This window comes from Oryx dammah, unplaced genomic scaffold, assembly GCF_014754425.2.
Source record: "Oryx dammah isolate SB20612 unplaced genomic scaffold, SCBI_Odam_1.1 HiC_scaffold_23, whole genome shotgun sequence".
Lineage (NCBI taxonomy): Eukaryota > Metazoa > Chordata > Mammalia > Artiodactyla > Bovidae > Oryx > Oryx dammah.
In genome coordinates this window covers 129,434,991-129,507,079 of record NW_024070207.1, presented here as the reverse complement: position 1 = coordinate 129,507,079, position 72,089 = coordinate 129,434,991, and the positions used below count along the sequence as shown (strand labels likewise).

General features: G+C 42.9%; 1 protein-coding gene and 1 pseudogene across 1 annotated transcript; one reads left to right on the top strand and one right to left on the bottom strand.

The window, feature by feature from the left end:
- Window positions 1–18,567: 18,567 nt before the first annotated feature.
- LOC120882402 (zinc finger protein 160-like) lies at window positions 18,568–41,938 on the bottom strand. Its single transcript, XM_040266387.1, has 5 exons — window positions 41,837–41,938; window positions 39,373–39,431; window positions 32,814–32,896; window positions 27,175–27,301; window positions 18,568–20,238 (listed from the first exon to the last, which is right to left on the bottom strand). Exons 3-5 carry the CDS (start codon window positions 32,826–32,828, stop codon window positions 18,830–18,832), a joined length of 1,551 nt encoding a protein of 516 aa, XP_040122321.1. The 5' UTR covers window positions 32,829–32,896; window positions 39,373–39,431; window positions 41,837–41,938; the 3' UTR covers window positions 18,568–18,829.
- Window positions 28,248–28,536, top strand: LOC120882491 (annotated as a pseudogene).
- Window positions 41,939–72,089: the final 30,151 nt, after the last annotated feature.

Sequence of the window (72,089 nt, the reverse complement as noted above, 5' to 3'; positions counted from 1 at the left end):
TAACGTTAACGTTGTCTCCTACACATGCCTGCTTATTAAGCCCTGTTTCCTAGCCTCCAATGGGTCCAAAAGTGACTATTTACATGAGAAAACACAGTTCCTTGCTTAGGCACTAAACACAGGACCTGCTCCTCCTTGTGACTTTCAGTTCTCTACCACTGATACTAAGTAATAAGACATACTATATACAGAACACCTAACAGGCCTTTCTGTTGCTGGATTTGCAAAAAAGAACTTGCTTTATTGCTCAGTCGCTAGGTTGTCTCCGACTCTTGGTGACCGTATGGGCTGCAGCGCGCCAGGCTTCCCTGTCTTTCATTACCTCCCAGGGTTTGCTCAAATCAAGCCCAGTGAGTCTCTAGATTTTCATAATTTTATAGGATGCTGTGTGATGGTTACAACTCCGTGGGTGCAATCAAAGCATTTTGCCGTGTGTCTTATGCATCCAAGAGGAGGGATGGAGGAGCCATCAGGCCTGATTTAAACAGGTGTCTGCTACATTCATACCAGGTTCTGGAATTGAGCTTTTAAGGTTTACTGACAGTAGATCTGCTTTGAAAAAAAAAAAATTGAAGTAGAGCTGTTTATTTCAGGTGAATAGCACAATGTTTCCATTATATATATGTGTGTTCTTTTTCTGATTATTTTCCATTATAGTTTATTACAGTATGTTGAGTATAATTCTCTTTGCTATGCAGGAGGTCCTTATTTTTTATACAGTAGGATGTATCTGCTCATGCCCCACTGGTAAGCAAAAATCTGTTCTTGACGTCTGTGAGTCTCTTTCTGTCTTGATATAGTCACTAGTTTTTTTGCAAGTGATTCAATTATGTATATATATATATATACACACACAGATAATTTAGTCACTTAAAAAACTTTAAAATACATAAATACATACATTTTAAAATACTTCAAAATACATGCATATATTCATTCATATAAAATATACTTTAAAATACATACATACACTTATTCACAAAAATACAAGTATACATATAGGTATCATATAAACATATATATACCAAGTGAAGTCGTGTTCAACTCTTTGCAACCCAATGAACTGTAGCCTACCAGGCTCCTCTGTGCATGGGATTTTCCAGGCAATAGTCCTGGAGCGGATTGCCATTTCCTTCTCCAGGGGGTCTTCCCAACCCAGGGATCAAACCCGGGTCTCCCGCATTGTAGACAGACGCTTTACTGTCTGAGCCACCAGGGAAGTCCATACCTATAGGTATATACCTATAATCACTGGAAGGCCTAATACTGAAGCTCCAATACGTTGGCCACTTCTTGGGAAGAACTGACTCATTGGAAAAGACCCTGATGCTGGGAAAGGTTGAGGGCAGGAGGAGAAGGGGATGACCGGGGATGCGATGGTTGGATGGCATCACTGACTTGATGGACATGAGTCTGAGTAAGCTTCAGGAGTTGGGGATGGACAGAGAAGCCTGCAGTGCTGGAGTTCACTGGGTCACAAAGAGTCGGATATGATGGAGCGACTGAAATGACCTGATATTTAATCACACACACACACACACACACACATCTTTCCACAAAGTCCAGCCCAGATGAATTTGACCAAATATTTTCAAATACAGGAAGTTCATGAACTCTTCCAAAAAGGAGAAAAGGAAGAAACTCTCCCCAAATTCATTCCATGAGGACCACACTGCCCTGATACCAGGGCCAGGAGACACAAGAAAACTAGTGAAATACCTGATGAACATACACATAGAAGTCCTCCATAAAGTCTTACTCATCAAATGCATGTGTGGTCAGTCGCGTCCGACTCTTTGCGACCCCGTGGACTGTAGCCCACCAGGCTCCTGTGTCCATGCAATTCTCCAGGCAAGGATACTGGAGTGGGTTGCCATGGCCTCGTCCAGGGGATCTTCCTGACCCAGGGATTGAATCTGGGTCTCCTGCGTTGGCTGGTAAGATTCTCCACCTCTGAGCCACCAGGGAAGCCCCAACTCCCAAATGGCATGATTCTCTGTGTGTAAAGCAGGCGCGTCCTCCACTGCACTTTAAACCACCCCTATATCTCTTATGCAGAAGGCGATGGCACCCCACTCCAGTACTCTTGCCTGGAATATCCCAGGGACAGAGGAGCCTGGTTGGTTGTGGTCCATGGGGTCGCGAAGAGTCAGACATGACTGAGCGACTTCGCTTTCCCTTTTCACTTTCATGCACTGGAGAAGGAAATGGAAACCCACTCCAGTGTTCTTGCCTGGAGAGGATGGGGGAGCTTGGTGGGCTGCCGTCTATGGGGTCACACAGAGTTGGACACGACTGAAGTGACTTAGCAGCAGCAGATTACTTATAACACCTCATATAACAAAAATACCATGTATATACCTCTAAAGACAATGAAAATGATGGTTAAAGAGTTGCCACTATGTGTTGCTTTTAATTTTTCTTTTCCCCCAAATATTTTCAAGCCGTGGTTGACGGCTCATTGCAGTCTAAAACTAAGGGCACACCCTGCTGCTTTATCTGAATACTTTGATGCTTTCTAGAACACATACTTGCTTCCTTCTACCCTTTATATATTTCCTCATGTTTAGCATACCTTGAAACCCTCATCCACAGTTTATTCGTTGGGAAGTAAAACTCCAAATTGGAAATAACTCACTAAATCATTAAGAGTATTGTTTATTATCACCTGCGATGCCGGAAACAGACCCTCTGGATTTCACGGTTTCTGAGTTTCTCTGCATCTCCTTCTCTGTCTGCACCTGCATCCCGCTCCCCACCCCTGACATTTGCATGGCTTTCTCTTGTCTCTCACCAACCAGCTTCTAAGTTTCTCTTTTGTTTCCTCTGCTTTAAGTTACCATAAGTTAAAGAAACTTTCAGCTCAGTTCAGGCGCTCAGTCGTGTCCGACTCTCTGTAACCCCATGAATGGCAGCACGCCAGGCCTCCCTGTCCATCACCAACACCCGGAGTTCACCCAAATTCATGTCCATCGAGTCCGTGATGCCATCCAGCCGTCTCATCCTCTGTCGTCCCCTTCTCCTCCTGCCCCCAACCCCTCCGAGCATCAGAGTCTTTTCCAATGAGTCAACTCTTCTCAAGAGGTGGCCAAAGTACTGCAGTTTTAGCTTCAGCATCAATCCTTCCAAAGAAATCCCAGGGCTGATCTCCTTCAGAATGGGCTGGTTGGATCTCCTTGCAAGTCCAAGGGACTCTCAAGAGTCTTCTCCAACACCACAGTTCAAAAGCATCAATTCTTCGGCGCTCAGCCTTCTTCACAGTCCAACTCTCACATCCATGCATGACCACAGGAAAAGCCATTAAGTTACTCTTAAGTTACTCTAAGCTGCTCCAAGTAACTTTTAAGTTATCCAAGTTACTTTAAGTTACTCTAAGTTTACTCCAAGTTAATCTAAGTAACTTTAAATTACTCTAAGTTACTCTTAAGTTACTTTAGCAACTTTGTTGCTCTAAGTTACTCTAAGTAACTGTAACTCTGTTACCCTAATGTACTTTAAGAGTTTCTCTAAATTACTCTAAGTAACTCTAACAGTTACTCCAAGAGTTACTCCAAAAGTTTCTCTAAGAGTTGCTCGAAGAGTTACTCTAAGTTACTGTAAAAGTTATTCTCACCAGGTCCAATGCAGTATACAGGATGCTTGGGGCTGGAGAACTGGGATGACCCAGAGGGATGGTACGGGGAGGGAGTTGGGAGGGGGGCTTCAATGTGGGGAACACGTGTACACCCGTGGCAGATTCATGTTAATGTATGGCAAAACCAATACAATATTGTAAAGTAAAAAGAAAAAAAAATTATCCAATGAACACAACAAAAAATGTACAACAGATGTGAACACAAGGTCCACTCATCACAGTGTTAACTGCAATAACAAAACTGTGGAATAATCTTTTTGTTCAATAAAAGGATATAGATTAAAAAAAAAAGTTAGGTCAGTTCAGTTCAGTCACTCAGTCGTGTCTGATTCTTTGTGACCTCATGAATCGCAGCACGCCAGGCCTCCCTGTCCATCACCAACACCCGGAGTTCACTCAGACTCACGTCCATCGAGTCCGTGATGCCATCCAGCCATCTGGGTCGTCCCCTTCTCCTCCTGCCCCCAATCCCTCCCAGCATCAGAGTCTTTTCCAATGAGTCAACTCTTCACATGAGGTGGCCAAAGTACTGGAGCTTCAGCTTTAGCATCATTCCTTCTAAAGAAATCCCAGGGCTGATCTCCTTCAGAATGGACTGGTTGGATCTTCTTGCAGTCCAAGGGACTCTCAAGAGTCTTCTCCAACACCACAGTTCAAAAGCATCAATTCTTCAGTGCTCAGCTTTCTTCACACTCCAACTCTCACATCCATACATGACCACAGGAAAAACCATAGCTGTGACTAGACGGACCTGTGTTGGCAAATTAATGTCTCTGCTTTTGAATATGCTATCTAGGTTGGTCATAACTTTTCTTCCAAGGAGTGTCTTTTAATTCATGGCTGCAGTCACCATCTGCAGTGATTTTGGAGCCCCCCCCCCCAAATAAAGTCTGACACTGTTTCCACTGTTTCCCCATCTATTTCCCATGAAGTGATGGGACCAGATGCCATGATCATCTCAACAATGCTTAAAAGCTTCTAAATTAATCATTGCCCCTGAAAAGATTCAAATATCTACACCTTACTATTACTTAAGACAACATATTACTCCCCAACTAACACAGATTCATGTTAATAAATTATCAACCTTGAATGATTTTCAAAAACTTTTAGGCGATATAAATTGGATTAGACCCTCTTTAGACATTACAAGTTATCAACTGACTAATTTATTTAACACTTTAAAGAGAGATCCCGATTTAAATAGCCCTCATTCACTTTCACAAGAGGCACGAGAAAAACTCTATTTAATACAAACTAAACTGCAAAGCCAATTTCTTACTCATATTAGACTTGATTTACCTCTAGAATTATTTATACTCCCCTCTCCCATTCTCCCATAGGACTTCTTACCCAAAAAGAATACCCAATAGAATGGATCTATACCAATTTCAGAGGGACAAGAGCACTTACACTCTATCTTGATTTGATCACTCTAATCATTATCAATGGAAGAAATAGAGCTAAGGCTCTAATTGGCTCCGATCCTCATAAAATTGTCATACCTATTAATAAATATCAATTCGAGAACGCATTACAAACTTCTACCGATTTCCAAATAGCCTTTGTAGAATATTTTGGAGAAATTTCATTTCATTATCCTTCTAACAAACTCTGGAATTTCTTCAAAAATACTGAATTTATTCCCTCTCACATTGTCACATCACAACCTATACCTCAAACTGATATTTTCTATATAGATGGGACTAAAAACACCAAAGCCTCATTCTGATCTCTCAAGGAATACAAAGTCTTTTATACTAAATTTCACTCTGCTCAACAAATCGAATTATATGCTCTCATTTACATTATTCAGTACATTCTTATCCTATTATTATAGTTTCTGACTCCTTATATTCAGTTTTTGTATTAAGAAATATAGAAACTTCTAGCATAAATTCTAATCATTCTATTATCCAACAACTTTGTCTTGAACTACAATCTGTTGTGAAGAACCGCACTTCCCCGATTTATATTACCTGTATTCAAACACATTCTTGTCTTCCTGGCCCTACGCCTCGTGGTAATGAACAAGCTGACCAACTTGTCTCTCTTGCTACTCCTGCAAAGCATCGTGCCCTATTCCACAATAACTCTGCCTCATTACATCAAATTTGGAAAATTCCATACCAACATGCTACAGAAATCATTAGTAACTGCTCTACTTGCAGGCCCCTACATCTTCGATCCATTGCACAAAGTATCAATCCTCGAGGATTACAACCCACTGAACTATGGCAAATGGATATAACTCATTGCCCTGAAGTTTCTCCGTCTTCCTTCTTATATATCTCAATCGGTACAAGTTCTTCTTCTATATGGGCCACAGCTCCCCAAGGTGAAACTACACAACTATTAACTATAAACTACCCACCTATTAACTTCGTTTACAATAATGGGAACAATATTGGTTTGATTTGTCATACATCCACATGAATTAACCATAGGTGTACCTATGTCCTCTTGCTCTTGCCTAGTTCTATAAAAATAGACAATGGCCCTACCTATATTTCTACACAATTCAAACAATTTTTACAATAATTTTCTATTAAACATATTACAGGTCTTCCTTATAATCCACAAGCACAGGGCAGAGTTGAATGAGCACATCACACACTGAAACTACAAAAAAAAAAAAAAATTTTTTTTTTTTTAAAGGGGGAATACACAGGAACATGTCTATCTTCCTTATCTGTTATGGTCTTTACAGACCGGGACCTGGGCACTGGAGTCGATGCAAAGAAGGGGAAGAAAAGAAGGACTTGGGGAACCCAAGTCTCCAGTGAAACAAGGGTACTTTATTTGCAGAAACGCATGCTTACAGATCTTCAATAAAATGATTACTCAGCCATTAAGAATGAAATTCCATCAGTTGCAACAGAATGGATAGCCCTGTAAGTAAAACGTCACTGAAGAGAGTCACCGAAGGGAATCCAAGCAGGTACTCTTTCCCATGATCTCAGTCCTGAGAACTGCGTGCAGCTCTGCTCATTCCTGTATTCCAGGAACTGATAAGGAACAGAGAGTCCTTGAGGAAGGGCACACAAAGAAAGGAAATGCAACCTACTGGCTCCCTTACAGTTGAACATCCCCCGACAATTTCCCCTTTCTTAGTTTTTCATAATCGGGGGTGACTGTAGATACTTTTGTGAAAAACGCATTGACCAATTGAGTTTGCTTAGGTGGAACAATTTTAGTTGGAAGGCATTGGTATACTACAAATATAATCACCAGGATAAGTATCAGCATTGTAGCTCCAGATCCAATACTAAGTGTAATGCTTTGAAACTATCCTCAAGGGTCTGCTGCTGCTGCTAAGTCGCTTCAGTCATGTCCGACTCTGTGCAACCCTATAGACGGCAGCCCACCAGGCTCCCCTGTCCCTGGGATTCTCCAGGCAAGAACACCGGAGTGGGTTGCCATTTCCTTCTCCAATGCATGAAAGTGAAAAGTCAAAGTGAAGTCGCTCAGTCGTGTCTGACTCTTCGTGACCCCATGGACTGCAGCCTACCAAGCTCCTCCATCCATGGGATTCTCCAGGCAAGAGTCGTGGAGTGGGGTGCCATTGCCTCGAGGGTCTAGCCCAGATAACTGATCAGCTAGCTGTTCCACTAAGGTTTCCAACCTGTTGCAAGAGAGTAGACTCTTAGAGAAGGTTTCAAAGGTTTCCTTTTGTAATAATTGTACATTTAAGGAAGCATTATCATGTATGTCTTACAAATTAAATTTTATTTGTTCTCAATAGTGGGCACTATAGTTGAACTGAATAGGGGTAATACAAAATTGAGAATTCCAGTCACATTTTAGTATAATTTGTTTTTGTAAATCTATTAATTGATCTCTGACCCATTGGATGGCTGTTTTTATTTCCTGTATTTCATCTTGAACTTCCTCATTTATCTGAGCCTGAGTGGTCCACATAGTATAAGCATCTTTGGTCCAATTTTGAATAAAGTTATGTGTTTAAACTAAGGTTTGTAAAGCAATGTCTGTGACAGCAGAAGTAGTGCAAATGGCTATTAATCCCCAAATGCCAAGAATTAACCATCCAATGAATCGTTTAGATCACTGAAGTAATTTAGTAAGTAGCCGGGAGGCAAGTCCTGCCATGGGATCCTCTTCCCAGGGTCGCTGGAGATCTACTGGCAACCATAGATTACGTCGAGAGTGAAGAATCAAAAGGGATTCGTTTTTCAAAGAAACACAGGAATTAAGACAAGTATACAATTTGCAATCTAGACAAGTCACAGAATGTAAAGTCTTATTAAACTGCAAGTTCCCAATAGCTATAACAAAAGAAAAGGGAACACAAGCTTGTATGAAATATGAATGATTATAACAAAAGGAATAGTTCCTATGACTACGGCTGGTCCCCACGAAATATCCAGTCCAAGTTCCAAGTTCTTCGGTGCTCGCAGCAAGTTTCCAGATGTTCCATTGTTCAGGCCCGATCCATTTATTGAGGATGATTAGAGGGCGAGGGGGTGCCATTCCACCGTCAAGCCAGCCAAGAAGTACTGTTATGTAATGTTCCATTGAAGTATAACCTTCTATGCTACTTGAGTAGCATAATCACACACAGTGCTGTTAGTATCATCTGAGCAGTTAGACAACCACAGACCATGGGGTCCCCAACCAACAATGCTGTAATTGGCCACAAACATTAATTTTCCTGATTTAGCTTGACATCTGTCCCAATGAACAGGAGTATATTTAAAGTTCTTGTATGTAAACCCTTTGCATAATGATTTTTGTCCTTTTCCTAGAGTTTCAGTAGTAATGATATGGTTCTCATAGAAAGAAAGGGCAGTAAACAGTCCAAGCAATGTCTGAAAGTTCTTCTTTGGAGGCAGAATGAAAGCCCATGTTTGTCAGCTAATGTATAATTCTGCTGGACTCATGCATAGAGGAAGGACTTCATACCCGAGAGAAATATTAATTAGCCTCCCTTCTACCTCAGGATGAAAGGGCCCCTCCAAGCTCCGAGGAGGAGGCATATGTACTGAGTCATTGGTGGATATGATTGGTTATCTGTCATTCTACAACCTGCAGTAAAGGGGGGTTGGTTATATAGGCCCAGTAAGTATGATCAATTAATTCAGCTTGAGCAGGGGAGGCAAAGGCAAGCAAAGCAAACATAGCCACAAAAATATTTTCTGGATTCCGAGGCATTCCCTATTGAGAAACAAGATTTTCAGCTTGATTAGTAAGGGTTTTTATTTGTACCCAAGTAAGGAGATCTTGAGGTTGATGACGTCGAGGGCAGTGCTTCTTGGAAATTTTTAGGGCCGCCATGGCCTGTGTTGGAATTTTTTCATCACGGGGGTTTTGTCTTTTCGTCTTTATTTTGAACACCGGAGGCTCCCCTGGGGTGGATCTTCCAAAGAGGAAGCCAACTGAGTTCGTTGCATCCATCTGGAGAAATACAATACCCCTTTCCCTGTAAGATTAATTTCCCAGATTTCCATTGCTTACTTGATACCAAATAAGGCAGAGGAAGACAGTTCAGTTCAGTTCAGTCACTCAGTCGTGTCCGACTCTTTGCGACCCCATGAATCGCAGCACGCCAGGCCTCCCTGTCCATCACCAACTCCCAGAGTTCACTCAAACTCATGTCTATGGAGTCGGTGATGCCATCCAGCCATCTCATCCTCTGTCGTCCCCTTCTCCTCCTGCCCCCAATCCCTCCCAGCATCAGAGTCAACTGAGTCAACTCTTCGCATGAGGTGGCCAAAGGATTGGAGTTTCAGCTTCAGCATCAGTCCTTCCAGTGAACACCCAGGACTGAGCTCCTTTAGGATGGAATGGTTGGATCTCCTTGCAGTCCAAGGGACTCTCAAGAGGCTTCTCCAACACCACAGTTCAAAAGCATCAATTCTTTGGTGCTCAGCTTTCTTCCCAGTCCAATTCTCACATCCATACCTGACCACTGGAAAAACCATAGCCTTGACTAGATGAGCTTTGTTGGCAAAGTAATGTCTCTGCTTTTTAATATGCTATCTAGGTGGGTCATAATTTTCCTTCCAAGGAGTGAGCATCGTTTAATTTCATGGCTGCAATCACCATCTGCAGTGATTCTGGAGACCCCCCCCCAAAATTTAGTATAAAAGTCTTTATATTCTTTGAAAGACCAGAATGAGGCTTTGGCATTTTCAGTCCCATCTGTATAGCAAACATCAGTTTGAGGTATAGGTTGTGATGTGACAATGTGAGAGATAATTCAGTATTTTTGAAGAAATTCCAGAGTTTGTTAGAAGGATAATGAAATGAAATTTCTCGAAAATATTCCAGAAAGGCTATTTGGAAATCGGTAGAAGTTTGTAGTGCATTCTCAAAGTGAGATTTATTAATAGGTATTACAATTTTATGAGGATCGGAGCCAATTAGTCTTAGTTCTATTTATGCCATTGATAATTATTAGAGCCATCAAATCAAGATAGGGTGTAAGTGACCTTGTCCCTCTAAAATATGTATAGATCCATTCTATTGAGTGTTCTTGGGCAAGAAGTCCCATCGGGGAATGGAGAGAAGGGAGTATAAAAAACTCTAGAGGTAAGTCAAGTCTAATACAAGTAAGAAACTGGTTTGCAATTTACTTTGTATTAAATGAGGAGCACTTGGGGCAGGATTGGTGGGGAAATTTTGAAATATTTTATGTTGTTCTAACTGAGCCTTTTGTAAAGTTTCATCATCTAATTCATACTCATGTAACAAGTGTTCCGCCTGTTGTCAAATATCAGAGGGAGGCTAGAATTTCCTTGAAATGGCAGAATCACAGCTTTAGTAAGAGCCCGTAAGGGCCAGAAATCTATCGGAATAGTTTTTCCCTGTCTTGAGGCTCGTTTAACATTCTCTTTAATCTGGTTCCAAATTTCTAAATTGAAACTGCCTTCACTGGGGAACCAGGGATTATGTTCAACCACCGTTTGGAGATAAGCCTCTATTCGCTGATGTGAAACCAAAAGTCCTTGAACTTTAAATAAATGATGAAGTAGAAAAGTGGTGGGGCTTTCCAGCCGTTTGTCCCATATCCCCGCACTTAGCAACCTCCGTAGGTCCACAGTCACTCCATCCACTTGCCAAGGGCATTCTCCAGGTGCCTGTTAGGGCACCATTTGTTATGGTCTTTACAGACAGGTACCTGGGGACTGGATTCAATGAAAAGGCACAGAAAAGAAAGAAGTGGGGCACCCAAGTCTCCAGTGAAACAAGGGTACCTTATCTGCAGAAATGCATGCTTATATATCTTCAATAAAATGATTACTCAGCCATTAAGAATGAAATTCCATCAGTTGCAACAAAATGGATAGTCCTGTAAGTAAAAGGTCACTGAAGAGAGTCACTGAAGGGAATCCAAGCAGGTACTCTTTCCCATGATCTCAGTCCTGAGAACTGTGTGCAGCTCTGCTCGTTCCTGTATTCCAGGAACTGATAAGGAACAGAGAGTCCTTGAGAAATGGCACACAAAGAAAGAAAATGCAACCTATTGGATCCCTTCAAGTTCAACGTCCCCTGACACTTATCCAGAGCAGATTTTACTAGATTCCAAAGCAATATATTCTTTAATCCTATAACTATTGTTAATACAGATTTGTTTTAAATTTTTTAAACTTACCACAAGGAGATATTTTTAAAAGCAGAAAATCATTTCGAAGCATTGAAGGATACCTCCCTTCCTCAGCCCATTTGGTATCAAGATGGGTTGACTACACAATGGAAATCTGGAAAACTAGTATTACAGGGAAAGGAGTATGCTTGTATTTCTCCAGACGTAGCCAACGAAATCAGCTGGCTCCCTGTTCGGAAGATCCGCGCCAGGGGAGCCACCAGCATTCAAGACAGAGAAGAAAGAGTGAAATCCCCAGGAGGAGGAGTTTCCAGTACAAGCCATGGCACCTTTAAAAATTTCTACGGAACGCTGCACTCAAGGTCATCGACCTTATGATCTCCCCACTTGGGGACGGATAAAAACCCTTACTAATCAAGCTGAAAATCTGGTTTCTCAGCAGGGAATGCCTCGGAATCCAGAACACATTTTTGTCGCTATGCTTGCTTTGGTTGCTTTTCCTTCCCCCGCTCAGGCTGACTCGATTCATCACACTTACTGGCCTTATATACCTAACCCCCCTTTGCTGCAGGTTGTAGAATGGACAGATATAGGACCGGTCGTATCCAGTAATGACTGACTACATACTCCTCCTCCTTGGAGCTCGGAGGGGCCCTCTCATCCTGAGGAAGGAAGAAGACTAGTTAACATTTCTCTAGGCTATGAAATCCTTCCTTTATGCATGGGCCCAGCAAAAGTATGTATTAATGTTCGTCAACAAACGTGGGCTATCATCTTGCCTCCAGAAAAGAACTTCCGCACATTTTTTAGACTGTTTACTGTCCTTTATGAGAACCATGTCAATACTACCAAAACTCTAGGAAAAGGACAAAAGTTGGAATGTAAGGTGTTTACTTATAAGGACTTTAAATATACTCCTGTTTATTGAGATAGATGTCAAACTAAATCATGGAAATTAATGTTTGTGGCCAATTACACCATTGTTGATTGGGGACCCTATGGTATGTGGTTATGTAACTGCTCAGATGATATTAACACTACTATGTGTGATTATGTTACTTAAGTAACATGGAAGATTACCAACAGTTCAATGGACAAAGGACTCCTTGTCTGGCTTGACAGCAGAATGGCACCTCCTCGCCCTCAAACCGTCCTCAATAAACGAATTGGGCCTGAACAATGGGATATCTGGAAACTTGCTACAAATACTGAAAAACTTGGAACTTGGACTAGATATTTCACAGGGACCAATCATAGTCATAGTAACTATTCCTTCCATTATAATCATTCATATTTTATACAAGCTTGTGTTCCCTTTCCTTTTGTTATACCCATAGGAAACTTCCAATTTAATAAGACTTTATGTTCTGTGACTTGTATAGATTGCAAATTGTATACTTGTCTTAATTCCTCTATTTCTCTAAAAAAAAACAAATCCCTTTTGAGTCTTCGATCTCGACGTAGTCTGTGGTTGCCAGTAGATCTCCAACGACCCTGGAAAGAGGGTCCCATCGCAAGACTTACCTCCCAGTTACTCACTAAATTACTCCCGACGATCTAAGTGATTGATCAGATGATTGATTCTTGGCATTTGGGGGTTAATAGCTATTTACACAATTGCTGCTGTCACAGACATTGCTTTACAAACTTCAAACACAAAACTTTATTCAAAACTGGACTAAAGATGCTCATATTATATGGGACACAGGTTCAGATGGATGAAAAAGTTCAAGAAAAAATTCAGGATTTAAAAAGAGCCATCCAATGGACTGGAGATCAATTAATAGATTTACAAAAACAAGTATTATTAAATTGTGATTGGAACTGTACTCAATTTTGTATCACTCCTTTTCGGTTCAACCATAGTGCTTACAATTGGGAACAAATCAAATTGCATTTGCAAGGTACAGATAATAACACTTCCTTACATGTACAGCCTGCTGCCGCCATCTTGAATAGAGTGTTGTGTGCAGCTCGTCTGCACACCGTCCTCCGAACTGAGCTATCTGTGCAGTCATTTTCCACCAGGAACTCTGGCTTGAGGTCTGAAACGTTTGAAACCTCAGCATGTGACTCTCTCTGAGTGAGTGAAACTAAGCACAGAGGAAAAAGGAAAAAAAAAAAAAAACGGGGTGGGGGCATGGATTTGACTCTCAGTTGGGGAACTAACCGCTCTGTCGCCAAGCTGCGACAGCACAGGAGTGGCCTAGAGGAGCTACCGCATGTCCAAGGTCAGGGGCGGCGGCCAAGAGGAGCTACCCCATGCCCAAGGTCAGGGCGGCGGCCGAAATGAGCAACCCTACGTCCAAGGAGGGGTGGCTGCACGGGTGCAGGAGGGCCGAGAGGAGCTACTCCATGTTCAAGGTCAGGAGGGCTGGCCGTGAGGAGATACCCCTCATCCAAGGTAAGGAGCACCGGCTGCGCTTTGCTGGAGCATCCATGAAGAGATACCCAACATCCGAGGTAAGAGAAACTCAAGTAAGACAGTAGGCACTGAGAGAGGGCATCAGAGGGCAGGACAGACTGAAACCACAATCACAGACAACTATCCAGTCTGCTCACATGGACCACAGCCTTGTCTAACTCATTGAAACTAAGCCATGCCGTGTGCGACCACCCAAGATAGGTGGGTCATGGAGGAGAGGTCTGACAGAATGTGGTCCACTGGAGAACAGAATGGCAAACCAATTCAGTATTCTTGCCTTGAGAACCCCATTAACAGTATGAAAAGGCAAAATGATAGGATACTGAAAGAGGAACTCCCTGGGTCGGTAGGTGCCCAATATGCTACTGGAGATCAGTGGAGAAATAACTCCAGAAAGAATGAAGGGATGGAGCCAAAGCAAAAACAATACCCAGCTGTGGATGTGACTGGTGATAGAAGCAAGGTCCGATGTTGTAAAGAGGAATACCGCATAGAAACCTGGAATGTCAGGTCCATGAATCAAGGCAAATTGGAAGTGGTCAAACAGGAGATGGCAAGAGTGAACGTCGACATTCTAGGAATCAGCAAACTAAAATGGACTGGAATGGGTGAATTTAACTCAGATGACCATTATATCTACTACTGCGGGCAGGAATCCCCCAGAAGAAATGGAGTAGTCATCATGGTCAACAAGAGTCCAAAATGCAGTACTTGGATGCAATCTCAAAAACGACAGAATGATCTCTGTTCGTTTGCAAGGCAAACCATTCAATATCATGGTAATCCAAGCCTATGCCCCAACCAGTAATGCTGAAGAAGCTGAAGATGAATGGTTCTATGAAGACCTACAAGACCTTTTAGAACTAACACCCAAAAAAGATGTCCTTTTCATTATAGGGAACTGGAATGCAAAAGTAGGAAGAAACACCTGGAGTAACAGGCAAATTTGGCCTTGGAATATGGAATGAAGTAGGGCAAAGGTTAATAAGAGTTTTGCCAAGAGAACGCACTGGTCATAGCAAACACCCTCTTTCAACAACAAAAGAGAAGACTCTACACATGGACATCACCAGATGGTCAACACTGAAATCAGATTGATTCTATTCTTTGCAGCCAAAGATGGAGAAACTCTATACAGTCAGCAAAAACAAGACTGGGAGATGACTGTGGCTCAGATCATGAACTCCTTATTACCAAATTCAGACTTAAAGAAAGTAGGGAAAGCCACCACACCATTCAGGTATGACCTAAATCAAATTCCTTATGATTATACACTGGAAATGAGAAATAGATTTAAGGGACTAGATCTGATAGATAGAGTGCCTGATGAACTATGGACGGAGGTTCATGACATTGTACAGGAGACAGGGATCAAGACCATCCCCATGGAAAAGAAATGCAAAAAAGCAAAATGGCTGTCTGGGGAGGCCTTACAAATAGCTGTGAAAAGGAGGGAGGCGAAAAGCAAAGGAGAAAAGGAAAGATATAAGCATCTGAATGCAGAGTTCCAAAGAATAGCAAGGAGAGATAAGAAAGCCTTCCTCAGCGATCAGTGCAAAGAAATAGAGGCAAACAACAGAATGGGAAAGACTAGAGATCTCTTCAAGAAAATTAGAGATACCCAGGGAAGATTTCATGCAAAGATGGGCTCAATAAAGGACAGAAATGGTATGGACCTAACAGAAGCAGAAGATATTAGGAAGAGGTGGCAAGAATACACGGAAGAACTGTACAAAAAAGAGCTTCATGACCCAGCAAATCACGATGGTGATCACTCACCTAGAGCCAGACATCCTGGAATGTGAAGTCAAGTGGGCCTTAGAAAGCATCACTACGAACAAAGCTAGTGGGGGTGATGGAATTCCAGTTGAACTATTTCAAATCCTGAAAGATGATGCTGTGAAAGTGCTGTACTCAATATGCCTGCAAATTTGGAAAATTCAGCAGTGGCCACAGGACTGGAAAAGGTCCATATTCATTCTAATCCCAAAGAAAGGCAATGCCAAAGAATGCTCAAACTATGGCACAACTGCACCCATCTCACACGCTAGTAAAGTAATGGTCAAAATTCTCCAAGCCAGGCTTCAGCAATACATGAACCGTGAACTTCCAGATGTTCAAGCTGGTTTTAGAAAAGGCAGAGGAACCAGAGATCAAATTGATAACATCCGCTGGATCATGGAAAAAGCAAGAGAGTCGCAGAAAAACATCTATTTCTGCCTTATTGACTATGCCAAAGCCTTTGACTGTGTGGATCACAATAAACTGTGGAACATTCTGAAAGAGATGGGAATACCAGACCACCTGACCTGCCTTTTGAGAAACCTGTATGCAGGTCAGGAAGCAACAGTTAGAATTGACATGAACAACAGACTGGTTCCAAGTAGGAAAAGCAGTATGTCAAGGCTGTATATTGTCACCCTGCTTATTTAACTTCTATGCAGAGTACATCATGAGAAACGCTGGGTTGGAAGAAGTACAAGCTGGAATCAAGAGTGCCGGGAGAAATATCAACCTCAGACATGCAGATGATACCACCCTTATGGCAGAAAGAGAAGAGGAACTAAAAAGCCTCTTGATGAAAGTGAAAGAGGAGAGCGAAAAAGTTGGCTTAAAGCTCAACATTCAGAAAACTAAGATCATGGCATCTGGTCCCATCACTTCATGGGAAATACACGGGGAAACAGTGGAAACAGTGTCAGACTTTATTTTGGGGGGCTCCAAAATCACCACAAATGGTGATTGCAACCATGAAATTAAAAGACACTTACTCCTTGGAAGGAAAGCTATGACCAACCTAGATAGTATATTAAAAGGCAGAGACATTACTTTGCCAACAAAGGTCCGTCCAATCAAGGCTATGGTTTTTCCAGTGGTCATGTATGGATGTGAGAGTTGGACTGTGAAGAAAGTTGAATGCCAAAGATTTGATGCTTTTTGACTGTGGTGTTGGAGAAGACTCTTGAGAGTCCCTTGGACTGCAAGGAGATCCAACCAGTCCATCCTAAAGGAGCTCAGTCCTGGGTGTTTATTGGAAGGACTGATGCTGAAGCTGAAACTCCAATACTTTGGCCACCTCATGCAAAGAGTTGACTCACTGGAAAAGATCCTGATGCTGGGAGGGACTGGGGGCAGGAGAAGAAGGGGACGACAAAGGATGAGATGGCTGGATGAAAACACCGACTCAATGGACATGAGTCTGAGTGAACTCAAAGAGTTGGTGATGGACAGGGAGGCCTGGTGTGCTGTGATTCATGGAGTCGCAAAGAGTCGGACATGACTGAGCGACTGAACTGAACTGAACTGAACTGAACTGTGTACGATTGTTGCAAAAGGAAATCCTTCAAACCTTCTCTAAGAGTCTACCCTCTTCCAACAGTTTGGAAACCTTAGCTGAACAGCTAGCTGGTCAATTATCTGGGCGAGATTCTCGAAGATGGCTTCAAAGCATTACACATAGTATTGGATCTGGAACTATAATGCTGATAATTATCCTGGTGATTATATTTGTAATATACTGATGCCTTTCAACTAAAATTGTTCAAACTAAACAAACTCACTTGGTCAGGGCCTTTTTCACAAAAGTATCTACAGTCATCTCCAATTATGAAAAATAAAAAAGAAGAAACTATCAGGGTACATTCAACTTTAAAGGATCCAATATGTTATTTTCTTCTTTTGTGTTTCTCAAGGACTCTATTCCTTATCAGTTCCTGGAAAACAGGAACGAGCGGAGCTGCACGCAGTTCTCAGGACTGAGGTCATGAGATAGGGCATCTGCTTGGACTCCTTTCAGTGACTCCCTTCAGTGACCTTTAACTTGAAGGTAATCTATTGAGTTATGCCCCTCTTACTCAGGATATGGAATGCTTTCTTGGCCCTCTCAAGAGTGTTATTTGCTTTGGCTTTGTTTTTCCTCAATTTTTTTTTACTGCCTACAGCTGCCTTGTATGAAGATATAGAAACACGCGTTTTTGCAAATAAAGCACCCTTGCTTCATTCTGAGACTTGGGTCCCCTGCTTCCTTCTTCTCATCGACTCCAGTCCCCAGGTACCGGTCTGCAAAGACTGTGACAGCTCTGTCTTCAATTTCCACAAATAAGAGTAACTCTTCTTTAATCACATATACAACAGTTATTTCTATCCAATGGAGAACATGACCCTATTGCTATGCATTGTCCCTGGTAACTGTCCCTGTCTCCTGCTACGCAAAGCCCAGTCCTTTTAACATCTTGCCTACTCTGTTCAAGGCCAGTTGATAGAACATTATGTTTTATAACAGGCTGGACTACGTACGGAAGGGCTTCCTGATCCTATGACCATGATGAGTCATGTCCTAGTTTTACATTATTTTCCACCCTCCCTGTTGCTAATTCACACACACTAGTGAATTTCGTAATTTAGGCTGTGTGTTTTTCCAGGAAACACGGATGTAATGAATCGTATCTCATGAAGTCAGCCCCTTCATCTCACTGATTCCTTCCCGGAGACCATCGTGAAATGCATGTAGCAAATGCGTTCAAGCTCTTAGAGCTCACCACACAATACGCCAATAAACTGAGAGACTACTTGTTGGGCAAGGAATAGTGACTTTATTCAGAAAGCCAGGAGACCAAAAAGATGGTGGGATACTGTCCCAAAGAATCATCTTTGCCGAGTTAGAATTCGACTTTCTTTTATATGAAAAGATCTCTATAGCTTCTCTTCAGATATGGACTTACTGCAATTGCTGAGTGCCTGAACTAAAGTCATCAGAGAATACATATAGTGAAAAGGGTAAAGGATTTGCCACAACCACTGAGTCTGGGAAGTATGGCTCCACTATATTCCTGTCTTGTGACTTTTGGGTAAGATCCTTGCCACACACATTACATTGCTGTGTGTTTTCTCCAGGATAAATATTCTGATACTACTAACGAGATGTGAGCTGTGAGGATGGTGTTTTTTTTCTTTTTCCACATCTGTGAAATTGGTGAGGAATCTTTCTAGAATGAATTCATGTTCTAAAGACCTGACTAATAAACACATATATATCTGGCTTCTATCCAGTATGAATTTTCTCATGAAGCCTAAGATGTTGCCACACTCGTGATATTTGATTGGTTTCTCAGTAGTGTGAATTCTCTGACCCACAGTAGGGTGTGAATTTTGAACTTTGAATTTTGAAGACTTCTACCATATACCACATTCACATGAGTTTCTCTCACGTATGGATTTTCTGATGTTTAGTGAGTGCTGAGACCTGAGTAAAGGATTTTCCACACTCGAAACACTTGAAAGGTTTCTCTATATGTATTCTCCGATGACTTGTAAGGTGTGAATTTCGACTGAAGAACTTGCCACACTCATTACATTTGAAAGGTCTCTCTCCAGTATGAATTCTCCAGTGAAGTCGAAGATGTGGTTTTTGACCAAAGACTTTTCCACACTCATCACATTTGTAAGGTTTCTCTCCAGTATGAACTGTCTGATGACTTAAAAGGATTGACTTTACACGAAAGGCCTTGCCACACTCATCACATTTGTAAGGTCTCTCTCCAGTATGAAATCTCTTATGACTTATAAACTGGGAAGGCTGACTAAAGTGCTTGCCACATTCGTTACATTTGTAAGGTTTCTCTCCAGTATGAACCCTCTGATGGCCAGCAAGGTGTGCATTTCGGATAAAGACTTTGTCACATATATCACATTTAAATAATTTCTTTCCTGTATGAATTTTCTGATGTCTCCTGAGGTTTGAGCTGTCAGTAAAGGTTTTGCCACACTCATTACATTGGTAACTTCTCTTTCTTGCATGGATATTCTGATGACTTACAAGCAATGAATTCTGACCAAAGATTTTACCACATATATCACATTTATGTAAGTTTGCTCCTGAGTGGATTATCTGATGTTTAGCAAGGGTGGAGCTATCATTAAAGGTTTTGCCACACTCACTACATTTGTAACATTTCACTTCAGAATGAATTTTCATATGATGTGCAAGCTGTGAACTTTGATCAAACAATTTGTCACATACTTCACATTTATGTGATTTCTCTCTTATATGGATGGCCTGATGTTTAATGAGGTATGAGCCCTTACGATAGGCTTTCCCACACTCATTACATTTGTAAGGTTTTTCCCTCTGTGCTTTGAGGTCTTGTGTTATTATTGACGGATTCATAAAATCATTCCCATATATATTAGAAACACTGGTTTGAGCACAAGGAGGAATTCTCTGAAGTGGTGAAAATGAGAAACTGTTGTTGACAGATCTCTTAACTTCATTATATTCAGAAATTATCCCTCCAGTTTGAAATATCTGCAGTTTATCCTGAAAGTTAAATCCAAGCCTGTTTCCAAAGGGCTTGATTCCTGCATCCTTTCTATCATGCAAATCTCTTCCATCAGGCGCATTTCCATTAAGGCTTACAGGTGTTCCTTTGTAATTTCTTTTGTCATCTCTCCCCTGACACTCAAAGTCACACATATTTTCCTGACTTTCCCAAAGATTAAAGCGTTCGATTTCACAGCTTTCAGGTCTTCCCAGCATCAATGTTTGGAATGTTTCTCGTTTATCACTGGTCGCTTTGGGTTGTAAATGCTTGATCACATGTGTAGGAGAGAGATCTACAAGATAAAAAGAACCACAGGTATCCTGCTCACAATAATTCAAAAATAAATCTTTCATGTTGAATATATATTACACCAAAAGTAATACTTACACCAAGTTATGAAACACCACAATGTTGACCTGAAGTTTCTAGAAACACTAAAGGAATAGAATTTTTAACTTAAGAAAGCATGATAACATAAATTCACCGTTAAGGTAGCCTAGTTTTAAAAACCATATGCCAAACACACTCACATTGGACAATCTTAGGCCAACTCTCAAAAACAGGGTATTTTTCTACCAGGACCCCTAGGAACATTTCAAACAACAGTTGTCTCAAATTGAAAAGAAAAATGTTATACTATCATTGTATTCTGCATACTTACTGTACATAAATAAATTCTAAACAACATATTATATAACAGTAAATAATCCAAAACCAAGCATACCCAATTAATAATTAACTATTCATAATTGGTTGTTTACCATTGAAAACAAATGAGAAAATGAAGACTGTGACTAGAACAAGTTTTTGGAAACAACACAGTTTTCTAAATCTGCTATAGAACCACGTACCCAAAAAGAAAAGGCATTTTACAATGTTAACAAGTAGTATGTGTCAGCTGTATTGCAGAATACACGCTAAAAGACCACCATCTGTAAATGATATAAATTAAGACGTAAAACAGTCACCAGTTTTCTAACAGTGAATAAACAAAGCAATCCCTACCTATGTTGCTGTTGTTCAGTTGCTCAGTCGTGCTTGAGTCTGTGTAACCCCATGGACTGTATCCCACCAGACTCCTGTCCACGGGATTTCCCAAGCAAGAATAATGGAGTGGGTTGCCATTTCCTTCTCCACGGGATCTTCCTGACTCAGGAATCAAACCTGTATCTTCTGCATCTGCAGATGAATTCTTTACCACTGAGCCACTAAGGAAGGCTTCTCTCTACCCATGCACTATTCTTAATTACCTGGTTTAATGGCACCAAAATATAATAAAAAAAAGTGAGTGCTTTGTGTATTTATTGACTAGGGTCAGACACAATATTGCTGAAAAATGTTGCAAGTGAAAAGCATACAAGATATAATGTAGTTGAGGTCTGACAGAAAACAAAATTCTGTAAAACAATTATCCTTCAATTAAAAAATTAATAAAATTTTTAAAAAGACATAATGTAGATAAAGTCATATCATAAAGAACATGACAGAATATAGATATTACCTTTTTTAAACAAAAGTAAATTTTGAGTATTTACTGTAAAACATGCATTACTATAAGCCAACTGAAGCACTCATTTGCTTTGAAAGGCTTGAGGTAAAATAACATGTTTTTCTCTAATCAGAGCAGGCAACACACCCAAATGGTGCACAAAGTGGTAAGAGAAGCAGGATATGAATCTGAACCTACAGACTGAGAAAACTTATTTGTAAAGATGACCACCCACCGAAAGAATAGATTAGAAAATATTTTTAAAAAATACAAGGAACTTGGAAAATATCAAGGAAGATACAAGATAGAAGTAGTCTGTTTAACTATTATTCAACGATCCCATCTCAAAATGGGTTGTGAGTCATCATGGGTGCACAGAGTGCTTTGGGTCATGTCCTGAGAAACGTGTTCCATAAATGACCAGAGACTATCTTTACAGTGAGAGTACGTAGAAGGTGGAGGGATGTGGTAGGTAAGAACAATGTCTCCGTCCATATCAAGGTACTATGTGAGGAATGGTCAGGACTAAGAAAGGGCCTGCACGGAGCATAGGGTACACAGGTTTATGTCAGATATCAGCTTGTGAGTGCATGTCTTTGTGAAAATAACTGGGAGCGCAAACTAATATACTGACCTTAAAAGAAAAGAACTGGTTCAGCAAGTTTATGGGCATTATACTATGGGTATGGGACAGAAACAAGAGAGATTTTAAAAGTGACTGTGATGTATGGAGAAAGCAGGATAATACCTGTTATACATACTATTTACAATGTAATGTATCCAACTGTGAATTTGGTAAGTTACAATGGAATGCTTATATTCAAGAAAAATATACACAATATTCCAGGATATTGTGTAAGAATCTTATTAGCAGAAATCAAAAGGAAAATCCAGGAAAAGGCTATCTAAACCTGGGTTCCTCTGCCAAGTATGATTAACCTCTCTATTGGACATTTATTTCATTTCTTCTTCCACACATGTTCATCTCAAGACTGAGGAGTATCAAAGAAAAGAAGGGATTGAAACTGACTCTGGAGGACCTTCCCAGTTACAAAAGCCTTTCTGAGGCAGCCAACTCTGTTTTGTAGAAAAAGGCTTTATTCTCCTAGACCGTCCCTGAGTTCAAAAGAGCAGATTCAAACAGTTACTAATACATAAAAGGATCATACCATGATCAAGTGGGATTTATTGCAGGGATGCAAGATTCCTCAATATCCACAAGTTAATCAGTAGGATACACCACACCAACAGTTGAAGACTAAAAACCATATGGTGATCATTAGATGCAGAAAAGGTTCTGACAAAATGCAAGTGCCCTTTATGATAAAAACCCTTCAGAAAGTCAGCACAGATGGACCCTACCTCCACATAATTAAGACTGTATATGTCAAACACACAGCTAACATCATACTCAACAGGGAAAAACTGAAAGCATTCTCCTTAACAACATGAATAAGGCAAGAATGTTCACTATTGCCACTTTTATTGAACACATTTTTGGAAGTCCTAGCCACAACAATCAGAAAAGGAAGTCAAGGTAAATAAAAATAAAAAAGAAGCTAAACGGTCAGTATGGTGCTACACACAGAAAATCCCAAAGATGCCACCACATGACTACTAGACCTCATCAATGAACAGAGGACACTTGCTGGATACAAAATATCTAGAAAACTGCTGCATTTCTATACACTAATAATGATATGTCAGAAAGTGAAACTAATGAAACAATCCCATTCACCATCTCAGAGAAAAGAATACAATTCTAAGGAATAAACCTACCTAAAAAGTCAAAAGAACTGTACTCATAAAACTATAAGATGCTGATGACTGATACCAAAGATGACACAAACAGATGGAAACATATGCCATGTTCTTGGATTGAAAGAAGTGACACTGTCAAAATGACCATACTGTCCAAGGCAATCTACATATTCAATGCAACCCTTATCAGATTAACAATGACATATTTCATAAAACAAAAAAAAACTTAATTTGTACCAAATACAAAAGACTCTGATATCTAAAATGATCTTGAGAAGGAAGAGCTGGAGGAATCATGTTCCCTCAGTTTAGACTATACTACAAACTTACAGTCATCAAAGTGGAAGTGAAGTTGCTCAGTCGTGTCCGATTCTCTGTGACCCCATGGACTGCAGCCTACCAGGTTCCTCTGTCCATGGGATTCTCCAAGCAAGAATACTAAAGTGGGTTGCCACTTCCTTTTCCAGGAGATCTTCCTGACCCAGGGACTGAACCTGGGTCTCCTGCACTGTAGGCAGGCGCTTTACCATCTGAGTCACCAGGGAAGTGGTATGATAATGGCACAAAACGGAAACACAGATCAGTAGAACAGGACAGAAAACCCAGAAAGAAACCAATTTACTTATAGTCAATTATTCTATAACAAAGGGGGAAAGAATATAGAATGAAGAAGTCTCTTTAATAAGTGATGCTGGGATAGTTACATGAAAAAGAATAGTTACATGAAAAAGTCACATGAAAAGAGTTACATGAAAAAGAATGAAATTATAACATTCTCTAACACCACATACAAAAATAAACTCAAAATGCATTAAACATATAAATGCAAGACCAGATACTAGAAAATTCATAGTGGAAAACAAATGCAAAACACTGACATAAATGTCAGCAAAATTTTTTTGGACCTATCTCTTAACAGCAAAATCAAACAAATGAGACCTAATTAAATTTAAAACCTTTTTGCAAAGTAAAGGAAACCAAAAAAAGAACAAAAATACAACTTTTGGACTAGGAGACTATATATGCAAGTGATGCTACCTATAAGGGATTTATTTCCAAAATATACAAACAGGTCATACAGCTTAATATCAAAACAAACAACCAACCCAATCAAAAACTGGGCAGAAGATCAAAACAGATATTTCTCCAAAGGAGATAAACAGATGGCCAACAGTCACCTGAAAAGATGTCTGACGTCTCTACTTATGAGAGAAATGCAAATCAAAACCACAAAAATGTGTCACCTCACACTGGTCAGAATGACCACCATCAAACAGTCTACAAACAATAAATGCTTGAGAGGGTGTGGAGAAAAGAGAACCTCCTACACTGTTGGAAGGAACATAAATTGGTACTGCCACTTCGGAGAATAACATGGAGGTTCCATAAAGAACTAAATATGGAGCTATCACATGAACCAGCAATTCCAATCCTGGGCATATATCCAGAAAGGATGAAAACTAATTCAAAATGATACATGCACCCCAATGTTTCTAGCAGCACTATTTACACCAGTGAAAACACGGCAGCAACCTAAATGTTCACTGACAGACAAACGGATAAAGAATATGTGGTACATATACACAAGGGAATATTGTGAAGTGAAAGTAGCTCAGCCGTGTCCAACTCTTTAAGACCCCATGACCTGCAGTTGCCAGACTCCCCTGTCCATGAAATTCTCCAGGCAAGAACACTGGAGCGGGTTGCCACCTCCACAGCATAAAACACAATGAAGTAATGCCTTTTGCAGCAATATAGGCAGACTTAGGGATTATTCTAAGTGAAATCAGAGAAAGACAAATATCACAGGATATTATAGGTTGAACTGCAATAAATGATACAAATGAACTTATTCACAAAATAAACTCCCCAGCATAAAACACAAACTTATGGTTACCAAAGGGGATAGTGCAGGATGGTGGTGGGGGCTGGAAAGGGAGAGATAAATTAGGAGTCTGAATATATACAAACTATTGTATATACTAAATAGATAAACAACAAGAACCTACCATATAGCTCTGGGAACTATATTGAGTATCTTTTAAACGCTGTATACCTGAAACACAACACTAAAAATTAACTATACCTAAACAGTGGAGAAAGAAATGGCAACCCACTCCAGCATTCTTGCCTGGAGAATCCCAGAGACAGAGGAGCCTGGTGGGCTGACGCCTGTGGGGCCACACAGAGTCGTACACGACTAACGCGACTTAGCAGCCAGCAGCAGCAGCAGCAGCATACCTAAAAACAATGGTTAAAACAAAACCAAAAACACCTCTTGTGGAGATGTTCAAATGATGTTTCATAAGGGTGTAAAAACTACTAAATGGGGGAAGCAGTCTATGAAACAAGACATGCTGACAAAACCGAATACCCACTAGCAAAAAATTTACTTGGGACATTATCTTACACTACAGACAAAAACGAACTCAAAATGGTTCAAAGACCTAAACCTATGTCCCAAATGTATAAAACTCCTAGAAGTAAACGTGCAGGAAATGTTTCTGGAAATTGGACCCACAAATGATTTACCAGATATAACACCAAAAGCACAGGCCACGAAATGAAACCAGATATTAGTAAATTGGACTATATCAAAATTATAAACTACTGTGCATTAAAGTGCAGTGAGTTTGAAAGGACAATCAACAGTAAAAGAGAAAATATGTGGAAATCATACATCTGATAATAAATGAGTACAAAGAATACATATAAAAATTTTAAGAGGGACTGATCACCAGTTCCTCCATAGGGACCATTCCCCAATCAACCATCCAATGGGTTGCAAATACAAAACAGAAACGCTAAGAGTAACACAGAAATTTGAACTCAATGATGAAATTAAAAAAAAAATACCTTCAATGAGCAGAACAACAGTGCAGCCAATAGCCTCATAGATATGAGAATGTGAACTTGGACAAAGCTGTCCTGGGAAAAATTCCCATAACATTTACAGAGGCTAAAATATATGGTCCTTGATGTACATGAACAACACTGTCATGGGGCCCTGGACAGAGTCTCCAAAGCCAGAAGATAACCTGGAAAGATGTATCAGGCTCTCGTGATACTTTCTTTCTCATCATCCTAGAACATACTGACCACTCTACTGGATAGCTTCAAGTGGTGACTGTACAGAGCAAGAAAATAACATTAGGAATAGTGTCTCCATCACAGTTTTGTTGCCTAGTAAATCCACTCCACAGAGACTCAGCAGAGGCTGCCAATTAAACATAGGTGGATTATCACAGCAAGGAAACCAGATAAAATTTCAGACCCTCAGGAATATATTTCAAAGCAATTGAAGAGGTAAAATGATACAAAGTAAGGAGAATGGAACATCAGGAACAGCTGACATTCCCAGACTGGGTAGAGCAGCAGAAGCGTAAAGATAATAAACACAAAGGTCAGACATTACAGGATCTGGAGATGGGACCATGCTCTCGACCTACAGACGGCAAGCTCAGAGCCCACGAGACTCACACATGCTCCCCTCGTAGGATCTAGGATCAAAAAGATGAGCTCTCTACCCACTCTCTTTACATTTTTCTAAGTAACAAGCACAGAGGATCCAATCCACCAGCTTCTCCCACTCCTAAACAGAAAAAATCAGCCCTTTTGAGATACTCATTTTTCTTTAGACATTCTATTTTTAGCTATTCTTACATCACTCCCCATTGTCCAGAGATTTTCTCGTGCTCCAACATGGAGATAATATTCAGATCCGAAACAGAAATTCTGGGACTCCCCTGGTGATCCAGTGGTTAAGACTCTGCATTTCCAATGCAGGGGGTGAAGGTGTGATCCTTAGTCAGGGACATGAAGCAGACACCACCTCTGAAGAGGGTCAGTTTAACCTTGTGAAGCTGTGTCATGCCCCAGTCACCCGAACTCTCAGATGAGAGACCGCAGGGCCTCCCAAGGGGCACACAGGGAAAATGCAGATACCCAAGGGCAGCTCTGGAAGGAAGGCATCCTCACCCACGGACAGCAGGTTCCTGTAGGTCTCCAGCATCACGTCCCTGTACAAGGCCCTCTGAGCAGAGTCCAGGAATTCCCACTCCTCCTGAGTGAATTCGATGGCCACATCCTCAGAGGTCAGTCGTTCCTGAAATGAAACCACATCTCACCAAAAGGGCCATGAAAACTTCTCATTTTCATGCAAAAGAGAAAGGGTGGTAAGGGGAACGGACTGACTTGGTTGAAGTATGTGTTCTAACAGATCCATGCAGGGGTATCTGGACTAATTATGCATCTCTAATTTTAATTTCTTATGCTTTTTCATAAGGCCTTATGAGATCCTCCAATTAATATGGATTTGTCATCATTGTTCAAAATCCATGAAATATAGAAAAATAAAGCTCAACACTGTTTTGGCTATACAGAAGTGTGAGATATTATGTTCTACCCAGTGAGCGCAACTCATTACCTAGATGAGGTACAGCATGAGTGCTGTCTTCAGAGATGATGAAGCCCATGGCACTTTTAATGGAAAGGTCAAAAGTTTCAGGTATGATGTTGATAACAGCAGCAAGGACCAAAAGTGTCTGAAGGCTTCCTGTTGCTCTAAATTACTATAGTATTACTCTAACCATTAAATAAGTACTTTACAGGCAAGAACCTGTCATCAATATAATAGCTCATTAAAGAACCATCTGTTCCCACCTTACAGAAGAAAACCTGTGTCGTAGACACTCTGAGAAACTCGACTCAGATCAAGAAGGTAAAAAATGTTACATGAAGCACCTGAACTCAGAAGCTTGGGCTCAGCAACTGAAGCTTAAGCATCTAACAGTTAAGTAATACAGAGAACATTAAAAGTCCTTTGACAGAGGGCTCCTAAAGAAAACTTGAAAGAAGTCCAAGGTGAGCCTCCTCCCTGCCCCTCTGTCTCGTCTGCAGGGGGAGCAGCTCTCGGGCCTCGGGCCTTCATCCCTTGAAAATGGACACCTGCGCCAAATTCGTCTCTACCCCGTCCCTGATCGGGAGAACCTCCTCCCTCTGTGGAATGATCACTGTCCGCAGTGGTGGTGAAGGATCGGAAACACTGACCCATGAGAGCCACGGCAGCTTGGCAGCCCCAGGTCCCCGGACCATCTCACTTATTCCTAGCCACAGCTTCCAAACCAGTGCCACTTCAAGGGACTCTGACACAGCAGCCAAGTTTCCTGGAGCTGGAGCTGCCGCAGCAGGGGTGGGTGGCTCTGGGGCTGGAAGTGGGACTGTGTTTGGGAGCTTCATCACTGTTATGCCAGGAACCCTTCTCTGAAACAGTAGCTCTTCTACGCCATGGCCTTGGCCCTCTCAAAGGCCATGGGGCTCTTTTGCCTGATGGTGGTCTAGCTCACCTTCACGAATATGAAGAAGCTGTTTCCACCTCCCATAGCTCTTTCTCCTGTATCTGCCCTGTATGTTCCCTTTCCTGGAACTCCCCAGGCAGCCTGGGCAAAGTGTGGGCTCAGGGTTTGACAGAAGGAAAACAAATAAATATTGTATTAATATGAAAAAAAAAAAGTCCAAGGTGAACAATGTGGAATGGCATGAAAGGTCATTATAGATGTGGATACAGAAACACAACTGTTAGTAATTTACTACTTAAAACACTAACAGGATTGTTTAGAAAATTTCAAGGCCACAGATTATACTGATAACATAATTTCAACTGAAAAAAAAAAAAAGGTAATATGTAGTTTTTAAATCATGATGTCTTCTATCTAAACCACAGACTTGCACATGCATGCATACTTCTCTATAAAAAATTAACTGAAATGAGAGGATTCGTCTCTTGAAAGATTTATTGGACAATTTTATATCATCCACATGTATTTTTTATTCACATGTATTTCAGCATCTTTCAGACGATAAAAATGTATTTTTTGTACTCAGCTGAGTTTGTCAACAGGATTCTATACTAGGCTACCAAAAGAAAACTGGTAAAAACGTAAAAAAAAAAAAAAAAAAAAAAACCCTGAACTCAATTCATAATAAAACTACCACATACAGAACTACAGATACAATTTTATCCATTTAAATTTACATAGCAAGGCATTAACAGAAGCCAAAGGCTTTCTTTGCTTTTTTTTCCATTAATAAAACAGTGATTTGAAATTAGAAGAGTCATTAGATTATGACAAAAAAATTATCACAATAGTAAAGTAAAAAAACTTCTTGGAGAATTAAAAATCATGGCAAAAAAGAATATGGAAAAAAAATATAGTTATTAAGCAAGACTATCTCAAGAGACATCATGATGGGAAGGAAACATTCAATATATTCCTTCTGAAATTACAGTGTCCAGGATGCCTGTCTTTCACCACCATACAATGCGCATGAGCAGGGGCCACTAGAAATAACAGGAGGAAAAACCCAGGGCAAGAGACACAGAGTTTGTCAGAGAGTTGAAACAGGTAGTACTCATAAACCTAAGGATGCGGAAAGGTGAAAAGTGAAAGGATGGAAAAAGACAGTCCATCCTAAAGAGAGCAGGGGAGACTGTTATATCAGACAAAACAAACCGAAGGAAAACAAAAGTGCAATGAGATAAATATTGTATAATGATAAAACCGTCAACTTACCAAAAGCTGTAACAAGTAAAAATATATGTATATCTAACATTAGATATCTCAGAAAAATGAAGCAAACATCAAGCAAACGGAAGACAGAAATAGTGGCACAGGAATAGTACGAGATTTCAACGCCCAAGTTGAACAGGCATGTACAGATCACACAGCCCAACAAAAGCATAAAATACATGCATCTCAAGGACACATAAAACATTCTCTGTCTAACATTCATGTGTTAGGCCAAAATTAACAACTTTAAGAGACTGATACCATAAAAGTATCTTCCCTAACAACAATGAAATAAACTCAAGAAAAAAAGAAAATTCCCAAATGTGGACAAACAACTCACTCTTACACCACAAATGGGTCTAAGAAAAAAATCACCTGGAAATTTTTAAATACATGGATGAAAACAAAAAGACAACATTACAAAATTTATAACATACAGAGAACACTGTACTAAAAGGAAAGTCTGAACTGTTAAACGCTTACAGTAAAAAAGAAAAAAGATCTTAAATCTGAACTCTATTTTTAGACCCCTGGAAACAGAAAACGGAAAACAAACTAAACTCAAGTTTAGCAGAAGGAAACAGGTAAATAAAAAAGATTAAACCAGAGATACAATAGAAAGCAGAAAAATATAAAAATCAACAAACCAAGAGTTGATGTTTTGAAAAAACTGTATAGGAAAACCCACACCTAGACTCAGGAAAAGAGATAAAAAGATTCAAATAACTAAAAACAGATATGAAACAGGAGTGATTACAACTGAGGTCAAAGAAAGTTTCTAAAGGTAAGGAAGTACTAAGACCGATAATGCCTATAAATGACAGAATATAGGAGGTACTGGCAAATCTCAGAAACATACAAACTTTTACTTATTAAGAAAAAAAAAATTGAGAAGTGTTCAAAGTGAAAGTGTTAGTCAGTCAGTCGTGTCTGAGTCTTTGTGACCTCATGGACTGTAGCCCACGAGGCTCCTCTGTCCATGGAATTTCTCCAGACAAGAAGAGTGGACTAGAGAGCCATTCCTTTCTCCAGGGAAGCTTCCGACCCAGGGACAGCACCTGGGTCTCCCACACTGCAGGCAGAGTCTTTATGATTTGAGTCACCAGGGAAGCCCATTATAACTAGAAAGATTTAAAAAGTAGTCAGAAACCTCTAAGAAAAACACAGGACCAAATTCTACCAAACATTTACAAAAGAATTACCACTAATCCTGCTAACTGTATGGAACAAGCACAATTCTAATAGTTTGATGATTTCCCAAAGACACAAGAAAGGAAAACTAGAAACCAATACTCTTGACAAATACTGATGCAAACTTAAAATGCGTGCAAACCCACTTCAACACATATTAAAAAGATTTGGAGAAACAGACAGAGAACAGATGGAGGGGGGAGGGGAGGAAGGAGAGGGTGAGATGTATGGAGAGAGTAACATGGAAACTTACATTACCATATGTAAATTAGAGAGCCAATGCAAATTTGCTGAATGACTCAGGGAACTCAAACAGGGGCTCTCTAACAACCTACAGGGGTGGGATAGGGAGGAAGTTGGGAGGGAGGGGACATATGTATACCTACGGCTGATTCATGTTGGTATTTGGCAGAAAACAACAACTTCTGTAAAGCAATTTTCCTTCAATTAAAACAAATAAATAAAAATATCTGACCCCATGACCAAGTGGATTTTATTCATATAAGGCAAGAAGTCAACATACAAAACCTATTAATATGACACACTACATTAACAGATTAGAGGGGAAAAAAAAACAGAATCATCTCAATGCAGAAAAAAAACATTCGACAAAAATTTGACAACCTTTCAAGATGAACACTCAACAAACTACCGGCAATAAATTATACCAACATCAACATAAGAAATGCCATTATGAAAAGAGCACAGCAATGGGGAAAGAATGAAAGCTTTTCCTCTGAGGTCAAGGGCGCAAGGACGCACACTCTGCACTACGCTTCAACAAAGCCCTGAAACCCTTAGAGCAATTAGATGAGGAAAGGAAATCAGAGGCCCCCAAAGTGAAAAAGAAGTAAATGTGTCTTCTTTCCCACATGACAAAGCTTCATAGGTAGAAATCATAAAGATCACAAAAGAAACATGCTATACCAAAAAAGATTCTTTAATAACCCCACAAAGGATCCATCAACCAATTACCTCATTATCAAAACTGCCATGACAATCTTTGTAGAAGCAGAATAAAACATGGTGAAAGTCACAGAACTATTCAAAGAACAAACAGCAAAACTCTGGAAGAAGGAAGATGGAGGTCTTTCTATTTCAACGCCTATTACAAGGTAATCAAGGTGGTGTGGTACTGGTATAAAAACAGACAAATAAGCCAACTGAACAGAACACAGTACTCAGAAATAATTCTTTGTGTATATGTAAGGTGTATTCACAAGGATGTCAAGACACACAAAAGGGAAAGGACAGGCTCAGTAACCATGATGCTGAGAAAATAGATATCCGCCAGCAAAAGAATGAAGGTGGAATCTTGCTTGCATTAAAGGTTAAAACATCTCTGTGTCAAAGGATTCAATCCACAGAGTGAAAGGACAACCTCTGAAGAATGGAGGTGATGAAAATTTCCACCTGCCAGAGACTTAGATTCATCTCATAGTTTAAATCTGATGATAAACTAAAAAACACTGTATCACTCATGTCTATTTCTCAACTTCCCATTCTATTAGCAATAAGGATTTAAAGAGATTGACTCACATTTTAGTTTGAACTGCTTTAAAAAAGTCAGAACAAACTGCCCCTAATTGATCTGATTCCCAGAGTTTACCAGCTATTGTGCATATTAATACCTGACTTCCACGGGCAGTTTCCTTACCCTGGTTGACAGAGCCTCCTCACAAGGGCCAGGTCACCGGGTCATGGGGAGACGGGATCTAAGTGGAGACAACGGGGCCTGAGGGAAGGCCCCAGGTGAGTGTGCGCATACAGGAGTCGGACAGGACACTCCAGAGTCAGACACGATTAGCGAGTCCAGAGAAGGGCATCTCAGGAAGGACAGACTAAATATGACCTTACCTGAGAAAGAGCCATGCCTCACTCCTTTTCTTTCCTCTTCCTGAACTTCAGAGCTTCCTCAGGCAACATAAGTCTTCAGAGGTCTATCATGAAAGTTGAAAACATGCTACTTAACGTTTAGAGTCAACACATCCCCTTCCTGAGCCCCAACCCCACACACAGGGAAGCCCTCACCATGAGGAACACACAGTCCCCTGTGGCCAGTCTCAGGAGGGACTCAGGACAGTCAACTCCCGCAGAGACCAACATGGGACTTTCCCACACTTTCCCTCGGATCACACTCCCCTTCTGGTGAGGCCTCAAGTCCACAGCAGCAGGGGGCACCTCAGCTGACCAGGCAATCTCCTTCAGGTCACATGGCAGGCCCTGATCCATCCCGTCAGAACAGAGCATGCCCTTCTCAGCCCAGATCTCAGTCCTCAGGACTGGGAGGACTCAAGCTGTGGATCAACACAAACTACCTGAAGGGGAAATCTTTGGTCAGAGGGTACAAAACATGGGTATGCAAAATGCCTCATGAATGAAACGTGAAGCCTGGACTGGCACCATTCAGAGAAGAGCACCCCCCAACTCTCTCTTTCTTTCCCAGCCTTACTAAGGTGTTACTAACAAAAATGGTAGAAACGTACTGTGTATAAAGTGATCATGTGATAGATTCATACCCTGAATAATTATTACAGTCGAGGAAGTTACACTTCCACCTATGAGTACACTGTATTATTTCTCCCTGGGCGAATTTCAAGGATATAGAAACACTCCTGGCAGCATGCAGTACCTCAGAACCCCAGAACGTACTTATTTTACAACGGAAAATCTCTACTCTTTGCCTACCAGCGCCCCATTTCCCCCTCCACCCAGCTCCTGGTAACAGCCTTGTAACTCGATGGCTCTGTGAGTTTGACAAGTCTAGTTTCCACATACAGTGTCTGTCCTCCTTTGTGAGGCTTATTTAACTTGGCATAATGTTCTTTAGGTTCATTCATTTTGGCATAAATGCAGGATTCTTGATTTTTATATTTATATAGAGAGACAAATAGTTCATGAATATACAGTATATGATAAATGTTTCTATACCACACTTTTGTTACCTATTCTTTTGTCCAGAGACATCTGGGCTGTGTCTATGCCTTGGCTACTGCAAATCCAGTCACACTCATGGGACTCCGGGCATATCTCTGGAAAACTGATTGCTCTTCCTTTGGATATCTGTCAGAAATGGGTTTGACAGACTGTAGAACTGTTCTATATTAATTTGCTAAGGAACTTCCATTTTATTTTCCAACACAGCAGTACTATTAACATTACCACCAACAGTGCAGTTAAGATTCCGTGTTTTCTGTCCTGTGCCCCTGTGTGTGCTTATTTTGGGAGGGACGGGAGTGGATAACACAGCACCCAGCCTGGCAGCAAGAGTTGCTACTCCATCTTCAGGAGGACGAGCCTCCAGGCTGCAGATCACTGTAGAATCGCAGCCCTCTGATTTTTCTGAGCCATCTTCCCCTGCGTCACAGGACTTTATGGCTCTTCTCAGGTTGGGGCCAGAGATCCCTACCGAGCAGGACCACCTTATAACAAGCATTCTGCAATCTTAACCTTGTATGTGTGTGAAGTCGCTCAGTCGTGTCCGACTCTCTGCGACCCCGTGGACTGCAGCCCACCAGGCTCCTCCATCCATGGGATTCTCCAGGCAAGAATCCTGGAGTGGGTTGCCGTTTCCTTCTCCAGGGGATCTTCCCGACCCAGGGATCAAACCCAGGACTCCTGCATTGCAGGCAGACGCTTTAACCTCTGAGCCACCAGGGAAGTACTCCTAATTTCCCAGCGGGCTTCAAACAAACTTACAGACTTTCATGGTGTCCAACAGAGTGTCCACAGAGCCCATCATGAGCCCTGAACCCTCTTATACAAACACAAAGCATTCCAAGATGTGATAACTCATGCATGAGGCAAAATACAAAAGAGGACACCCAAGGATCCGCTAGACACAAGACATCATATTTTCATTTACAGTGAGTGATCCAGGTCAAACACCAAAATCTCCAAAGACTATGAAAAAGAGGGATAATTCCAATGATGCACATGGCCCAGTGAGACCTCGGCATCTTCCAAGGAAACACTCTAGATTCTCTTGGTATCTTCCCAAAGGCACATGAACCTTTCTGCACCGGCAACCCCAAGTACACGATGATACCAAAGTTGATGCAAAAAATGACCTGAGATTTTCCCTGTTACTCTACGGTGCCTGCCTGGTAAAAGAGCCAGCAAGAGCCAGGGAGTGCCGGGAGCCACCACGGGAGATCCCACCCACGACAAAGGTCATGCGGAGAAGACCCAATGGGCAAAGGTGGATCAGGATTCGAGGGGCTCCCTGGACCCGCTCGAGCGTCTACCCCAAAACCAGAATCTGTCTGTCTTACTGTTTTGTGCCTTTCACCAACTCTCCTGATATTAACAGCGGGCTATCCCCAACCACCTTTCTCTGGAGAAAATCAACTTAGGGCTCTAGCTAGTAAGTCTCCTGGACATGAGAGGAGTATATCAAATCAAACCCCTTCTGTTAACTTTCTAGCTTGCTTGGCAGGTTTATCTAGACTCTTGCAGCTACGCATATGATTATTCACCGCCTCCCAACTGTGAGAGGACAGGAAGCCTAAAACATAGAGCCTTTCAAAGAGTTAAAAACTATTAGAGTAGTGCTGGTGTAGGACTTCATTATTGGGCCAATGCTTGTTGCTAAGTTCCCATATCTCTTATCCACTGTGCACCTGGGAATGCATTAGTTAACACAGTTGGAAAGTAAGAAAAACAAGTGTAGCCTTGAATTTAACCACATCAGACCTTTGAGCTAATTGGTTCTTTCTTGTAACTCACTACACCTTTGCTCCGTGAGAAATGTAACTCTGTTTACCATTTTCTGAGGCTGACATAGATTAGAAAAAAAAAAAAGTTTTCTGGTTGAGCAGAAGATAATGTACACAACATTGTTTATGAGAAAGGGTTACAGAAAAAATCCTGGTTTCGATAAGGACAAAACTGCTGGAATGTTTGGGCTGACTCTGTATGACCTTACATCTTTCATTTCCCTCTATGTACAAGTCAAGGTATAAAAGTCCCTTTTAAAAATAAAGTTACGGGGCCTCGCTCACTGAAGAAGCTCGGTCTCCCGATGTTTTTCTTTTTTTTTTCCTCTTTCTTTCTCTCTCTCATTCTCTTTTTCAAGCTGATCCCCGGCAACGGCGTGGAGTGGATGCTGGGGGCACCTGCTAGAACCAGCCCCTCAAGCCCAAGGCTCCCATCCTCCTGCACCCACAGGTCCCTGTGGGCTCAGCCCAGGCCACAGTTCTAACAGTGGAAAAGACTTCTCTTGGCTGAATTCCACGTCCTTCATTGCTGCTCACGTGTGGTCACGAGCTGTCAAATCAAACCTGTGCAGGCACATGTCAGCCTCAGCACTGCTGTCCCGGGGAACACGAGCTCAGGCAGCAGAACCTCAAACCACTCCATGCGGGCTCTCCAACAAACCCGCTTCCAGGTGCTCCAGCCTGAATGGAGACATTCTCTTCCAACAGATCCACACACCCCTGGTCCCTGCAACTACACTCGGGATGGGCGCACGCTCCACTCACCGGGCTCACCGTGATGCCCCCAAGTACTGCCACAACCCTCGCGCAGACCCCACCAGGCTCCCTCCGCTTTCCCCATTTGTCTCCCTCTCCTCCCTGATGACTGGACTAAGCACGACTAAAGCGCACAGGGGTTTCTTGGCAAAGGGGATCACAAGAGGACCGCCCACGAGCTACCACCCAAAGGACACTGCACACGCAGGATGAAAATGAAGAGCCTGGCCCTCTGGGAAAGTCTGCCACCACCTGGGGACATTACGGAGTCCACGGACAAAGGCATTTGAGATCAGGAAGTCTCAAAGCAAGGGTCTCCAGGTCTCACTGTCTCCTGTTTTCTCCACCTACACCTACCTGGAAGCTATTCTAGCTCTTGGAGGGTGTGGGGGGCAGCGTCTCCTTCCTGCCCCATTAGGTTTGGATTTCTGCTCATCCTCAGTGCACTGAAATCACAACACTGAAATGGAGCACATGAACTCCTAGATGGCAAAGCTGCTGTCCATGATGGCGACTGGTCCTGGATGGGCAGAGCTTAGATCTGGGGGCTGCAGAGGACTAAACGAGGGGACACCTTAGCCCACTGCTTGAGGACACCAGTTCTGTAGGGCTTTTCAGGACTTCCCACATTTCTTGGCTCATCGTTTGAGTAATTAAGTAGTCACATGGAGTAAAGATCAATTCCAGCCGAAATGTCCAGAACATGGGAAACATCTTCATCACCTGCCCTGCTCTCTTGGTCTTCCCTGAGGATTATTCAGCCCAACCCATAGTCCTGTCATCTAAAGACATTTCCAGTATCAGGTACTGCAGCCACGCTGGGAAGAAGAGGAACACTATGAGCCCTAAAAAGAGGGGAACCAGGAAAGACTCAAAATAACCCACGAAGAAGGGCATTGATTTCTGCTGATGGCAACTGATACACAGGCAATAAACCTGGGTAACAGGAGGGAGACTGTTAGGAGGGGATGGGGAGACCTCTCTGAGCCTAGACTTGAAGGGTGACAAAGGGCCTGAGGCACGGTGACGTGAAGGTGGGAAAAGAAACTACAATGTCAGACAGAAATGGTTTTGGTATTTGGAAACAGAGAAAAGGTAAATGAGACCGGGACAGGCTGAACCATGAGCAAAGGGTCAGCTCCCAGGATGAGGCTGGAGACACGGACAGGGCCCTGAGCTTGCCAGAGGGCTGTGGAGCCGCAGCGAGGAGTCAAGCTTTTGTCCCAAGAACAAATGAAAGCCAGTGGAAGTCTGAACATCAGGACGTGAAAAAAAAAAAAAAAATCTCCTTTCAGATTTAGCCTTATTCACAGAAGTCATCTAATTCTGAGCCTGTGATCCTGCTTCCATCCTACAGTTTTCCTTTTTGTTTTTCATTCAGGGAGGACAGGGATCTATTTAAAATTCTAATTACCACCAGACACTCCCTCCAAACCAGAGCTGCCACACAGACACACAGCCAAATTGGCTAAACATTTCAGGGGTCAGCGTTGCTCACGCTCAGAATTTCTGGTCTAATCTCTCATCTCCATGTTACAAGTGGACTCCCTCAGGCCGAGAGAGAAGCCATTTACGAGAAGGTCTGAGCTAAGTGAAAAGAGTGGGGTATAACTGAATAATGAAGTGAGAGGCTGAAGGGCAAGGGGCCAAATTTGTCCTTAACGCCCATCCCATTTAACACCAGGAACATCTGTCATGTATCTGAGCAAAAGAAACTTTTCTTTCAAGATTGGGTCAAACTGATACCAAGCAGGTAATTCTTTATTATAAGATTGCAGTAAAATATTTTATTTTTTTTTTTTTTGTTTGATTGCAGTAAAATATTTTAAAAATACAGAACTGCAAATATATATCCACCGGTACAAAAAACAGGGTCAGCTTAGAAATAGGATCTGAGCAATCTTTTTTATCATGAATAGAGAGGCTCTGTTGGAAGGTTGCAGGTCAATCCAGCCCATCTTTACTCATTTTCACAGAAAAGTCAAAAAGGGACCTGAGGGAAGCATCTTCATACCACCACACAGCTCATCATAGAAAGTGGAGAAAACAGACCATTAGACTAACTAGTTAAACTAGGTGTTTTTTTTTTTTTTTTGAAAGAATGAAGCATTTTATTTTGTTGGTTTTATCATGTTAAATGTTCTTTTATTTTCCCATTTGTCAAAGAAATGCCTTTAATTTCACAAAATCTAATGTCATACCTCCGTTATTCTCTGGTAAAGAGCTGAGAGCAGAAATACCCATTTGTGTGTGCACACATACACACAATTCATGTCTTTGGTAAAACCACGGTTGAAAATACGTCTATTTTATCACATGATGTGCCACACATAAAACCCTCCGAGATGTATGTCTCTTTCAATTCAGAGAAAGGGAGGGGATGTGATCTTTGCTTATAAACTTATATTTTTTCAGTGTCCTCATTTTTAATTTTTAATTATTTTAATTGGAGGATAATTACTTAATAATATCGTGATGGTTTTTGCCATACATCAACATGAATTGGACATGTGTCCCGCTCATCCTGAACCCCCTTCCACCTCCCCCCTCACCCGATCTCTCTGGATTGTCCCAGAGCACCGGCTTTGGGTGCCCTGCTTCGTGGATCAAACTTGCACTGATCTTTCTATTTTACACATGGAAATATACATGTTTCAATGCTATTCTCTCTCAAATCATCCCACCCTCGCCTTCTCCCACTGAGTCCAAAAGTCTGTTCTTTACATCTGTGTCTCCCTTTGTTGCCCTGCATGTAGGATCACTGGTACCATCTTTCTAAATTCCATATGTATGCATTAATGTACAGTATTTGTCTTTCTCTTTCTGACTTATTTCACTCTGTATAACAGGCTCTAGGTTCATCTACCTCATTAGAACTAATAAACGAGGTGACATTTTTGCTATGTATGGCACAAAGTAGTCTAAGATGATTTACTACTTACCAAAGAAAATTTCAAATGTACGAGATGAAGGGAAGAAAGCACTCAGGCAAGGAATGAATCTGAAAAAAATTTGAAAAAAAAAAAACCTGTAAATTATTTTTCATCTAAAAATCTGGTGTCAAAGTTTAAAAAAACACTGAGAATAATCATATTTAGAAAAGGATGATAAGAGTAGAATACTGGAAACTAATAAAGCTTATTTCTGAAGTTAAAAATGATTACAGAAACTGAACGAATTAAGACCTATTCCAAGCCACAAAAGGACCATACATAAAGGAGAAAGTATGAATCCATTATATAAAAAAAAAAGTGTTCCTTTAAAAATGCTACCCAATAGTGATACAGTGGATGAGAATCTGCCTGACAATGCAGGGGACATGGGTTCTATCCCTGGTTCAGGAAGATCCCACAAGTACAAGCAACTAAGCCTGTGCACAACTACTGAGCCTGTGCTTTAGAACCCGGGAGCCACAACTCCTGAGCCCATGGCACAGAACCGAAGACAGCCCAGCCAAAAAAATTCATTAAAAAAAAAAAAGCTAGCACAGAGTGACACTCTAGAGTCAGTCATTTCTTGCCCCACGTCTCTTCTTTGCTGACCTCTATCTCATGATAGGACAAGGGAAGGGGGTCACTCACAACTGAGTGAAATCAAGCCAGTGCCCCAGGCTCAACAGGGTTTGCAAATGAAAGTCATCTTCTGCCACAAGTAATAAAAAAAAGCCTTATAGACAGGAGTTTTGAAATTCTCAGCCTCCTCTGTTTAACCAAGAAAATCATCTGTATCCAAACAACTGGCCACACCTGGATCGAGCTTACCCCTCTGTTCACCTATCTCCCTATTTCATCTGGGACTCGGTGTCTCTTTTTTTCCCCCATGCTCTCCTGCTGTTCCCGCCCTATTTCCTCCGTCACACGTGTCCTGTCCGAGGCTGCTGCAATTCGTTCCCCCTCGAAATGCTCTCTCTCTCCAACCTTCCTGAGTCTTTCAAAAATCCATACCTATGTCTGCCTCTTCCCCCATTTCAGCTCCCTCTCTGCGCCCCAGATTTACTCCCCTTCTCTCACTGTGACTCTCCCTTCCTCCCCACTCTCTGGCAGGCCATGTGGCTATGCTTCCTTCCAGCCCCTTTCTTCCTCTGCTCCTTACCCTTTGGCCTCTTTCTCTGCTAGCACCATGATAAAACCGGCCACCTCAGATTGAGACTTGAACACTTGTAGCGGAAAATCCCATGGACGGAGGAGCCTGGTAGGCTGCAGTCCATGGGGTTGCTAAGAGTGGAACACGACTGAGTGACTTCCCTTTCACTTTTCACTTTCATGCATTGGAGAAGGAAATGGCAGCCCACTCCAGGGTTCTTGCCTGGAGAATCCCAGGGACAGGGGAGCCTGGTGGGCTGCCGTCTATGGGGTCGCACAGAGTCGGACACGACTGAAGCGACTTAGTAGCAGCAGCAGCAGCAGCAGCGGGACTCCAACCGGGTGAAAACACAACTCGGGACTCTAACCCAAGAGGCCGGGACTCAAACCCGGCCAAAACCCAGTTAGGGACTCTCCACCTCCGACGTCCCTCATCGCCCTTCGCCTCCCGGCTCCCGTCACTGAGCCAGGGCAGTTCTCCCTATGCTGTGTTCCAATCCCTGGAGATCTGGCTTTCTAACTGATTAATCCTTCTCTCTTTTGCTCACTTGGCTATTTTCAAGGCTTTACCCTCTTTGAGTTGACTATCCCTTTGCAAATCCCTCAGCCATTCTCAGTGTTCCCCCTGGTTCTCCCTGCTGCTTTTCTCCTCAGTTTGAGTTATTTCTCTCAGTCCTTCCGACTCTGCCTCTCCTGATCCTTCCTGCCTCCTGAATTTCCGGAGTGGGCGACAGAACGAGACGCCCCCGGGACCGGAGGCGCAGCTTTCCCGACCGAGCGGCAATGGGCCCGGAACGGCGCTGGCGGTCGCAGGGCTGGCCCAGGTCTCCTACCCGCCGCGGGGTGCGGGGCGGGCTGACAGGAACCGGGGCTGCTGCGGGGCAGAAGGAGCGGCCTCAGGAGACGCGAGGACGGAGGGGGCTCGGCAGCGGGGCGGCCTCTCCGGATCCCCGGGCCCGGGGAGCGCGCGCCGCCTCTCAGGGAGCGCGGGCGACCGGCTCTGCCGCCAGCGGTCGAGAAGGCGACGCGGGCGGGGCGCCGCCCCAGCTCGCGAGAGACGGCTTCGCTCGGCGAGGCCAGAGGTCAAAAGAGGGTTCGAAGCAGGAACGTGTCGCCAGAGGCGCTGTCCACGCGCCCCGAGGGCCGAAACCGCCTCAGCAACACTTGAGACCCAGACGGAAGGATCACCGGGCCGCGGCGGCGTCGACTCGGGGCCGAGCACCGGGTGCCAGGGTTTGCAGGCCGCTGGCAGTTCCCACGCCGTGAGGACGAGGGAGCGGGGCGGAGGCGGGGACCGCGGGGCTGGCGCGCCCCGCAAACTTACTCTGGAAGGACGCTCAGGCGCCGCGCGGGGACCGCGGCTCCGCGCTCTGCGACTTCCGGCTCTGCCTGAAGGGGCTTTGGGTGTCAGAGCCGCGGCTTCCGGCCAGGGGCGGGGCGCTGCGGGGGCGGGGCGCTGCGGGGGCGGGGCGAGCGAGGAGGGGCGGGGCGCTGCGGGGCGGGGCCTGTTACCTTGACAGCGCTAAGTGACCTTCTGTAACACTGCTCAGCGAAAAGCTTCAAGTATGTCGGAAGCCAAGATACTTCCTCTTAAGACTGAAAGGGTTTATTCTCAATTAAAAAAGCTGTTTTTCACAGCATGTTGTGCTCAGATCCTGCTAGTGAGGCTGAAGCAATTCAGGGATCTGGGGACTTGGGCAGTTTGAAGAAACAAGAATGAGACTAGTCTCTATATTACAGATACAAAACTCTGCCTGGATCGAAACGGGCTATTCCCTACTGACACCCTACCAAACAGCAAACTCAGCGCAGGGCTGAGTTCAACAAACTCAGGGTCACTACCTGGGTGTCTGAGATGGAGGACTTAAGGGATGTGATCATTTGGATCACTAACCACACCTTACAAAGAGCAAGACACTTTAAATGATTATAAACGGCATTATTGTTTCTTTTATCCAACGTGTTTTAATTAGTTCCCTTTCTAAACCCAAGTCTTAAACAGTGACATAAAGGGGGTTGTATAAGCAACTCTTACAATGACAAATATCATTGTGTACGTTTAAGCTACAGAGAAAAATTAACTGATACGTACACTGTGAAACGATTATCATAATAAGTTTCCCTAGCATGCGTAATTTCGTATAGATAACTGCCGGGGTCCAGCCCCCGCAGGATCCAGGGAAACCCGAAGGAGAAACGGCCTCGGCGACTGCGATTGATTTAGAGCGAGAGAGATAGTTAAGAATGTTGCAGGTAAGAAAATAGAGGAGGGAAGAAAAGAGGCTGATGATCCTTGGTTTATCCAGAAAATCAATAAAGTCTCAAGACAAGAGACTTGCACTGTCTACGTAAGGCCACAGGTGCCCTCCCGGTCTCCCAAGGGAGTGAAAGTGCAGGGCACCTTCCCGTTCAGGTCTTAGAAACCCAGGCAAATAAGTAGACACAGCGGATCTCTGTACTCCAGATGGGAACTAGCCTGAAAGAGAGAGTAAGAGGAAGAAAATGATTGACACGAGGAGATCCAAAGCTTTTTTTTTTTTTTAATTAATTTATTTATTTTTAATTTTTACTTTACTATTCTGTATTTCTTTATTTTTAAACGGTACTTATATGCTTTTTTTGTACATAGAGGAAAATGAAAGATGCAAGGTCATACAGAGTCAGCCCAACATTCCAGCAGTTTTGCCCTTATCGAAACCATGATTTTTTCTGCATACCTTTCCCACAAATGATGTTCTGTACAGTATCTTCTGGCCTTGGAGGCCTGTGAACATTTTATGACCCTCTTTTGATAAAGGCTGCTCAACCAGAAAACTTATTTTCCCTCAAAGTGTTTTTTCTTTATATTTCTAATCTATGTCAGCCTCAGAAGATGCCAAACAGAGTTACGTTTTTCACAGAGCAAAGATGCAATGAGTTACAAGAAAGAACCAATTAGCTCAAAGGTCTGATGTGGTTAATTTCAAGGCTACACTTGTTTTTCTAGCGTTCTCACTATGTTAACTAATGCATTCCCAGGTGCACAGTGGATAAGAGATACGGGAATTTAGCAACAAGCATTGGCCCAGTAATGAAATCCTACACCAGCACTAGCACTACTCTAATAACTTTTAACTCTTTGAAAGGCTCTATGTTTTAGGCTTTCCGTGCTTCTCACAGTTGGGAGGCTGTAAATAATTGTATGCATAGCTGCAAGAGTCTAGATATACCTGCCAGGCAAGCTAGAATGCTAACAGAGGGGGTTTGATTGGAAATATTCCTCTCATGTCCAGGAGACTTATTAGCTATAGCCCTAAGTTGATTTTCTCCAGAGAAAGGTGGTCAGCGTTAGCCCCCTGTTAATGTCAGAGGAGTTGGTGAAAGTCATGAAACAGTAAAACAGACAGATTCTGGTTTTGGGGTAGATGCTCGAGAAAGCCTAGGGAGCCCCTTGAGTTCTGAAGCCTTGCTTAACAGTTCTCTTCCACATGACCCTGTCATGGGTGGGATCTCCCGTGGCGGCTCCCGGCAGATAACCTAAAAAGAGAAAGCAAAATAGGAGAAAAAAACATTTTTTTCTTTTGATGAGAACTCTATTATTCTTTATAATACTCTATTATGTACTTTGGAGGAAGTGCTTAGTCGCTCAGCTGTGTTGGATTCTCTGCGACCCCACAAATAGCCCGCCAGGCTCCTCTGTCCGTGGGACTCTCCAGGCAAGAATACTTGAGTGGGTTGCCATGCCCTCCTCCAGGGCATCTTCCCAACCCAGGGATCAAACCCAGGTCTTGTTCATTGCAGGCGAATTCTTTCCTGTCTGAGCCACCAGGGAAGCCCAACTGTTAAGTATCTTTCCCCAAAACTTGTTTAGGAAACTACACTACATAATATCCATAATGTAATTTCAAGTTGCTTATATGTTCAGTGTGAACATAATTAGAATTTTTCACTTTCTATTTGCAAGTTCTAATATATTTTAGGTCTTTATTTTCTAAAGCTAGGACAAATCTCAACAGCATATTAAAAAGGAGACACATTACTTTGCCCACAAAGGTCTGTATATTAAAGCTATGGTTTTTCCAGGAGACATGTATGGATATGAGAGCTGGACCACAAAGGCTGAGTGGTAAAGAATTGATGCCTTTGAACCATGGTGTTGGAGAACACTCTTCAGAGTCCCTTGGACTGCAAGGAGATCAAAACCAGTCAGTCCTAAAGGAGATCAATCCTGAATATTCACCAGAAGGGTTGATGTTGAAGCTGAAGCTCCAATACTTTGGTCACCTGATGTGAAGAGCCGACTCTTAAAAAAGACCCTGGAAAACATTGAAAGCCGAGAAGAAGGGGATAACAGAGAATGAGATGGTTCAATGGCATCATCAACTCAATGGACATGAGTCTGAGCAAGCTCTGCGTGATGGTGAAGGACAGGGAAACCTGGGTAACCATATAGAGCCTTGACGTACTCCTTTTCCTATTTGGAACCAGTCTGTTGTTCCATGTCCAGTTCTAATTGTTGCTTCCTGACCTGCATACAGGTTTCTCAAGAGGCAGGTCAGGTGGTCTGGTACTCCCATCTCTTTCAGAATTTTCCACAGTTTATTGTGACCCACACCTTCAAAGGCTTTGGCGTAGTCAATAAAGCAGAAGTAGATGTTTTTCAGGAACTCTCTTTCTTTTTTGATGACCAGCGAATGTTGGCAATTTAATCTTTGGTTCCTCTGTCTTTTCTAAAACCAGCTTGAACATCTGGAATTTCACGGTTCACGTACTGCTGAAGCCTGGCTTGGACAATTTTGAGCATCATTTTACTAACCTATGAGATGAGTGCAATTGTGCGGTAGTTTAAGTATCCTTTGGCATTGCCTTTCTTTGGGATTGGAATGAAAACTGACCTTTTCCAGTCCTGTGGCCACTGCTGAGTTTTCCAAATTTGCTGGCATATTGAGTGCAGCATTTTCACAGCATCATCACTGAGGATTTGAAATAGCTCAAGTGGAATTCCATCACCTCCACTAGCTTTGTTCATAGTGATGCTTTCTAAGGCCCACTTGACTTCGCATTCCAGGATGTCTGGCTCTAGGTGAGTGATCACACCATCGTGATTATCTTGGTTGTGACATCGTTTTTTGTACAGTTCTTCTGTGTATTCTTGCCACCTCTTCTTAATATCTTCTGCTTTTGTTAGGTCCCTACCATTTCTGTCCTTTATCGAGCCCATTTTTGCATGAAATCTTCCCTTGGTATCTCTAATTTTCTTGAAGAGATCTCTAGTCTTTCCCATTTTGTTGTTTTCCTGTAATTCTTTGCATTGATCGCTGAGGAAGTCTTATCTCTCCTTGCTATTCTTTGGAACTCTGCATTCAGATGCTTATATCTTTCCTTTTCTTAAGTAACTTTACATTATTCTAAGTTACTGTAAATAACTCTTAGGTTACTCTAAGTTACTGTAAGTTACTCTTGTTGTTCTTCCTTTTCAAACTGGGTTTCATTCTTGTTTCTTTCATTCCTTTTCCGTTTTCCCGCCCTAAGTGGAGAAGACAGAGCAGAGGACTGTGTTCACTCCAGTTATTGTTTTTCCTGATTTAGCATCTCAGTATGGTTCAGCAGTTCAGACAAGAAAAGAGGGGTGAATTAAAAAAAAAATCACAGTCAACAGTGGTTTTTACAGATTCTGGACAGCAACATGAAATACAAAGAAACAGATTCCCTCAAGAGGTAGCTTTTTGAGATTCCAGTTTTGTATCATCCAAAAGTGGCATAAATACTGTAGGAAACACTGCCTTCCTGAGTTTGTAGTTAATGTTTTTAGAAGAAACTGCTAGATACAGTTCTCTAAAATGTTCTAATTAGTGGATAATGGGAGTGGAAAAAGAAAAACCCTTCAAGCCAAAAACAGAAAAACTTGCATCTTTATTGCTGATTAACTATCTTTAGCAATTGTACAGGACAATAAAATTCAATTTAGACCACTAATAAGTGTAGGTAGAATTGAATTTAATTGGGAGACAAACTGAATTTCAGATTATTGTTGCCGTCTACAGTATGGGCTGTTTCTGTCCTTTATTATGCCCATCTTTGCATGAAATGTTCCCTCGGCATCTCCAAACAGTATGTGAGCTCAAAAACAGTCCTTTTGTTCCAGTTTAAATGCAGTACGGCTTCTCTCTCTCTCTCTCTCTCTTTTTTTTTTTTTAAGAGCAGAAAAATAAGCATAGATTTTTATATGCACAGAACAAAAGACATATTGGCAAATGTTACTTCTCTAAATGAAAATATATGCCTAGAAATTTAAGATGTATTCTAATAATTACTTATAATTGTGTTCAGTTCAGTCGCTCAGTCACGTACGACTCTTTGCGACCCCAGGAGTCGCAGCACACCAGGCCTCCCTGTCCATCACCAACTCCCGGAGTTCATTCAGACTCGCGTCCATTGAGTCGGTGATGCCATGCAGCCATCTCATCCTCTGTCGTCCCCTTCTCCTCCTGCCCCCAATCCCTTCCAGCATCAGGGTCTTTTCCAGTGAGTCAACTCTTCGCATGAGGTGGCCAAAGTACTGGAGTTTCAGCTTCAGCATCATTCCCTCCAAAGAAATCCCAGGATTGATCTTCAGAATGGACTTGTTGGATCTCTTTGCAGTCCAAGGGACTCTCAAGAGTCTTTTTCAACACCACAGTTCAAAAGTATCAATTCTTCAGTGTTCTGCCTTCTTCACAGTCCAACTCTCACATCCATACATGACCACTGGAAAAACCATAGCCTTGACTAGACGGATCTTTGTTGGTAAAGTAATGTCTCTGCTTTTGAATATGCTGTCTAGGTTGGTCATAACTTTTCTTCCAAGGAGTAAGTCTTTTAATTTCATGGCTGCAGTCACCATCTGCAGTGATTTTCAAGCCCCCAAAAATAAAGTCTGACACTGTTTCCACTGTTTCCCCATCTATTTCCCATGAAGTGATGGGACCAGATGCCATGATCTTCATTTTCTGAATATTGAGCTTTAAGCCAACTTTTTCACTCTCCTCTTTCACTTTCATCAAGAGGCTTTTTAGTTCCTCTTCACTTTCTGCCATAAGGGTGGTGTCATCTGCATATCTGAGGTTATTGATATTTCTCCCGGTAATCTTGATTCCAGCTTGTGCGTCTTCCAGCCCAGTGTTTCTCATGATGTACTCTGCATATCAGTTAAATAAGCAGGGTGAGAATATACAGCCTTGATGTACTCCTTTTCCTATTTGGAACCAGTCTGTTTTTCCATGTCCAGATCTAACTGTTGCTTCCTGACCTGCATACAGGTTTCTCAAGAGGCAGGTCAGGTGGTCTGGTATTCCCATCTCTTTCAGAATTTTCCACAGTTTATTGTGATCCACACAGTCAAAGGCTTTGGCATAGTCAATAAAGCAGAAATAGATGTTTTTTGGGAACTCTCTTGCTTTTTCCATGATCCAGCAGTTGTTGGCAGTTTGATCTCTGGTTCCTCTGCCTTTTCTAAAACCAGCTTGAACATCTGGAAGTTCATGGTTCATGTATTGCTGAAGCCTGGCTTGGAGAATTTTGACCATTACTTTACTAGTGTGTGAGATGAGTGCAATTGTGTGGTAGTTTGAGCATTCTTTTGCATTGCCTTTCTTTGGAATTGGAATGAAAACTGACCTTTTCCAGTCCTGTGGCCACTGCTGAGTTTTCCAAATTTGCAGGCATATTGATTGCAGCAGTTTCACAGCATCATCACTGAGGATTTGAAATAGCTCAAGTGGAATTCCATCACCTCCACTAGCTTTGTTCATAGTGATGCTTTCTAAGGCCCACTTGACTTCACATTCCAGGATGTCTGGCTCTAGGTGAGTGATCACACCACCCTGATTATCTTGGTCCTGAAGATCTGTTTTGTACAGTTCTGTGTATTCTTGCCACCTCTTCTTAATATCTTCTGCTTCTGTTAGGTCCCTACCATTTCTGTCCTTTATTGAGCCCATCTTTGCATGAAATGTTCCCTTGGTGTCTCTAATTTTCTTGAAGAGATCTCTAGTCTTTCCCATTCTGTTCTTTCCCTCTATTTCTTTGCATTGAGCACTGAAGAAGGCTTTCTTATCTCTCCTTGCTATTCTTTGGAACTCTGCATTCAGATGCTTATATCTTTCCTTTTCTCCTTGGCTTTTCGCTTCTCTTCTTTTCACAGCTATTTGTAAGGCCTCCTCAGACAGCCATTTTGCCTTTTTGCATTTCTTTCCATGGGGATGGTCTTGATCCCTGTCTCCTGTACAATGTCACGAACCTCATTCCATAGTTCATCAGGCACTCTATCTATCAGATCTAGGCCCTTAAATCTATTTCTCACTTCCATTATATAATCATAATTGTATTATGATAAGCAATTTTTATGAAGGAGGTATAATATAGCAAAATAAATTACACTGTGCAGTTGAATTTGTAGCTTTCTTATCTGTCTTATAAAAATGTTTTCCAGGGGTCTACTGGTTAAGACTAAGTGCTTCCATGTAGAGGGTGTGGGGTCAATTCCTGGTCAGGGAACTAAGATTCCACATGTTATGTGCCTTTGTGGTCAAAAAGAAAGTTTTCCAAGTGCTCATATGACATTTTTTTTGGGGGGGGTATATTTTTGACGCAGTTTCTGTATCAAATTATTGAAGGCTTTCAGAAGTGTATGGAACCAAATGATATCAATATGTGTGTTACATTTATTTGTTGGAAATAACATTCTTCTCCAATAGAGTATCAATTTGCTCTGCTCCTAAGTAGATACCAGGCCATCAGACACGAAGACTCAGAAGCATTTTTTTTCTGTTCCAAAGTGTGTTCACACTTTTCCAAGCTTAGCACAAGGAAGACTCTTCTTTTCACAATCAGGAGAGCCCTGGCATTCATGCGTTTTGATTGTTGTTTTTTAGTCACTAAGTCCTGTGCAGCTGTTTGGAACGGCATGGACTGCAGTTCACCAGGCTTCCCTGTTCTTTACCGTCTCCCAGAGTGTGCTCAAAGACAGTTCCTTGCAGCTCTGAATTCACGGTCTCATGTCCCTGATGCTTAAGAAGCTGAGAGGCGGAAGAGGGACACGTGGGTGGATTCTTCCTTAGCACGTGGGTGGTGCTAAGCCTGGAAACGTGTGAACACACTTAGGAACGGAACACTGCTATCCTGACACACTTGGAGAATATCACTGTCTTTAAAATCTGTTACCGTATTAAAAAATGACAGCTTTTCTTGAAAAAAATAAAAACATAACAGAAAAGGATGCCTGTGCTCCGAACTTCAGAGCGGCACTTTTACAATAGCCAGGACATGGAAGCAACCTCAATGTCCGTCAGCGGAGGAATGGATAAATAGGAGAGATGTATACACAATGGAATATTACTCGGCCATGAAAGGAATGAAATAATGCCCTTTGCAGCAAGATGCATGCACTGAAAGACACTAAGATACCACTTAGATGAGATACTTCGATTATCCACTTAGATATTTAGATTATCATTGCTTCCCTGGTGGCTCAGACGGTAGAGTGTCTGCCAACAATGTGGGAGACCCAGGTTTGATCCCTGAGTTGGGAAGATCCCCTGGAGAAGGAAACGGCAACCCACTCCAGTACTCTTGCCTGGAAAATCCCATGGACAGAGGAGCCTGGTGGGCTACAGTCCATGGGGTCACAAAGAGTCGGACATGACTGAGCGACTTCACTTTCACTTTCACGTATCATACTAAGATTCTATTCATATGTGGACTCTAATTGTTCCTTCAAAAAAAAAAAAAAAAAGAAAACATTTTTACTTTTAAAAAAGAAATAAGTGAGCTTATTTACAAAGCAGAAACAGACTTCCAGATATTGAAAACAAACTTATACTTACCAAAGGGGAAATAGATAAATGTGGAGGTTGGGATTAACACAAACACACTATTATGAACAAAACAGATAAACAACAAGGGCTTATTGTATGAGACAGGTAACTGTACTCAATATTCTCTGATAACTTCCGATGAAAGAATCTAAAAAGGAATGAATATGTGTATAACTGAATCTCACTGTGTACACCTGAAACTCACCCAACCTCGTAACTCAGCTATACACCCATAAAATAAAAAATGAAAAATACATTACAACAAGTGATAACCTTTCCCTACACAGGGTTACTGGGATGAATGATGAGGCCTTTCTGTGTTTGAAAATCTATCAATATCAATATAATCTATTCATTCGACCAATGCAAGCAGAAAGCCACGGGATTATATCCAGACGCGTGGAATATATACTTGAAACTAGTTAGGCAGCTCAAAGCAAAAAGGTAACAGGAAGATAATACAAAGCAAACAAACAAAAAATAAACTCACACTAAAAAAAAAGCATCTTCTAAAATCAATACCAGGATCAGATTTAAAAACCAGACAGATGTACCTTCTCTTTCCATTATGCCAAACGATTTTTGAAAAAGATTTCTTGAAAATGCAATGAGGGGAGTAAATGAAAATGTGTTATCAGTATTGGAAAAGAACAAACAAAATGTGACTCTAGCTCACAGCATGAATGTGTACCTAAGAGGGTGTATTAAAATCCTATTAAGAGGAAAAAGGCAATTTGCTTACAATGCAGAACAGGAAATAAATTTAAAAAAATTTTTTTAGTTATTGTCCTATACTAGCAATAAAAGCCCAGAAAGAACTATGGACATATTCTATTCCAAATCCAATAAGTATATAAAATATTTGCAGTGCATTTAATAAACAAAGGCGCTGTGAAGAAACAGATCAAATCTCATTAAAGGAAACAAAACAAAATTTGGGCCAATGACAGCACATGCTATCTTTTCATATGCTTATATTTCATCTTATGTAAACACCAATACAGATTAAAAGGCTTAAAAAGTAAACCATCTAATGGGAGATGGGAGTTCAATCCTTGTGTCAGGAAGATCCCCTGGAGAAGAGAATGGCAACCCCACTCCAGTATTCTTGCCTGAAAAATCCCATGGACACAGGAGCCTGGTGGGCTACAGTCCAAGGGGTTGCAAAGAGTCAGACACAACTGGGCAACTAAGCAAGGACCCAAATTAATACAGAAATCAGCTTCAATTCAAGTCAGACTCCTAACAAGGTGTTTTGCGTTTTTCATTGTCGAGAGTGGTCTTTAAAATCCTCATAAGAAGATGTCTTTCCAATGACAGTTGAGAAATGAAATTTAAGCATCGATACGCAGGGTATATGTTCCTGTGTATCACACACAACGTAAACCCACTGTAGTCCAAAGCATCCCTTTGCTGACAAAGGTCCCTCTGGTTAAGGCTATGGTTTTTCCAGTAATCATGTATGGATGTCAGAGCTGGACCATAAAGAAAGCTGAGTGCAGAATTGATGCTTTGGAACTGTGGTGTTGGAGAAGACTCTTGAGAGTCCCTTGGACTGCAAGGAGATCCAACCAGTCTATCCTAAAGGGGATCAGCCTGGGTGTTCATTGGAAGGACTGATGTCAAAGCTGAAATTCCAATACCTTGGCTACCTGATGTGAAGAACGGACTCATTGGAAAAGACCCTGATGCTGGGAAAGATGGAGGGCAGGAGGAGATGCTGGGAAAGATTGAGGGCAGGAGGAGATGCTGGGAAAGATTGAGGGCAGGAGGAGAAGGGGATGACAGAGGATGAGATGGTTGGATGGCGTCACCGACTCGATGGACAAGAGCTTGAGCAAGCTCCGAGAGATGGTGATCGACAGGGAAGCCTGGCATGCCGCAGTCCATGGGGTCGCAAAGAGTTAAATGTGATTTAGCAACAGTACAATGCTTAGGTTACAGTTCTTGGGAGAAGGTGGCAATAGAAAGTGACCCAGGCTGCCACACTGAAGAAACCTACCTCTTTTTTCTTTTTTTTCCCCACACTCTGGGTCTGGGGACTGCTTTGCATTATAATTCCTGCTTATGACTCCCCTCCCCACAATGTGCATTAACTGGATTTTTTGGGGGGGTGGCATCTCATGGTTTATGTGATCTTAGTTGTCCAACCAGAGGTCAAACCTGCGTTGGGGGCTGTGGAAGCACAGACTCTTGAGCAGTGGCCCGCCAGGGAAGCCCTACACTAACTTTCTAGCACGCTCCCTACTGTTGTTTTTTCCTGGGTTAGACTCTAACAGAGTATTTTCTCCTAATAACACACCTGTAACTAATAACTAGGTAAAAGTCCATTTTAACGCATTAAATTATGGCATATGGTAGGTAAGGCATTGGCAATCAGAAGCGTAGAATGTGAGGTTTGTCACGTCAACTCTGGGGTTTGGACTTCCCTGCTGGCTCAGAGGGAACAGTGTCTGCCTATAATGCGGGAAGTCCAGGTTCAATCCCTGGGTCTAGAAGATCTCCTGGAGAAGGAACTTGCAACCCACTCCAGTCTTCTTGCCTGGAGAATCCCATGGGTAGAGGAGCCTGGGGGGCTATAGTCCATGGGGTCGCAAAAAGTCAGACGCTAGTGAGCGACTTCACTTTCACTTTTCTGTGGTTTGGGTAGGGAGTGAGTGGGCAGAGAGAGACAGAGAGACAAAGAGGAGAGGGAGACAAAGAGGCAGAGAGAGACAGAAAGAGATGAGAGAGAGACGGGAAGGGGGGAACAAGAGCAAGCCTTCTGGGGCTTCCTGTAAGCACGCGAGTTCTGTGGGCTCAAGCCCCCGCCTCTCTGACCCTCTCACTTCCCAGATGAACACCCTCGGGTCTCCCCAGGGGGACTGTGCCCTCCCAGGCAGGGGGCCCGGGTTCAGCGCCTGATCAGGCAGCCAGACCCCGCACGCCACCACGAGGACCGTGCGGTCAACAGCTAAAGACTCGGTGTGCCTCGACTGCAAGGTCAACGATCCCGTGAATAGCAAGGAACACCTGTCACAGCCAAATAAAATAAACGTTACGGAAGAAAACATCAACACTGGGGCTCAGGGCTTCCACCTAAGAATCTGGGGCGGGGGGCACGTGTATTCCATCCATGGCAGCAAAGCACGTTCAACACAAGATGACCAACTTTCCTTACGTGGAGACACCATAAGCCTTTCCCACGGATGTACGCACAAAGGGTACCCACCAAGGTCAGCGCAAATGTCCAAGACGGACAACGAAAAGCCCATATGATGAAAACGTAGACTTATGCTGTTGGTGTAAATTGTGCTATTATTTTTTGTTTTACTTTTATCGGTCCCCTAAAATCAGATGTGATTATAGTCAGAAGTAGAGCTTAATATTTCAAAAAAAAAAAAAATGTCAGTATAAAGAGGGCGGGCTTCCCTGGTGGTTCAGCAGCAAAGAATCCACCTTTCAATGCACGAGACGTGAGTTTGATCCTTGGGACGGGAAGATCCCCTGGAGGAGGGCATGGCACCCCACTCCAGGGTTCTGGCCTGGAGAATCCCATCAACAGAGGAGCCTGGTGGCAACAGTCCATGGAGTTGCAAAGAGTCAGACATGACTTAGTGACTTAGCAGCAAGGACAACATCCTGTCTAATCAGGAAACTAAGTCTCTCCTCATTTTGAGCTGTCAAGTTTGAGTGCTTCCTTTAGACATCACTTACTGCATCAGCAAGATATCGCTATCTATCTATGAGTTAAATGAAAAAAAGAGAGCTTGATTAAAAATGTAATTACTGGGATGGACAAAAGGCTATTTGCAGCTGAACGAGCACTTCGAGATGAAAAAAAAGAACCTACTTCTTTTTAAAAGAAAGCAGAGCCTTTCATCCCAAGCAGTGATAAGTGGGCTGTTCAAGAGAAAAATAAAACAACTCTAAAACAACTCCAGATTAAGAGCAAGAGCGGCCTGATCTGGTTTCTTGAGAAACGCCAGCCTCAAATCGAACACAGCCAACGCCATTTGCCGATAAAACCTTGTTTTTCTTTCCTCAGACGTCTACTATTTGACATCAAGAGGATCTGTCTCCCAGATCTAAGTGTTCACCAGCGAAATCTCTTTGAACACGGCAAGACAAATCCTCATCTATTTAATGCCTTTTCATGAAGTCGTTTTTTTCTTCTTTTTTGTGTGTGCCCTAAATTCTAAGTGCCGGAGGGACAAAGACGAATTCCAGCACTGGTTTCTTACATGTGATTTTTTCCCGGGGTGTGGTTAACCGGAACTGTGGCTGATCAGGTTTATGGAGCAGTGAATAATATCTAATTGCTGATGCAACCTGCTCATTAGAGGGGAAAGGACAGCAAGGTTTTCCTGCATTTGTGTGGTTGTTTGATATCACCACTTTCGATGAACAGCGGTTGACATTCAACGACAGCATTGCTGTGTCTCCAGGATCCACTTCTCTGCACATTTCCACATGGACACCAGAGAGCTTCTGGAGTTCTAATCCACCTGCCGATGCAGGAGACGGGAGTTCAATCCCTGGAGATGGGAAGATCCCCTGGAGGAGGAAACGGCAACCCACCCCAGTCTTCTTGCCTGGAGAATCCCATGAACAGAGGGAGCCTGGTGGGCTACAGACCGTGGGGTCGCAGAGAGTTGGACACGACTAAAGCAACTGACCACACACTCATGTACAACTTGCCTGTGAAGCTTCCCCTGGCGCCCCAGGGGTTAAGTATCTGCCCGCCACCGCAGGGAACAAGGTTTAGTCGCTGGTTGGGGAAGATTCCACCTGGAACTAGAGGAAAGTTCTTGCAAAACAACCAAGACCCAGCGTAGCCACAAGTTAATTAAAAATATGAAAACGTGGCAGCATTCTCAGAATCCACACCCACCTCATTTCCTCAACCATGACAGCTACTTAGGGCACAGTCTGCCTCCTCCATCTCCCTGGTACCCCGACGCTGGGAAAGATTGAGGGCAGGAGGAAAAGGGGATGGCCGAGGATGAGATGGCTGGGTGGCATCACCGACACGATGCACATGAGGTAGAGTGAGCTGTGGGAGATGGTGATGGACAGGGAGGCCTGGCGTGCTGTGGTCCATGCTAAGAATCAGACATGACTGGGCGATTAAACAACACCTCTTCTTCAAGGAGAAAACTGTTGTTGGGTCCTGACCATCATCTCTGGACTGAAAGAGGCTCTTTTCCTTCTAACACTTCCTGAAATGAGGGGGACAGTGCTAACAGATCAAGCTCTGTCTCTTAAAGGTAGGGTTTTTAACATCATTTTAAAATCGGCTGAGGGGGTGACTTCTCTGGTGGTCCCGTGGTTAACACTCTGTGCTTGCAACTGCCAAGGCCAGTGGTTCCATTCCTGGTTGGGAAGCTAAGATTCTGCAGGCTGGCAGGGTGCAGCCCCCCAAAACAATTAAAAATAAAACAATGAAGTGAGAGGGTTCCTTCTTCAAAGACCGGTACGCCAAACAGATAAACAGGGACTCTGAGCGAGGTCTGTGGGGCAGACCTCTGTTCTCACTCATATTCTCATCTAGGTCACCCACCACCCATGATGATTTGTTGCCGTTTATGGTATGACGTGGGCCTCCCTTGTGGCTCAGCTGGTAAAGAATCTGCCTGCAATGCAGGAGACCTGGGTTTGATCCCTGGGTAGGAAGATGCCCTGGAGAAGGGAAAGGTTACCCCCTCCAGGATTCTGGCCTGGAGAATTCCATGGAGTGTGGAGAATCTCCCACAGTCTGTGGGGAGACTGTGGGAGATTCTGGGGAGAATCTCCATAGTCCATGGGGTCGCAAAGAGTCAGACACGACTGAGCGACTTTCACTCAGTCACTCGTGGTGTGATAGGGTTTGTCATAGACCAACACTGAGGCTTAGAAATAAAAGGCCGTTACATTTTCTAGCGGCCACGTTAAAACATATTAAAAATGAACATGTGAGACTTTAAAGTATGTTATTTAACTGACCATATAGTGTTCAAGGGTTTCTCAAACACCACTTTAACAAGTTCATGTAAAAGTGTTAATGAAATACTGTTTCTTTTTCATAGTATCTCAGAATAGGGTTCTCTGAAATAACATCAGAACTCGTGTAAAACGTTATTTCTCCATCACTGGTAAAAATATGTTTATCATTGCATACATGCACATTGAGTAACTCCATCCTGTCTTGACTGTATGTGACCCTGTGGACTGTAGCCCTGCAGGCTCCTCTGTCCATGGGATCTTCCAGGTATGAATACTGGAGTGGGCTGCGATGCCCTTCTTAAGTCGGTCTTCTCGACCCAGGGATTGACCCCACAACTCTTGCGTTGCAGGCAGATTCTTCACCATTAGCCACCGGGGAAGTAGTTATAATGTTTATCATTACCGAGTTTTAAATATTACATTATAAAACTAATTCTAAAGCACCTTTGCTTCTCAGGCGATCAATCAAATATTCAGGAGAGACTAAAAACTTAGGAGGAGGAAGTAACATTTTTTATCACGCTAACGGATCTGTCTTTAAAAACAGAATATACAATTTTTCATTTAATAAATAAGTTGTGATGTAGTTTTCCCACAAGGATTTGAAGAAATAAGGCCTACAGAATAGTGTGAATTTTGATTTCTGAGTATCAGAGGAGAGTTCATTGTGGAGCTTCCTACAAATGCAGATAAATACAATGAAAATCAAAGCATCTCTGAATACATCACTGAACAAGCAACTGCTGTTAAGTCATTTGTGTTTTTGTAGGCTTCTTGCAGTGGATATATGAGTTTTTAAAGTTTTAAAAAAAACAAATATGGGGTTTCCCTGTTGGCTCAGTGGATAAGAACGTACCTGTTAATGCAGGAGACACGGGTTCACTCCCTGGTCCAGGAAGATCCCACATGCAGGGGAGTGACTAAGCTCAGGGGCCACAACTTCTGAACTCCACGTGGCATTAAAGCCCGTGCTTCACAACAAGAGCAGCACTGAATCCCAAGTGATGGCAGCACTTTCTAGCCATTGACTCGGCATGGAAAACAAATCAAGCTAAGCCCACAATAATAATGCATTTAATGCATTAAACTTTTTCTGCAATCCTTTTTTCAGATGATTAATGCCTGGCTTAGTGAGTACAGTGGAGGAGGAGATGGCAACCCACTCCAGTATTCTTGTCTGGAGAATTCCATGGACAGAGGAGCCTGGAGGGCTAGAATCCATGGAGTCGCAAAGAATCAAGACTGAAAAATCACTCAACACCTAGTGAGTGCATGAATTGTCAGTCGAGCAATGTATTTGCTAACTAACCAATTTTAGTAAATTAAAAGTCAATCCTACAGGAAATCAACTTGAATATTCATTGGAAGGACTGATGTTGAAGCTCCAATATTTTGGCCACTTGATGCCAAGAGTCAAGTCATTGGAAAAGAGCCTGATGCTGGGAAAGATTGAAGGCGGGAGGAAAAGGTGGGGACAGGCAGGAGGAGAAGGGGACGACAGAGGATGAGATGGCTGGATGGCATCACCAACTCAATGGACATGAGTGTGAGTGAACTCCGGGAGTTGGTGAAGGACAGGGAGGCCTGGCGTGCTGCAGTCCTTGGGGTCGCACAGAGTCGGACATGACTGAGCAACTGAACTGAACTGATATATTTATATACACACACACACAACTAAGTCATTTTGCTGTACAGAAAAATCCTGGCATGACCTCAAAAATGTATGTGAAATTGAATACAAACACAACGTGAGAGATTCTCAACATACTGTTGACCAAAGATTCTTAACACATTAGCACATCTTTTGGTACCCAAACATTATTGACTGAACGCAGATCGATACATTTTTGGAGAGTGAGACAATTAACATCTCTGTGAGAAGGTGTTAGAGTTTAAAACTGATCGAGTTTAAAATTGATACCGTATGTAATGTTGTTAACATCCACATTTTGCTCCACTTGAGTTTTGTACCAACCTCGTGCATATTATAAACATGAAATTACCAAAAAATGAGGCATTGTGAAACTTTGAAGAATTTTTTTTTGTGTGTGAACTTTCTCATGCTTTCTCTGCCTGTCTGAGCAACAAATATAGTGGTGTCTCAGAAGACGATAGCTCTTCAGAACATAGTTCTGATTCAGATGATGCAAATGTTAGTCCAACAAAGACAGAAACCGTTAGCGATGGATTCTGATATGGAAAGTGAACAAGAAACAGAGGTTGATGGAGAAGGCTTTACAGGTGTGCCAGCTATAATTACTGAATGTGATAACAAGTGTTACTGAAATTACAATTAATTTATGGCCAGCCAAAATAAAAAATTGCCCGCCACAGGCTTTAAGTTTCTGCCTAAACACCCTAGTCGATAATGAGTTGACAGAAATGCTGTGTAAAAAGTAACAAATGTGACTGGTTTCGTTTGAGGAGATATGCATTTAAATAATGTGATTTTATGATATCAGAAAAGTGAGCTTCATTTTCACGAAGTGTGATAATAGGAAAGTGAGGTGAAAGTCACTCAGTCGTGTCCGACTCTTTGCAACCCCATGGGCTATACAATCCATGGAATTCTCCAGGCCAGGATACTGGAGTGGGTGGCCTTTCCCTTCTCCAGGGAATCTTCCCAACCCAGAGATCGAACCCAGGTCTCCCGCATCGCAGGTGGATTCTTTACCAGCTGAGCCACAAGAGAAGCCCAAGAATACTGGAGTGGGTAGCCTATCACTTTTCCAGCGGATCTTCCCAACCCAGGAATTGAATCGGGGTCTCCTGCATGGCTGGTGGATTCTTTACCAACTGAGCTACCAGGGCAGCCCCCAGGCAGGAAGGGGTCTTTTCCTTTTTGGAGATGGAGTCGTAATGTATGTCGGGAATGAGATGCTATGATGTATTTGCTTGACTTGGTTACGATGATGTTTCTGTAATACCACACATCCACGTGTTTATACAGGAATACTCTGTTTCTAGCCCAGAAGTGGTTCTCCCTCCAGTGGGCATTTTTTATTCTCTGTAGACATTTTCCTATGGGGCAGGGGCCCCATTCTATAGGTTTCCAGTTGCCAGAGGCCACCAAGCATGCTGACCCCTCTACAATGCCGAGAACAGCCCCACAGAAGAGATTCACCAGCCTTTATCTACCAACCCCTCCAGCTATCCATCAATCACCCGTCATCTTACGTCACCTGTCTCTCTACATCAGTAGTTTGCAACCAGGCAAAATGTTCCTTCCCTAGACGCCCTGGGTGATGCCTACGGACACTTTTACAGTCACAGCTGGGAGGACCTATCGGCACCTGGCAGACAGATACCAGGGACGCCGATCCACACCCCTCAGTGTACATGACGCCCGTGTATCCCCACATATGACAGCAAAGACTTCAGCGCTCTACTATCTCTCTGTCTGGCGACCTATATATATGTCTACATAGCTATGGCTCTGTCTCTAGGATCTCTTATAATTCTAGTATCGTTTATCTGTTGTCTATCACCTGGTAGCTCAGATGGGAACGAGTCTGCCTGCATTACAGGAGATACATGTTCAATCTCCGGGCCAGGAAGATCCCCTGGTGAAGGGAATGGCAACCCACTCCAGCATTCTTCCTGGAGAATTCCATGGACTGAGGAGCCTGGCCGGCTATAGTCCACGGGGCTGCAGAAACTCGGAAACGACTCGGTGACTAATGCTTTTACTATCATCTTTGTATGTTTATCTGTCTATGATCTTATCTAATAATCAATCCACATACACACGTATGTATCTAGTAGCAATTATGGGGGGATGTTAACTTACTCTAGAAACTATATGATGCCTATTCAATGCAGGATTCCTTTGAGGTTTATCCAATTTTTAAAATTGAAGCAATTATCAAGGCAATACTTGGCTCCAAAAAAAATTAAAAAAAAAACACTTATAAAGCAACTTAGGTGGCCACTGAGAGAGGAATGGAATAAGATGTAATGACATACACATGTAAAGAATGGAATATTGCTCAACCATTAAAAAGGATGAAATAATACCATTTGCAGCAACATGGATTGACTGAGAGATGGTCACAGTAGGTGAAATCAGAAAGGGAAAGACAAATATCGTACGGTATCTCTTAGACGTGGGATCTAAAACAACATAAATGAACTTATGTGCAAAACAGAAGCAGACTCCCAGACGGGGACAACAGACTCGTGCTTGCCAAGGGTGGGCGCGGGGGTGTTGAGGATGTATAGAGTGGGAGTTTGCGATTAGCAGACTGCAAGTTATGACATACAGGACGCATAAAACATCAAGGTCCCACAGCAGAGCACAGGGAACTATATTCCATACCCTGTGAGTCAACCATCAAAGAAAAGAATATGAGAAAACAATGTGTCTATGTGTATAACTGAATCACTTTGCAGTATAGCAGAAATTAACACAACACTCAAAAAATCAACACTAACTTTTAAAAAAAGAAACCCTTATAAAAAACATACCCCATGATGACAGAGTGTAAATACAGACAGCGGGAATAAGCGTCCGCTCTGTCAGGAAAATCAGATTTTTTGGGATAGCTGGCATGCTGAGCAAATAGGAAGCACCCCAGAAGCTCCGGATCTGGGGCAAACACCATTAAATAACCACAAAATAAAATAGCTGCCACTTTGGTTTCTGGAAGTCAGAACATAGAACAAAGGTCCTGTAAGAACTCCATACATATTTCAATCAAAGTGTGCCAGAAATAGGACCGTAGGATCGCTACCAGGCTTCACCTTGAATAGACCTGCAGCAACATGGAGCATGAAAAGAAATAACTGGTATTGATTGGACTTTGGAAAAGCAATCTCTGCTTTTTTTTTTTTTTTAAGCACAGTTGAACCCAGTTGAAGATATCTGGTAGTTTCAGGAGACAGAATAAGGAAAGATTTTTTCTTACAAAAATAAAAAAAAACTACAAAAGATCTAAACGTATTCAGAACCATAACATAAAGCATAGATGAAAGCCTGTTTCTACTAGTACAGAAAAGAAATCCTAAATTAGAACAATTCTGTACGTTATGTTGCTAAGCTGATAATTGGATGCCCTTAAGAGAAGGGTCCTGAAGCAAGTGTTAAGAGAAGGGTCCTGAAGCAAGTGAGACAAGTGCCTCAAGTTGCCAAGATTAGGGACCTTCCCTGGGGGTCCTGTGGGTAAGACTCTGTCTTCCAGTGCAGAGGGTGTAGGTTCGATCCCTGGGTGGGCAACAAAGACCCCACACGATGCAGAGAGCCTAAGACCCCCAGGACTACTGAGCCTGTGCTTTGGAGCCCCCGTGCCACAACCAGATAGGGACGCGTGCACCCCAAGGAAGACCCAGAGCACTCAAATATATAAATCAAATAAACTAAAATAAATTAAAAATTGGAGAAGGAAATGGCAACCCACTCTGGTATTCTTGCCTAGAGAATCCTGTGGACACAGGGGCCTGGTGGGCTGCTGTCCAAAGGGTCGCACAGAGTCGGACACGACTGAAGCGACTTGGCGTAGCAAGTGAAACTGGAGGTATTTCCAACGCATGACTCTAAACTAGCGATTGAACTTCCATACCTTCTGTATCTGTGGGTTTTCGAGGACTCTGGGTAACCTCTGATTGGGTAGCAATGTTTCCTGGCTTATCCAGCTAATGTGCATATTCACGTACTTATGCCATTTGGGAGTGAAAACCTGACCTGTGCAACTTTTTATTACAAAGTGGACATAAGCGAAAAATCATGATTTGAGTAAGGAGTTTACCCCGGTGGCTCAGCAGTAAAGAGCCTACAGTGCAGGAGACCCAGGTTCAAGCCCTGGGTCGGGAAGATCCCCTGGAGAAGGGCATGGCAACCCACTCCAGTATTCTCACCTGGAGAATCCAATCGACAGAGGAGGCTGGCGGGCTGCAGTCCACGGGGTCTCAAAGAGTCAGACACTGAAGCAACGTAGCACACACACACAGTGAGGGTTCTCAGACATCTGCTCATAGGTATGTAGCTGTCATACCAAGAAAAGTACATTGCCACCACTCAAAAAAAAAAAAAAAAAATCACCTTCTACTCAGTGTCCTTACTCTCAGAAGTAACCACAGGCATTCAACACTCTGGGTTAGCTCTGCCCTGTCTTTTTTGTTTTAAGGCTCAAAGGGGATCTTTGTTAGTCAAAATAAAAACCATTACAATCAACACATTTTTTACTAATGAGAAATAAGTTGGTTTATTCCTATAGCAGACGTGAGTCTGATTGAACTCCAGGAGTTGGTGATGGACAGGGAGGCCTGGCGTGCTGCAATTCGTGGGGTTGCAAAGAGTCGGACACAACTGAGCGACTGAACTGAACTGAACCAAACTGATTCCTATAGCATAAAAAAGTCAGTTGTTTTGGGATTCTATGAACTTTTAGAAAGAATTTTCTGCATCCTACAGGTTGTGGAATCTGCCTTATCTTGAAACGTGTATGAACAGAAACATACAGTAGACATTATGTTTTGCTCATCACTGAATGTGTTGGAATTCATCCACTTTGCAGCTACAAACCAGTTTTCCCCTTGAAGTACCAAAGTATTTGACTATGTGAAAACCATTACAATCTGGTTGTCCATTTTTCCACTGAAGTACATGTGGGTGCTTTTATTTTGAGGTCATTGAGAAAAAAATATTTATTGAATTCATGAACAATCAACTTCTTTAAATTTTCTTATTTTGATCTGAAAATTTTTTATATGGACTGTTTTTGTTTTTTTTTTTAAGTTTTCAATGAATTCTGTGACAGTACCGCTCTTGTTTTATGTTTTGGGATGTTGGCCACGAGGCATGCAGGATCATAGCTCCCTGACCAGGGACTGACCTGGAAGGTGAACACTTAACCACTTGACCAACAGGGGACTCCCGAAGCTTTCTAATTTTGAGATGGAGACACACGACAAGCTGTGAGATGGATACAGAGTCGCTTGTATCTTACCCAGCTTACCAAAGGATAATATCTCATTACTATAGTACAGTATCAATACCAGGACCTTTAAATTGATACAATACTCTGTTAACTAGACTTCAGATCTTATTCAAATGTCACCACTTTCTACATTATAAAGCACTGTGTGTATGGGCGGGGAGTGGCTTCCCAGTGGGCTCAGTGGTAAAGAATCTGCCTGCCAACGCAGGAGACGTGAGTTCAATTCCTGAGCCAGGAAGATTCCCCGGAGGAGGGCAGGGCACCCCACTCCAGTACTCCTGCCTGGAAAATCCCATGGACGGAGGGGCCTGGTGGGCTGCGGTCCATGGGGTCGCTAAGAGTCGGACACGACTGAGTGACTTCCCTTTCACCTTTCACTTTCATGCACTGGAGAAGGAAATGGCAACCCACTCCAGTGTTCTTGCCTGGAGAAGCCCAGGGACGGGGGAGCCTGGCGGGCTGCTGTCTATGGGGTCGCACAGAGTCGGACACGGCTGAGGCGACTTAGCAGCAGCAGCAGCAGCAGCGGCAACAGCGGTGAAAAATTAGTGGATTTTACATATTTTTATATTTCTCTGAAAACATTTAAAGAAACATTTTCCTCCATGTCTCGCTTTGCTTACAAGCAATAGATTTTAACCCAGTTTAATTTCAATTTGTTTCAGTTCAAAATACCTTTAAAATTTCCCTGAGGACATTCTCTTTTGATCAAAATGAACTCAGAAGTGTGTTAGCTCCTAAATATGTGGAGAGTTTCTACAAATGCAATGTTCATCAACTTCTCATTTAATCCCACTGTGATTTATAATTAGGATGAAATCCAAGAAAATATTTGATTCAAGCAAACAAAGAGAAAACCCCAGCAAAAGCAAAGAATGCTATTTAAAACTTAAAGAGAGATTAGGAGAGAAATATAGAGAACATATATTCCAATTTTTGAAAAATGCCTGGCAAATTTTCAGGTGACTGTCTTATCAAGACTATGAAAAACCTTGAGCTTGATAATAGTGTAAACAAATTACAGTGCAGCAGTTTGTGGATGATGGCCAGAAAGTGATGAGAAGCGTATTTTATAGCTTGTTATCAAGCTGCTGGAAAATCCTTAGGGTTGCAAATAAAAGGTATTTTTCCTTGCTTTTCCCCCATTTCACATGACTATTCACGGCTTGCATCAATCCAAAAAAGGCATGATTGCTCCATAAAGTTTTAGCTTGCTTGGAGCAATATTTTACCTTCTTGAGAAAGCTGAAATGACCAGCCAAATTACAATGAAAATCAAACCAACAAAGGGTAAAAACCTGCCTCTCATTTCTCAAAGGCAGGAGGGTAACGTGCTCATTTCACCACTCGCTAAGTCTGGTTCAATAGATGCGTGACATGGAGGAAAAAGGACTTTAGTAGCATCTGGCGAGAACAGAGCGTAGCCGGGGTATTGCCTGTCATTCCACTTACACATTTCAAGATGACCACGGAGAAACCATCTAGTCCAAGTGAGGATTCTTCCAAGAGTCATGTGTGGATGTGAGAGTTGGATCATAACGAAGACTGAGCGCTGAAGAACTGATGCTTTCAAACTGTGGTGCTGGAGAAGACTTGGACTGCAAGGAGATCCAACCAGTCCATCCTAAAGGAAATCAGTCCTGAATATTCACTGGAGGGACTGATGCTGAATCTCCAATCCTTCGGCCACCTGATACAAAGAACTGACTCCCTGGAAAAGACCCTGATGTTGGCAAAGATTGAAGGCAGGAGGAGGAGAAGGGGACGACACGAGATGCTTGGATGGCATCACCGACTCGATGGACATGAGTCTGAGCAAACTCCAGGAGCTGGTGAAGGACAGGGAAGCCTGGACTGCTGCAGTTTATGCAAAGAGTCAAACATCACTTAGTGCCTGAACAACAACAACAACAACAACGAATAGCCGTTTCGAGTCCAGCCAGAGGCCACCAAAGTGTTAAAACGACTGGTCACTGTGTTTACAGAGAAACTGAGAGAAGCTCCATCTAAGGACAGACTGTGTGGTTGTGAAAACTGTCCTTGAGGAGAGGGAAGAGTTTGGGGAGGCTGATTCCTGGAGCCCGTTTCTAAGGCAGACCCCCGTAGCATCCATTTCCCTCCAGCTGTGACCCTGAGAAATAAGTCCAGAATACAGACTGAAGCCAGCCAGAAAGACTAAAACAAATATCGTCTATAAACACAGGTATCTGGAATCTAGAAAAACGGTACAGATGAACCGATTTGCAGGGCAGAAGTAGAGATGAAGGCACAGAGAACAAAGTTGTGGACCCAGTGGGAAAAACAGAGGGTAGGATGGATGAAGAGCGTAGCCCTGACCCATATATACCACTGGGTGTAAAACGTGGCTTTGCGCTGCTATTTCCTTCTGCGGCTGGACGGTCCTCCTGTGACCGTGATTCAGCTCCTTTTTGGCCTTTGGCGTGAACACCTTGTACAAGAAAGATGCAAACCTACCATGACAACTTCAGCGCCACATGCTCTGAGTGTGTGGAAGGTTTTCGCATTCTCGCCCCACGCCTGCTCGGTTTTGAAGGCAGCAACACGGCTGTTGAAATTAAACCCAGGGTTGGAGACAGTGTCTGTCTGCAGCAGTCCCTGAAAGGCAGCGAGATTATCCATTCAAGGCGTTGTGAATATCAGCAGTCTCTTAGAGTGACTGTGCTGTGCTTAGCCACTCGGTCTTGTCCGACTCTTTGAGACCCCATGGACTGTAGCCCGCCAGGCTAATCTGTCCATGGGATTCTCCAGGCAACAATACTGTAGTGGGTTGCCATGCCCTCCTCCAGGGGATCTTCCCAGGGATCGAACCCAGGTCTTCCACACTTTAGGTGGATTCTTTAACATCTGAGCCACCAAGGAAGGCCCTTAGAGACTGAGACCCTCAAATAAATGAAGCTGTGCTGAGGAGTCAATTGTGATGTCGGCTTCAATGAGCCCTTTTATCTCTTCCTGTACGTAATAATGTGTGTATCACTAAATCTATGAGGTTCGAAGTGAAACTTGCCAAATACCTCATTTACTTTGACGCGGACACTTAGTGCTTTCCTCTACGTGTGCCATGGAGCGGGAAACGGCAACCCACTCCAGTGTGTTTTGCCTGGAAAATATCGTGGACAGAGGAGCCTGGTGGCCTACAGTCCAAAGGGTTGCAAAGAGGTGGACACAACTGAGTGTCTGAGGAGCAAACGTGTACCAATATTCAAAGCATTAGGACAGTTTGTCAATTATGAAAAAATTGGGGTCATTAGTTATAATGGATGGAAAACTGTTCCCGGGTGAAAACAGCCGGAAATCTGGGTTGGGACTCATGGCACATGTAATATTATGGAATGGATCACTATGATACAGGCAGTGTTGGAAGTGTTAGTCACTCAGTCACGTCTGACTGGGCGACCCCATGGACTGCAGCCCGCCAGGCTCCTCTGTCCACGGGATTCTCCAGGCAAGAACCCTGGAGTGGGTTGCCACTTCCTTCTGCAGGGGAACTTCCTGACCCAGGGAGTGAACCTCAGTCTCCTGCATTGCCGGCAGATTCTTCACCATCCGAGCCACCAGGGCTCATACTATGATACAATGTGTATCGAAAATACATGTTCTACTATGGGAAAGTAAATGGCAACCCACTCCAGTATTCTTGCCTTGGAAAAATTCCATGGACAGAGGAAGCTGGCGAGCTACAGTCCACACAGTTGCCAAGAGGGAGATACCACTGAGCAAACGAAATCACCACCACCACTTGGATTACTGTGATACAACGTAGACCTAAACAGGTTCAAGTCATCCTCTTTGTCTAAAATCTGGATCGTAATACTAGCGGAATTCCCGGCAACAATTGATTCTGTTTCTTTTCATATGAAACAGAACTGCTCAGCTGCTCAGTCGTGTCCAGCTCTTTGCCACCCTTTGGACGGTAGCCTACCAGGCTCCTCTGTCCATACATATTTTCCAGGTGAAAATACTGGAGTGGGTTGCAGTTTCCTCCTTCACGGCACACATATAGTAAAGCAGTGTGTCCACAGTGAAAGTAAGTGAGGTATCTGGCAGTCCAGGTTCACCTTGATAAATTTAACACATCAACTCGTTTCCTGTTTATATACCAGAATGACTCATTATCACGGGCTTACTCAGTGGCTCAGTGATAATCTGCTTATGATGCAGAAAACACAGAAGGCAGCGGTTCCATTCCTGGGTTGGGAAGATCCCCTGGAGAAGGGAATGGCGACCCACTCCAGAATTTTTGCCTGGAGAATCCCAGGGACAGAGGAGGCTGATGCGGTGTGGTCCAAAGGGTCACAAAGAATTGGTCACAACTGAAGTGACTTAGCACGCACACACACAAACACACACATTCATGTTACTCGTAGTATTCCAATTTGTAGATGAGGAACTTGAATCTCACAGCGTAATATTTTCATCTAGCTACTAAGTGATCTCTCAATGCGGGAGTTCTTACCAAGAATTCTGTGCTCTGATGAGAATTACATACTGAATTACATATTAAATGACAGAGTTAATGATACATTTCTAAAATTCATTATGCTGACAATGAAATGATGCTTTTGAACTGTGGTGTTGGAGAAGACTCTTAAAGAGTCCCTTGAATGGCAAGGAGATCCAACCAGTCCATCCTACGGGAATTTGGTCCTGAATATTCATTGGAAGGACTGCTGTTGAAGCTGAAACTCCAATCCTGTGGCCTCCTGATGCGAAGAGCTGATTCATTTGAAAAGACCCTGATGCTGGGCAAGATTGAAGGCAGGAGGAGAAGGGGATGACAGAGGATGAGATGGTTGGATGGCATCACCAGTCCAATGGACATGAGTGTGAGTAAACTCTGGGAGTTGGTGATGGACAGGGAGGTCTGGCGTGCTGCAGTCCATGGGGTCGCAAAGAGTCGGACACGACTGAGAGACTGAACTGAACTGACTCAATCCTAACTATGGATCTTGCGGCCATTAGAACTTCTCCATGGGAACTATACTTTTAATAAACTGGTACTCTTAGACAACGTGATTTAAGAAGCTAATCCAGGCCTGGTGGCTCAGGGGTAAAGAAATCTTCCTGAAATGCTGCAACTAGAGAGTAGCTCCCATATAGCACCAGAGGCCCAGTGTTAAGAAAAGCTAATCCAATTAATCCTAACAAAAAAAAAAAAAAAAAGATGCAATCCTCTTTCTACTGTCATGGAAAGTAATTCCACTGTCTTCCCAAGTTAAGACACCAACAACTCAAAAACTTTAGCAAAGGAAAAGATTGGAATTGAGTCCGTGACCATTTGCCCTCCAGCGGATACGGCTGGCCGTGAGCAGTGCGGAAGTCTTAGGTTCTACCTGAGCCATTTTCAGCCACAAAGCAATTATTGGCCAATGTTCCAGAGTCCAGTTTTCTGACAAAGTTCAGAAATAACCAGTCATTTCCCCCTTTGTATTCAATTTATCTTCAGTGCCATTTTACCATGTAGGGTTCACTGGTAGCTCAGAGGGTATAGAATCTGCCGGCAATGCTGGAGACCACGATTTGATCCCTGGGGTCAGGAAGATCCCCTAGAGAAGGGCACGGCACCCACTCCAGGATTCTTGGTGCTGCCCTGGTGGCCCAGTCAGTAAAGAATCTGCCTGCGATGCAGGAGACTCGGGTTCTGTCCTTGGGTGGGGAAGATCCCCTGGAGAAGGAAATGGCAACCCACTCCAGTGCTCTTGCCTGGGGAATCCCAAGGACACAGGAGCCTGTTGGGCTACGGTCCATGCGGTCACAAGGGTTGGACATGACTTTGAGACTACACCACCACCACCAGCACCATTGCCTGAGAAATCTCATGGACAGAGGCGCCTGCTGGGCTACAGTCCATAGGGTCCCAAGAGTCCAACATGACCGAGCAACTTTCACTTCAAGCACTGTCATAGACAGTGGTTGGGAAATGCAATCTTTACAGGGAACCTAAAACCGACCTCTTATAAAAGCAGAGGGAACAGACTGGAACATCGCACGGTCATGACCTTTACTGGTGCGTCTTAAAGGGCACGGCCATCTAGTCCCAAGCACCGTGCAAGGCAGGGTTTAAGGAAAGCGTCGTGTAGAAGAATGCCGAAGGGGAATGATATTCCAAAACACAAGTTGAGTCTTCCAAAAATCACATCAGCACTCCAGGATCACATTTCTTCTGACAACCCTGTTTTTCTTTTCTGTCTCACTTGCTTTCCCTGCCTGCTTCCTTGCATCTCTCGAAGACTGTCTTTCTCTCTCGATCTTTCCTAAATAGAGCACGTAGCGATCTTTCCTAAATAGAGCACTCAGCGAGATTCTCTGTGATTGTTGGCCTCATCCTTTACAGATTCTGCTCAAAATACCTACCCATCAGTAACAAAAAGGAGGCTTGGCACTTCCCTGGTGGTTCAGCGGCTAAGATTGTACCTTCCCAGTACAGGGGGCTCAGGTTCACTCCCTTGTCAGAGAACTAGATCTTACACTCTGCAACTAAAGCTTCTACATGCTACAACGAAGACCCAGCTCAGCCAAGTAAATATTAAAAAAGAAAAGAAAATGGGGGTGCTGGGCAAGCCAGTTCTTTCCTCCACGGACGTAATCCAAGCTGCATGAGACAGAGTCAACACAGTCTGCCCTGAGACATCTCTAACATAGCTATCCCTTCATCCTCCAATGCAGAAGCTTTGGGGTGTTCTTATAAACTGATTAGGGTTTCTGGGTCAGGAAGAGCCCCTGGAGGAGAAAATGGCAAACTGCTCCAGAATCATCGCCTTGAGAATCCCACGGACAGAGGAGCCTGGTGGGATACAGTCCCTGGGCTCCCAAAGAGTTGGACACGACTGAAATGACTTAGCATGCACGAATGCAAACACGACTTCACAATTCAGACTCTGGCATTTAGCGGGCTTCTGCTGGACCACCATGCAAGTTCCTTTAACACCCAAGTGTGTTCCCTTTCACGTTTTATTGGAGGAAGCGAAGCCCACACACTCTCCGTATGTCCTTCATCTTTACCTACTGTCCCCTTTGTGACCCAGGACCCACGTTCCCTTTACTCACCGTTGCTCCTGAGGCTCCTCTTGGCTGTAACAATCTCTCAGAGCTTCCTTTGTTTTTGGAGATCTTGAGTCTGAAGAAGGACCTGGCAAATATTTTGTAGAATGTCTGTTCCTACTGGGATGTGTTTGAGGTTATTCTCACGACTAGATTGGGTTATAGCTTTTTTTTTTGGAAGGAAGACTTCAAAGGTACCACATTCTATCAAGGAAATACATGACCTACAGGTCTTACGCTGGGGATACTGACAGACTATGTGGCTGAGGTCTTAGCTCTTAAGTTTCCTAGCTCTTAAATTACTTGCTAACTGCTTTCCTTGTTTGAACCACTGGAAGAGACTCACTCGCCACAGCCTGTCAGTAAGGAGTTAGAAATTCTATACCACATCCTCAAGTGGGGAATCATTACATAAATTACTGGGAGTTCTTTTGTGCCTCTGTGTCTGAGCTTCACTAATCATATGATGAAATGAGATGGTTGGATGGCATCACCAACTCAACGGACATGAGTCTGAGTGAACTCCGGGAGTTGGTGATGGTCAGGGCAGCCTGGCCTGCTGCAGTCCATGGGGTCGTAAAGAGTCGGACAGGACTGAGCGATTGAACAACAATCATATATTTATATGTCTTCAATGTGGGTAACACTTACTGCCATATGTCAACTCAGAAAAAATTATTCAGTACACGCCTGCATTCCTTATCCCATTCACATGGTCTGATCTCTGTGGAAGAGATAAGACATTTAAAACCAGAATTCTAGAGACTTTCCTGGATATTCGAGGGTTAGGACTTTGCCTTTCAGTAGACGGGGGTTTGGGGTCAATCCCTGGTTGGGGTACCTAAGATCCCACATGGCTGGAGGCCAGAAAATCAGAACGTAAGACAGGAGCAACGTGGTAACAGATTCAATAAAGATTTTAAGAATGGTTCACATCAAAAGAAAAAAAATCTTAAAAAAACATTGTGTGTGCTCTCTTGCTCAGTCATGTCAAACTGTTTGCAATTCCATGGACCGTAGCCCACCAGGCTCCTCTGTCCATGGAATTCTCCAGGCAAGAATACTGGAGTGGGTTGCAATGCCCTTCTCCAGGGGTTCTTCCCGACCCAGGAATCGAACATATGTCTCCCGTGTCTTTTCCTTTGGCAGGCGGGTTCTTTACCACTAGCACCACCAGGGAAGTCCAGATTCATGCTAGAAATTCTGAAGATACTCCCAGTAATTTCTGTAACAATGGCAGCAAGCATCCTGAGACCATAGAAGATTAGAGGGGAGGGGAGGTGTGATTCCTGGCTAGATGGTAAAGATCTGTGAGATCCAGTTACTAGAGGGACCATCCCATCAGTGTCCCAAACGATCCCGTCTTCTACAAAGTCTCAGTTACCTTTCCACCCTCCTGGTGCTGTTGCTTTCTGTAGGCGGTATGTTTAGGGTCACCAGATCTCACACACACACACACACACACACACAGATCATCATAAACATCAGTAAACTTTGAGACTGTACACAATAGGGGCCTGACCCACAAGGTCAGAAATGCTACCTGTCACTAATCAGAAAGAATCCTACTAAGAAAGTGGGAAATCTAGACTGTGTGGCAATCTTGCACTTTTTTTTTTTTTTTGGCTAATCATATACACATCTTTGATTCAGGAAATCAACCGTGAATATTCATTGGAAGGACTGATGCTGAAACTCCAATACCTTGGCCACCTGACGCCAAGAGCCGACTCATTAGAAAAGACCCTGATGCTGGGAAAGATTGAGGGTGAGAGGAGAAGGGGAC

Excerpts from the sequence above, each read along its gene's own strand:
- LOC120882402 (XM_040266387.1), bottom strand. Across the intron at positions 20,239-27,174 it reads CAGGAACCTGCTGTCCGTGG|ATCTCTCTCCTACACATGTG; the intron begins GTGAGGATGCCT and ends TTTATCTTGTAG.